The sequence below is a fragment of the Salvelinus alpinus genome, chromosome 10, assembly GCF_045679555.1.
Source record: "Salvelinus alpinus chromosome 10, SLU_Salpinus.1, whole genome shotgun sequence".
NCBI classification, from domain to species: domain Eukaryota; kingdom Metazoa; phylum Chordata; class Actinopteri; order Salmoniformes; family Salmonidae; genus Salvelinus; species Salvelinus alpinus.
This window is the reverse complement of record NC_092095.1, coordinates 80,862,131-80,934,219: the sequence shown is the minus strand read 5'-3', so window position 1 is coordinate 80,934,219 and position 72,089 is coordinate 80,862,131. Positions and strand designations below refer to the sequence as shown.

Sequence of the window (72,089 nt, the reverse complement as noted above, 5' to 3'; positions counted from 1 at the left end):
TCAGAAAGTGACTTTTTTGACTTGATAGCCAAAAGAGATAAAGTTGACTTACTTTCCCTACCCTTCCTCCCTTACCCTACCACGAGACTGGAAAAGATAAACGGTTGAGATATCCTGCCTTACCATGAGACAGGAAAAGACAAACAGTTGAGACATCCTTCCTTACCATGAGACAGGAACAGACAAAACGGTTGAGATATCCTGTCTTACCATGAGACTGGAAAATATGAATTGTTGAGATTGATATAATTTATTAAAAGCAACAGGGTTGTCAAACTATTTTAATAATTTCAACAACAACCAAACGATGTCAGGCACAACGCAAACCCGTCAGATGACGTAACGGAGGGTCTCCGCTACAACATCTGGGAATATGGAGAGTAAGAAAATACACGCTTTTACATCGTTGACGTTAAAGATAAAAGAAAATGTCATTATTTTAAAAAATAAATTATTAAATTGTTTGACAACCCTGACAAAATTCTGTGACAACATGGCAACAGATGTTGCTCATGTGGCATGTTAAGATCAGTGTGTGAATAGAGTCCGAGGGTAAGCTTTTAAATTATATCAAACTCAACAATTCATATTTTCCAGTGATGATACGTGTCTCACGGTCGAGTGGAGAACACCAGAATGGTTCAACTTTCAACACCTTTTATCTCCTGCTACTTTCTGACCACGACTTCCACGGACAAACACGTAGAGAGAAACGTTTGGTTTTAAATCGAAAAGGGACATTTAAGTCATTTAGCAGACGCTCTTATCCAGAGCGACTTACAACGCTCTCAAACGCTCTCAAAAAAATGGTATTGAATTCAAAATGGCTTTTCCCCCCCCACACAACACTGTTACTGTGAATTATATCCGAGTATAGACAGCAGCTTATCATAAGAGGTTATTTCAAACATTTTAAAGTATCCTTTCAAAAAAACAATACTCTTATTACCATGTTGAGTAGAAAACCTACAGAAATAGGTAGTCGATTTACAGCACTGTACAATACAATACACGCAAGTCACTTTGATTAATTCAATGTTGGGTATACAAACCTGATTTGTATTTAATGATATAAAATCTACATGAAAGGAAACAAACAGCAAAGTATTTATAGTAAAATGTAGTAGTTTAATGGCTTTAATTACATGCTTTTGGTTTTAAATGGTGACTTATGTCATAACGTCTACAGCGGTTACTAGGATATTACTAAAGGTCTGTCTATATACAGCCTTACTGGGTTATTACTAAAGGCCTGTCTATATACAGCCTTACTGGGTTATTACTAAAGGCCTGTCTATATACAGCCTTACTGGGTTATTACTAAAGGCCTGTCTATATACAGCCTTACTGGGTTATTACTAAAGGCCTGTCTATATACAGCCTTACTGGGTTATTACTAAAGGCCTGTCTATATACAGCCTTACTGGGTTATTCCGTGGGTTACAGTCCGAAATGTATGTAGTTATTTGTTGTCAACAGCATTGTACAGTGTTTTGTGTGACGTGTATCTGTATATAATATAATATAATAATACGTATATTTGTATATAATTATATGTGTATCTGTATATAATAATAATATGTATCTGTATATAATATGAAGAAATACATTTTAAACAGACGATAACGGTAGAAGTTGTATATGAGTTTGACAACAGAGAGCCCTGACTAAATCTTACTAAATCTTTATTTATTTTTGATGTCTTTAAAAAGAAACAATGCTGAAATTGAATAAATTATATTATTTAAACAATTTAATGTCTAATGTTTTTGTAGTTGCGCTGTCGTTATAGAAAGAGTCCTATATCAACATGTTCTCATTTGGAATCTGCATTTAGTTTATCAACATACAGTACAGTTTAGTTTATCTACATACAGTTTAGTTTATCTACATACAGTTTAGTTTATCTACATACAGTTTAGTTTATCTACATACAGTTTAGTTTAATTTATCTACAGTTTAGTTTAATTTATCTACATACAGTTTAGTTTATCTACATACAGTTTAGTTTATCTACATACAGTTTAGTTTATCTACATACAGTTTAGTTTATCTACATACAGTTTAGTTTATCTACATACCGTTTAGTTTATCTACATACAGTTTAGTTTATCTGCATACAGTTTAGTTTATCTACATACAGTTTAGTTTATCTATATACAGTTTAGTTTATCTACATACTGTTTAGTTTATCTACATACAGTTTAGTTTATCTACATACAGTTTAGTTTATCTACATACTGTTTAGTTTATCTACATACAGTTTAGTTTATCTACATACAGTTTAGTTTATCTACATACCGTTTAGTTTATCAACATACAGTTTAGTTTATCTACATACAGTACAGTTTAGTTTATCTACATACAGTTTAGTTTATCTACATACAGTTTAGTTTATCTACGTACAGTTTAGTTTATCTACGTACAGTTTAGTTTATCTACATACAGTTTAGTTTATCAACATACAGTTTAGTTTATCTACATACAGTTTAGTTTATCAACATACAGTTTAGTTTATCTACATACAGTTTAGTTTATCTACATACAGTTTAGTTTATCTACATACAGTTTAGTTTATCTACGTACAGTTTAGTTTATCTACGTACAGTTTAGTTTATCAACATACAGTTTAGTTTATCTACATACAGTTTAGTTTATCTACGTACAGTTTAGTTTATCTACATACAGTTTAGTTTATCTACATACAGTTTAGTTTATCTACATACAGTTTAGTTTATCTGCATACAGTTTAGTTTATCTATATACATTTTAGTTTATCTGCATACAGTTTAGTTTATCAACATACAGTTTAGTTGATCTATATACAGTTTAGTTTATCAACATAGAGTTTAGTTTATCTACATACAGTTTAGTTTATCTACATACAGTTTAGTTTATCTACATACAGTTTAGTTTATCTATATACAGTTTAGTTTATCTATATACAGTTTAGTTTATCTATATACAGTTTAGTTTATCTACATACAGTTTAGTTTAGTTTATCAACATACAGTTTAGTTTAGTTTATCTACATACCGTTTAGTTTAGTTTATCTATATACAGTTTAGTTTATCTACATACAGTTTAGTTTATCAACATACAGTTTAGTTTATCTACATACAGTTTAGTTTAGTTTATCTATATACAGTTTAGTTTATCTGTCACGTTCCTGACCTGTTTTCTCTTGTTTTGTATGTGTTTATTGGTCAGGGCGTGAGCGGGGTGGGCATTTCTATGTGTTGTGTTTCTATGTTGGGTTAAAGGGTTGCCTGGTATGGCTCTCAATTAGAGGCAGGTGTTTGGCATTTCCTCTGATTGAGAGTCATATTAAGGTAGGTTGTTCTCACTGTTTGTTTGTGGGTGATTGTCTCCTGTGTCAGTGTTTGTCGCACCATACGGGACTGTCTCGGTTGATCTACATACAGTTTAGTTTATCTATATACAGTACAGTTTAGTTTATCTACATACAGTATAGTTTATCATCAGGCCTTGGGGATTTTTAATGTTCCTGTTTTTGCTGTTTGTCATTTTCCCCGTCTGACATCACAATGAACCCTCCCAGCCTCCCAACCACAGCCCTTTGCTGCTCTTCTTTCTCAGTGAAATGTTTTAAAATGGTGGCCGAAAGGGAGAGAAGTCTCTCTCTAATAGTTACCCTCCTGTTAACTATAGTCTAGTCCTGTCACTGAGGAGAGAGAGAAGACTCTCTGTTACCCTCCTGTTAACTGTAGTCTAGTCCTGTCACTGAGGAGAGAGAGAAGACTCTCTGTTACCCTCCTGTTAACTATAGTCTAGTCCTGTCACTGAGGAGAGAGAGAAGACTCCCTGTTACCCTCCTGTTAACTATAGTCTAGTCCTGTCACTGAGGAGAGAGAGAAGACTCTCTGTTACCCTCCTGTTAACTATAGTCTAGTCCTGTCACTGAGGAGAGAGAGAAGACTCCCTGTTACCCTCCTGTTAACTATAGTCTAGTCCTGTCACTGAGGAGAGAGAGAAGACTCTCTGTTACCCTCCTGTTAACTAGTCTAGTCCTGTCACTGAGGAGAGAGAGGAGACTCCCTGTTACCCTCCTGTTAACTATAGTCTAGTCCTGTCACTGAGGAGAGAGAGAAGACTCTCTGTTACCCTCCTGTTAACTATAGTCTAGTTCTGTCACTGAGGAGAGAGAGAAGACTCTCTGTTACCCTCCTGTTAACTATAGTCTAGTCCTGTCACTGAGGAGAGAGAGGAGACTCCCTGTTACCCTCCTGTTAACTATAGTCTAGTCCTGTCACTGAGGAGAGAGAGAAGACTCTCTGTTACCCTCCTGTTAACTATAGTCTAGTCCTGTCACTGAGGAGAGAGAGAAGACTCTCTGTTACCCTCCTGTTAACTATAGTCTAGTCCTGTCACTGAGGAGAGAGAGGAGACTCTCTGTTACCCTCCTGTTAACTATAGTCTAGTCCTGTCACTGAGGAGAGAGAGAAGACTCTCTGTTAGCCAATGTCAATTGGTAGGCAACTCTGGAAGCCAGCGTCGATTGGTAGGCGACTCTGATAGCCAGCGTCGATTGGTACACGACTCTGGAAGCCAGCGTCGATTGGTAGGGGACTCTGGAAGCCAGCGTCGATTGGTAGGGGACTCTGAAAGCCAGCGTCGATTGGTAGGGGACTCTGATAGCCAGCGTCGATTGGTAGGCGACTCTGGAAGCCAGCGTCGATTGGTAGGGGACTCTGGAAGCCAGCGTCGATTGGTAGGGGACTCTGATAGCCAGCGTCGATTGGTAGGCGACTCTGGAAGCCAGCGTCGATTGGTAGGGGACTCTGGAAGCCAGCGTCGATTGGTAGGGGACTCTGATAGCCAGCGTCGATTGGTAGGCAACTCTGGAAGCCAGCGTCGATTGTTAGGGGACTCTGATAGCCAGCGTCGATTGGTAGGGGTCTCTGATAGCCAGCGTCGATTGGTAGGCGACTCTGGAAGCCAGCGTCGATTGGTAGGGGACTCTGATAGCCAGCGTCGATTGGTAGGGGACTCTGATAGCCAGCGTCGATTGGTAGGCGACTCTGGAAGCCAGCGTCGATTGGTAGGGGACTCTGGAAGCCAGCGTCGATTGGTAGGCAACTCTGATAGCCAGCTTCGATTGGTAGGGGACTCTGATAGCCAGCGTCGATTGGTAGGCGACTATGATAGCCAGCGTCGATTGGTAGGGGACTCTGGAAGCCAGCATCGATTGGTAGGCGACTCTAATAGCCAGCGTCGATTGGTAGGCGACTCTGATAGCCAGCGTCGATTGGTAGGGGACTCTGATAGCTAGCGTCGATTGGTAGGGGACTCTGATAGCCAGCGTCGATTGGTAGGGGACTCTGGAAGCCTGCATCGATTGGTAGGCGACTCTGATAGCCAGCGTCAATTGGTAGGGGACTCTGGAAGCCAGCGTCAATTGGTAGGCGACTCTGATAGCCAGCGTCGATTGGTAGGGGACTCTGGAAGCCTGCGTCGATTGGTAGGGGACTCTGGAAGCCAGCGTCGATTGGTAGGGGACTCTGGAAGCCAGCGTCGATTGGTAGGCAACTCTGGAAGAAGCGTCGATTGGTAGGGGACTCTGGATGCCAGCTTCGATTGGTAGGCGACTCTGGAAGCCAGCGTCGATTGGTAGGCGACTCTGGAAGCCAGCGTCGATTGGTAGGCGACTCTGGAAGCCAGCGTCGATTGGTAGGCGACTCTGGAAGCCAGCGTCGATTGGTAGGGGACTCTGATAGCCAGCGTCGATTGGTAGGGGATTCTGATAGCCAGCGTCGATTGGTAGGCGACTCTGGAAGCCAGCGTCGATTGGTAGGGGACTCTGGAAGCCAGCGTCGATTGGTAGGCAACTCTGATAGCCAGCTTCGATTGGTAGGGGACTCTGATAGCCAGCGTCGATTGGTAGGCGACTATGATAGCCAGCGTCGATTTGGTAGGGGACTCTGGAAGCCAGCATCGATTGGTAGGCGACTAATAGCCAGCGTCGATTGGTAGGCGACTATGATAGCCAGCGTCGATTGGTAGGGGACTCTGATAGCTAGCGTCGATTGGTAGGGGACTCTGATAGCCAGCGTCGATTGGTAGGGGACTCTGGAAGCCTGCATCGATTGGTAGGCGACTCTGATAGCCAGCGTCAATTGGTAGGGGACTCTGGAAGCCAGCGTCAATTGGTAGGCGACTCTGATAGCCAGCGTCGATTGGTAGGGGACTCTGGAAGCCTGCGTCGATTGGTAGGGGACTCTGGAAGCCAGTGTCGATTGGTAGGGGACTCTGGAAGCCAGCGTCGATTGGTAGGCAACTCTGGAAGAAGCGTCGATTGGTAGGGGACTCTGGATGCCAGCTTCGATTGGTAGGCGACTCTGGAAGCCAGCGTTGATTGGTAGGCGACTCTGGAAGCCAGCGTCGATTGGTAGGCGACTCTGGAAGCCAGCGTCGATTGGTAGGCGACTCTGGAAGCCAGCGTCGATTGGTAGGCGACTCTGGAAGCCAGCGTCGATTGGTAGGCGACTCTGGAAGCCAGCGTCGATTGGTAGGCGACTCTGGAAGCCAGCGTCGATTGGTAGGCGACTCTGGAAGCCAGCGTCGATTGGTAGGCGACTCTGATAGCCAGCGTCGATTGGTAGGGGACTCTGATAGCCAGCGTCGATTGGTATGCGACTCTGATAGCCAGCGTCGATTGGTATGCGACTCCGATAGCCAGCGTCGATTGGTAGGCGACTCTGGAAGCCAGCGTTGATTGTCGGGCGACTCTGGAAGCCTGCATCGATTGTCGGGCGACTCTGATAGCCAGCGTCAATTGGTAGGGGACTCTGGAAGCCTGCATCGATTGGTAGGCGACTCTGATAGCCAGCGTCGATTGGTAGGGGACTCTGGAAGCCTGCATCGATTGGTAGGCGACTCTGATAGCCAGCGTCGATTGGTAGGCAACTCTGATAGCCAGTGTCGATTGGTATGCGACTCTGATAGCCAGCGTCGATTGGTATGCGACTCTGATAGCCAGCGTCGATTGGTAGGCGACTCTGATAGCCAGCGTCGATTGGTAGGCGACTCTGATAGCCAGCGTCGATTGATAGGCGACTCTGGAAGCCAGCGTCGATTGGTAGGCGACTATGGTAGCCAGCGTCGATTGTCGGGCGACTCTGATAGCCAGCTTCTGGTGGGAGGAGAGAAAGAGAACACGACCCGAAAACGTGACAAAAATTACAACGCTCGGCTTGAGTCTTTATCCATCAGATGGCCTCAGTGAAAAGACCCGTGGTCTTAAAATAGATCCTGTTAGTTATATTACCTTAAGTGCTGCACTCGTCTGGTACGGAAGGGGAGGTAGAGGAGTTTGGGGGGAGGGGTAATGTAGCCTGTTAGAGCCATCGCTCCTGAGGGGATGACGCAAAGGCCCCACAAACACTCTCTTGTCCCAGCCACCCTCCCTTGTCCCTTCACTGTGTCCTCCGTTGTGTCCTTGGGCTCCGGGACCCAGTCCCATAAAGACACGCAGCCAGAGAGTCTCATTCACAAAGGAACAGCAGAGTGCACTCACCATAATTAACAATTATGACAGGGAAAAACTCAGCCAAAAGTCAATCCACTTATTCTCTGGTAGTGGAAATGGGAGGAAGGGGGAAGGAGGAAGGGGGAAGGGGGAGGGAGGGAGGAGGAGGAAGGTGGAAGGAGGAAGGGGGAAGGGGGAAGAAGGAAGGAGGAAGGAGGAAGGGGGAAGGAGGAAGGATGAAGGAGGAGGGAGGAATGAGAGAGGAGGAAGGGGGAAGGGGGAGGAGGGAGGAGGAAGGAGGAAGGATGAAGGAGGAAGGGGGAAGGGGGAGGAGGGAGGAGGAAGGTGGAAGGGGGAGGGAGGAAGGAGGAGGGAGGAAGGAGGAGGGGGGAATGAGAGAGGAGGAAGGGGGAAGGGGGAGGAGGGAGGAGGAAGGAGGGAGGATGAAGGAGGAAGGGGGAAGGGGGAGGAGGAAGGAGGAAGGAGGAAGGAGGAAGGGGGAAGGGGGAGGAGGAAGGAGGGAGGATGAAGGAGGAAGGGGGAAGGGGGAGGAGGAAGGAGGGAGGATGAAGGAGGAAGGGGGAAGGGGGAGGAGGAAGGAGGAAGGGGGATGTTGAAGGAAAAATAGTATTTGGACGCTACCAAATACAGATTCATTCATGGATATTTTAAACTTGGACGTATTTAAAAGGTCCTTGTGTCGTTGATATCTTACAGACGTTATGAGTTTTAATGAAGCATCGTAGTAGCCACCTCTTCCCTGTGCTTTTCCATATTCAACAGGATGTGGAATAGAATGACTAGTTAACAGGTTTGGTTACTACTACTACAGAGCTGTTCTCTAACTGTGATCTATAGGACTAGTTAACAGGTTTAGTTACTACTACTACTACGGAGCTGTTCTCTAACTGTGATCTATAGGACTAGTTAACAGGTTTAGTTTCTACTACTACTACGGAGCTGTTCTCTAACTGTGATCTATAGGACTAGTTAACAGGTTTAGTTACTACTACTATGGCAAAGACATGACACAGGAAAAAAAGGTCATTATAAAATAAATGTTGATTGGATGGGGGGTGGGGGGGGGGGGGGGGGGGGGAGTGACCAAACTTCCCTCCACGAGTTCCAGAACTCTCCATCAACTGATAAACAGACCAACATCCTTTAACCCCAACGTCCCACTGTCCTGGATCAATCAACCGGACGGACCTTGTTTAACCTCTGCTAGGACCCTAACTCACCCCCCCTCCTCTCCATCCTCCACCCCACCAACAGTCATAGATCACCTTATCCTGTGTGTCTCAGGGGATACATTGAAATACCATGTTAACGTGCCAAACCATGACCAGGTATGAACAAGTCTCTTTCATGTGTTGGAGAAGAATCTATTCTACTCTCAGGACTCTGGGGTCTGAGGTTGTTTCTAGGACTTACAGAGAGAGAGAGAGAGAGAGACAGACAGACAGACAGACAGACAGACAGACAGACAGACAGACAGACAGACAGACAGACAGACAGACAGACAGACAGACAGACAGACAGACAGACAGACAGACAGACAGACAGACAGACAGACAGACAGACAGACAGACAGACAGACAGACAGACAGACAGACAGACAGACAGACAGACAGACAGACAGACAGACAGACAGACAGACAGACAGACAGACAGACAGACAGACAGACAGACAGACAGACAGACAGACAGACAGACAGACAGACAGACAGACAGACAGACAGACAGACAGACAGACAGACAGACAGACAGACAGACAGACAGACAGACAGACAGACAGACAGACAGACAGACAGACAGACAGACAGACAGACAGACAGACAGACAGACAGACAGACAGACAGACAGACAGACAGACAGACAGACAGACAGAGAGAGAGAGAGAGAGAGAGAGAGAGAGAGAGTATTAAATGAAGGACCTGTAGATATGGACTTACGTATTCCTCCTTCCCTCCTGTAGCAGGAGATGGCTTGTAATCAGCTGTGATCTGATCAGTTTCCTGTTTTAACCCGAGGAGATAATGGGGCAGTCTGGGAGCCGGACTCCTGCGTCCCGTCAGAGCACTTTAAACGTAGTTCCTCTACATGACACAGACGGATATCTGGGACGAGGAGATGAGACTGACTCTGATGAAGATTGGCATCTTGTAATGTAGCAGAGACATCACCTGTCTCTGGATAGAAGACTCAGGGACATGTCTCCCTTTCCTAACCTCCTAATGTAGCAGAGACATCACCTGTCTCTGGATAGAAGACTCAGGGACATGTCTCCCTTTCCTCACCTCCTAATGTAACAGAGACATCTCCTGTCTCTGGATAGAAGACTCAGGGACATGTCTCCCTTTCCTAACCTCCTAATGTAGCAGAGACATCTCCTGTCTCTGGATAGAAGACTCAGGGACATGTCTCCCTTTCCTCACCTCCTAATGTAGCAGAGACATCACCTGTCTCTGGATAGAAGACTCAGGGACATGTCTCCCTTTCCTCACCTCCTAATGTAGCAGAGACATCACCTGTCTCTGGATAGAAGACTCAGGGACATGTCTCCCTTTCCTAACCTCCTAATGTAGCAGAGACATCTCCTGTCTCTGGATAGAAGACTCAGGGACATGTCTCCCTTTCCTAACCTCCTAATGTAGCAGAGACATCACCTGTCTCTGGATAGAAGACTCAGGGACATGTCTCCCTTTCCTCACCTCCTAATGTAGCAGAGACATCTCCTGTCTCTGGATAGAAGACTCAGGGACATGTCTCCCTTTCCTAACCTCCTAATGTAGCAGAGACATCACCTGTCTCTGGATAGAAGACTCAGGGACATGTCTCCCTTTCCTCACCTCCTAATGTAGCAGAGACATCTCCTGTCTCTGGATAGAAGACTCAGGGACATGTCTCCCTTTCCTAACCTCCTAATGTAGCAGAGACATCACCTGTCTCTGGATAGAAGACTCAGGGACATGTCTAAATAGTCTGACATGGCTTCCCTAACCTCCTTGGTTATTGTGTTGAGACAGAGATGTTTTGATTGGATGAAACAGTAGTGTAATGAACGGAGCAGGACTGTCACATCTGTTATCAGTCGTGTTTTCTTTTCTTCAAAACCCTTCTCCTGCGAGTCCCATTGCAGGACTCTTTCTGACAGGGGGGTGTTTGGGGAAGGGCAGGGTAGAGGAGGGGGGGGGGGGGGGGGGGGGGGTTGGCTGTTGAGTCTGAGACGGGGACATGACACTGCATGGATGCCCCCCCCCCCCATACCCCCTCTGTGACCCCTCTGGTTCCATCCCAGGACCCCGTCAAGACTGAAAACTGTCACAACAAGTCTGATCTACCCCAGAGCAGAGCCTTGGTATTCACAGGATCTATTCAATTCCAAGACTGTGAAATATACAAGATGATAAAGAGAACAAGATGATAAAATGAACAAGAGAGAGAGAGAGGCAGGGAGAGAGAGGGGCAGGGAGAGAGAGAGGCAGGGAGGGAGAGAGAGAGGTAGGGAGGGAGAGAGAGAGAGAGAGAGGCAGGAAGGGAGAGAGAGAGAGAGAGAGATGCAGGGAGGGAGAGAGAGAGGCAGGGAGGGAGAGAGAGAGGCAGGGAGGGAGAGAGAGGCGGGGAGGGAGAGAGAGAGAGAGAGGCAGGAAGGGAGAGAGAGAGAGAGATGCAGGGAGGGAGAGAGAGAGGCAGGGAGGGAGAGAGAGAGGCAGGGAGGGAGAGAGAGGCATGGAGGGAGAGAGAGAGGCAGGGAGGGAGAGAGAGAGGCAGGGAGGGAGAGAGAGAGGCAGGGAGGGAGAGAGAGAGGTAGGGAGGGAGAGAGAGGCAGGGAGGGAGAGAGAGAGGCAGGGAGGGAGAAAGAGAGGCAGGGAGGGAGAGAGAGGCAGGGAGGGAGAGAGAGAGAGAGGCAGGGAGGGAGAGAGAGAGGCAGGGAGGGAGAGAGAGGCAGGGAGGGAGAGAGAGAGAGGGAGAGAGAGAGAGGCAGGGAGGGAGAGAGAGGCAGGGAGGGAGAGGGAGGCAGGGAGGGAGAGAGAGGCAGGGAGGGAGAGAGAGGCAGGGAGGGAGAGGGAGGCAGGGAGGGAGAGAGAGAGGCAGGGAGGCAGCGCCCCTGAGACTATTTATAGGCTGCTATAAGTGATGTCCCTCATTATGTAATTGCAAGACATATAATTGAGAAATAGGGACAGGGAGGGACGGAGGGAAAGTAAAGGAGAGAATAGAGAGAGGGGGAGATGGAGGGAGAGTAAAGGAGAGAATAGAGAGGGGGAGGGAGATGGAGGGAGAGTAAAGGAGAGAATAGAGAGGGGGAGATGGAGGGAGAGTAAAGGAGAGAATAGAGAGGGGGAGGGAGATGGAGGTGTAGTCAGTGAAAAAAAGGAGAGAGAAAGAACAAAGAACAAGAACCCCCCCCCCCCCCCCACACAGGAACACACACACAGGAACACACACCCCGTCCATCCATTTGTATCAATAAAAAAACAAAGACTTTATAAATTAGATGAGCGGCCAAACTAGCCTTATCTAACCTGTCCTCTCAGAGCAGATTATAGAGCTCACACACACACACACACACACACACACACACACACACACACACACACACACACACACACACACACACACACACACACACACACACACACACACACACACACACACAGTCTCTCTCTCTCTGAGGGAGAGAGAGGGGGATTCTCTAGGGTCCTCAGTATAGAGGGATTCTCTACAGTCCTCAGTATAGAGGGATTCTCTAGGGTCCTCAGTATAGAGGGATTCTCTAGGGTCCTCAATATAGAGGGGGATTCTCTAGAGTCCTCAGTATAGAGGGGGATTCTCTAGAGTCCTCAGTATAGAGGGATACTCTAGGGTCCTCAGTATAGAGGGATTCTCTAGGGTCCTCAGTATAGAGGGATTCTCTAGGGTCCTCAGTATAGAGGGATTCTCTAGGGTCCTCAGTATAGAGGGATACTCTAGGGTCCTCAGTATAGAGGGATTCTCTAGGGTCCTCAGTATAGAGGGATTCTCTAGGGTCCTCAGTATAGAGGGATTCTCTAGAGTCCTCAGTATAGAGGGGGATTCTCTAGAGTCCTCAGTATAGAGGGGGATTCTCTAGAGTCCTCAGTATAGAGGGATTCTCTATGGTCCTCAGTATAGAGGCATTCTCTAGAGACCTCAGTATAGAGGGGGATTCTCTAGGGTCCTCAGTATAGAGGGATTCTCTAGGGTCCTCAGTATAGAGGGATTCTCTAGAGTCCTCAGTATAGAGGGGGATTCTCTAGTCCTCAGTATAGAGGGATTCTCTAAGGTCCTCAGTATAGAGGGGGATTCTCTAGGGTCCTCAGTATAGAGGGATTCTCTAGGGTCCTCAGTATAGAGGGATTCTCTAGGGTCCTCAGTATAGAGGGATTCTCTAGGGTTCTCAGTATAGAGGGATTCTCTAGGGTCCTCAGTATAGAGGGGGATTCTCTAGAGTCCTCAGTATAGAGGGGGATTCTCTAGGGTCCTCAGTATAGAGGGATTCTCTAGGGTCCTCAGTATAGAGTGGGATTCTCTAGGGTCCTCAGTATAGAGGGATTCTCTAGGGTCCTCAGTATAGAGGGGGATTCTCTAGAGTCCTCAGTATAGAGGGGGATTCTCTAGGGTCCTCAGTATAGAGGGATTCTCTAGAGTCCTCAGTATAGAGGGATTCTCTAGGGTCCTCAGTATAGAGGGATTATCTAGTCCTCAGTAAAGAGGGGGATTCTCTAGAGTCCTCAGTATAGAGGGATTCTCTAGGGTCCTCAGTATAGAGGGATTCTCTAGGGTCCTCAGTATAGAGGGATTCTCTAGGGTCCTCAGTATAGAGGGGGATTCTCTATGGTCCTCAGTATAGAGGGGGATTCACTAGGGTCCTCAGTATAGAGGGATTCTCTATGGTCCTCAGTATAGAGGGATGCTCTAGAGTCCTCTGTATATAGGGATTCTCTAGGGTCCTCAATATAGAGGGGGATTCTCTAGGGTCCTCAGTATAGAGGGGGATTCTCTATGGTCCTCAGTATAGAGGGGGATTCTCTAGGGTCCTCAGTATAGAGGGGGATTCTCTATGGTCCTCAGTATAGAGGGGGATTCACTAGGGTCCTCAGTATAGAGGGATTCTCTATGGACCTCAGTATAGAGGGGGATTCTCTAGGGTCCTCAGTATAGAGGTGGGTCTGGGTGGGTCTGGGTGTTGGGAAGAATCCCTAGGTCCTGGAGAACATCAGGTGGGTCCAGGTCTGGGTGTTGGGTAGAACCCCTAGGTCCTGGAGAACAGGTAATGGAGGACATCAGGTGGGTGTTGGGTAGAACCCCTAGGTCTTGGAGAACAGGTAATGGAGGACATCAGGTGGCTCTGGGTGTTGGGTAGAACCCCTAGGTCCTGGAGAACAGGTAATGGAGGACATCAGGTGGATCCAGGTCTGGGTGTTGGGTAGAACCCCTAGGTCCTGGAGAACAGGTAATGGAGGACATCAGGTGGATCCAGGTCTGGGTGTTGGGTAGAACCCCTAGGTCCTGGAGAACAGGTAACAGAGGACATCACGTGGGTCTGGGTGTTGGGTAGAACCCCTAGATCCTGGAGAACAGGTAACGGAGGACATCGGGTGGATCCAGGTCTGGTTCTTGGGTAGAACCCCTAGGTCCTGGAGAACAGGTAATAGAGGACATCAGGTGGGTCCAGGTCTGGATGTTGGGCAGAACCCCTAGGTCCTGGAGAACATCAGGTGGATCCAGGTGTGGGTGTTGGGTAGAACCACTTGGTCCCGGAGAACAGGTAACGGAGGACATCAGGTGGGTCTAGGTGTTGGGTAGAACGCCGAGGTCCTGGAGTACAGGTAATGGAGGACATTGGGTGGATCCAGGTCTGGTTCTTGGGTAGAACCCCTAGGTCCTGGAGAACATAACCACTAGGTCCTGGAGAACAGGTAACAGAGGACATCAGGTGGGTCCAGGTCTGGGTGTTGGGTAGAACCCCTAGGTCCTGGAGAACAGGTAACGGAGGACTTCAGGTGGGTCTGGATGTTGGTCAGATCCCCTAGGTCCTGGGGAACATTAGGTGGATCCAGGTCTGGTTCTTGGGTAGAACCCCTAGGTCCTGGAGAACAGGTAATGGAGAACATCAGGTGGATCCAGGTCTGGTTCTTGGGTAGAACCCCTAGGTCCTGGAGAACAGGTAATGGAGAACATCAGGTGGATCCAGGTCTGGTTCTTGGGTAGAACCCCTAGGTCCTGGAGAACAGGTAACGGAGGACATCAGGTGGGTGTTGGGTAGAACCCCTAGGTCCTAGATAACAGGTAATGGAGGACATCAGGTGGGTGTTGGGTAGAACCCCTAGGTCCTGGAGAACAGGTAATGGAGGACATCAGGTGGGTCCAGGTCTGGGTGTTGGGTAGAACCCCTAGGTCCTGGAGAACAGGTAATGGAGGACATCAGGTGAGTGTTGGGTAGAATCCCTAGGTCCTGGAGAACAGGTAATGGAGGACATCAGGTGGGTGTTGGGTAGAACCCCTAGGTCCTAGATAACAGGAGCAGAGTTAGAGGTTAGGAGATGGACGTCAACAAGCAAACACACAGGTTACACTTTACTGGGAGAACATTTTGATGGATTAGTGCAGTGTTATAAATGGGAGATATTTATTTTTCAACCCTTTTGGATGGTATGGCCTACCTCAAGCTGTTCCCCCTCTGACTCCGAGCACAGAGAATCAGACTGATCTGAACTCACTGGTTCTGGTGGACGGTATACTTCCTGGGAAGCTCGGACAGTTGATGGTCCTAAAAGTCATCTGGAGGTAAATTGAGGTACATTTTTATAAGCTCAGCATAACTACCATTTTCTTTCTCCAATGTCAACCAGAGTGTAACATACTTTATCTATTGTGCTTCACCAAAGTGTAGGGCGTCAGGGCTTTCAGTGGTTGACCGTCCAACTCAGTGGCAGTTTTAGCATCTAAATCTTGGTGGGGCAAAGGGGGGGAGACAGTTTCTAGATGCATGCCAGCAAAGCCACTGCACAACTAAACAATACATTAATTGCACTATAGCGGTGACAAGCGGGGCCCACAAACTGTTAGGGACTACATAAATCTGTCCCAACACCTTACCACTGCTACACCTGACTCTCAGCGGAGCCTTGTCTGGCAGCGAAACAGTCAATTCAGCCTGTTGGATTCGGGGTAAACATTGAACATTGAGATATTATTAAAGACATGATAGATCAGACGCATAGTGTATAAAAAGAGACTGGGTTTATGCCAGAAGGTAATGGGTCTCTAGAAAGACAGATGCCTTTGCAATGTGTTGGGTGGACGGGAGGAGATCACAGGATTGCTATTGGGGAAGTGGATGGACATCTGTTGATTAGGCGAAGGAGGGGTTCGCCTAATGTTGTATTAGTTGTATTAGTCACGTGCGCCGAATACAACAGGTGTAGACCTTACAGTGAAATGCTTACTTACGAGCCCCTAACCAACAATGCAGTTTAAAAAAAACATACAGATAAGAATAAGAGATAAAATTAACAAGTAGTTAAAGAGCAGCAGTAAAATAACAATAGTGAGACTATATACAGGGAGGTACCGATAGAGTCAATGATGTGGGGGCACCGGTTAGTTGAGGTAATATGTACATGTAGGTAGAGTTGTTAAAGTGACTGCATAGATGAGTGTAGCAGTGGTGTAAAGATGGGGGGCAATGCAAATAGTCTGGGTAGCCATTTGACTAGATGTTCAGGACTCTTATGGCTTGGGGGGTAGAAGCTGTTTAGAAGCCTCTTGGACCTAGACTTGGCGCTACGGTACCGCTTGTCGTGTGGTATCAGAGAGAACAGGCTATGACTGGGGTGGCTGGAGTCTTTGACAATTTTTAGGGCCTTCCACTGACACCGTCTGGTGTAGAGGTCCTGGATGGCAGTTAGCTTTGCCCCAGTGATGTACTGGGCCGTATGCACTACCCTCTGTAGTGCCTTGTGGTCGGAGGCCGAGCAATTGCCATACCAGGCGGTGATGCAACCGGTCAGGATGCTCTCGATGTTGCAGTTGTAGAACCTTTTGAGGATCTCAGGACCCATGCCACATATTTTTAGTTTCCTGAGGGGGAATAGGCTTTGTCGTGCCCTCTTCACGACTGTCTTGGTGTGTTTGGACCATTCTAGTTTGTTGTTGATGTGGACACCAAGGAATTTGAAGCTCTCAACCTGCTCCCCTACAGCCCCGTCGATGAGAATGGGGGCGTGCTCGGTCCTCCTTTTCCTGTAGTCTACAATCATCTCCGTAGTCTTGGTTACGTTGAGGGATAGGTTGTTGTCCTGGCACCACCCGGCCAGGTCTCTGACCTCCTCCCTATAGGCTGTCTCGTCGTTGTCGGTGATCAGGCCTACCACTGTTATGTCGTCTGCAAACTTAATGATGTTGTTGAAGTCGTGCCTGGCCACGCCTTGTTCAGGGACAGAATGATGGCGCTCTTGCTACGAGTGATTCCCTAATCCACCTCTACGCAGACGACACCATTCTGTATACATCTGGCCCTTCTTTGGACACTGTGTTAACAAACCTCCAAACGAGCTTCAATGCCATACAACTCTCCTTCCGTGGCCTCCAACTGCTCTTAAACGCTAGTAAAACCAAATGCGTGCTTTTCAACCGTTCGCTTCCCGCACCCGCCCGCTTCCTGACTAGCATCACTACTCTGGACGGTTCTGACTTAAATGATGTGGACAACTACAAATATCTAGTTGTCTGGCTAGACAGTAAACTCTCCTTTCGGTTACTAGTCCAACGCTCTAACCACTAGGCTACTCTCCTGCCGCCCCAATAAACGGAATAAACGTGGTGAGTGAAAAACTTGATGAAATAGTCCACTCCCTACCCGGTATCTTATTCTGACACTATACAACTTTGTATGTGTTGTTTGTTGGCAACCTTGTTATTTATGAAGTTTTTGGAACAGATTCCTGTTGGAACATTCCACAAATTATACCCACCCTGGTAGTGGTGGAGTAGGGGCCTGAGGGCACACAGTGTGTTGTTAAATCTGTGAATGTATTGTAATGTTTTAAAATTGTATAAACTGCCTTAATTTTGCTGGACCCCAAGAAGAGTAGCTGCTGCCAAAGCAGCAAATATTAAATGTACAAGCTACAATGTGGGGACAAGACCAACTATGTCTACCTGACATACTTGAAATCAATCCTGTCCGACGTACAAGTTGCAGTGAAGTCATTTGAGGCAGAGCAAACAGATCCGGTCAAGCTTTTGGACAATCTGGTACACCTCTTAACATCAATTTGCAGCAGAGTAGTCAACCCTATGGCAAAAAATGGATGTCCTGAAGGATGCCATTGATGGACATCTCAGTCCATCACCATACCCTGGGTACCTTTTAGAGAGCACGGTGTACCAACTCAGTCTTGCGCCAGAGGACAAAAAGGTCATTGGGATACGGTGCATCAACCTGCCCTCCAGGACACCTACACCACCCGATGTCACAGGAAGGCCATAAAGATCATCAAGGACAACAACCACCTGAGCCACTGCCTGTTCACCCCGCTATCATCCAGAAGGCGAGGTCAGTACAGGTGCATCAAAGCAGGGACCGAGAGACTGAAAAACAGCTTTTATCTGTTGCTGCCAACATACTGACTCAACTCCAGCCACTTTAATAATGGGAATTGATGGAAATTATGTAAAAATGTACCACTAGCCACTTTAAAACCTTTTCTCAATATAGGGGGTGCTGTTTCAACGTTAGCATTTATCGTCTCCAAATTAAACTGCCTCATACTCAATTCTTGCTCGTACAATATGCATATTATTGTTATTATTGGATAGAAAACACTCTCTAGTTTCTATAGCCGTTTGAATTATGTCTCTGAGTGAAACAGAACTCATTCTACAGCACTTTTCCTGATAGGGAGTGAGATTTCAGACATTTTGGCCTCTGGTCCCAGGTCAGTTTTAAAGTCCCTGTAAATCCTATGAGGATACAACCACTGCCCATGCCTTCCTCTAGATGTCAGTAAGAGGTGACAATTTGAATGGAGTCGATTGCGCAATCAGGGCCAGTATAAAACACGAAAGACCGGATGTACCGTTCTTTTCCTGCTGCGCCTGACGCAAGATGGACGTCGGACTCTCTCTCTTTCCAAGCGTTGGTTTAGCCACTTATATATCGGCGGTCATGTTTTTACTCGTTATAGGTGTTAAAAACATCATAAGGTAGTTAATTTAAACCGTTTTATAGCAATTTATATCCGTTTAGTGCGATTTTGAGGCATTGCTTTGTGATGCTCTTTGAAGCGCCGGGCACGTTTCGGGGTCCCGGTCGAACTTTAGTGGGCATTTCGACGGACAAGAGGACATCTTTCGACCAAAAGAAGATTAGACCCAAGAAAGGATACATTGCCCAAGATACTGATGGAAGAACAGCTCACAGTAAGAACTATTTATGATGATAAATCGCTGTTCTGTTGAAAAATTTTAAACGCATATATCGCCATTTTGTTATGTGTAGCTTCGCTTGGCGGACCCGGTATTGCACAGTAAGGATAATTTTAGAAATGTAAGTCAGCGATTGCATTAAGAACTAATTTGTCTTTCGATTCCTGTCAACCCTGTATTTTTTAGTCAAGTTTATGATTAGCTATCGATTAGACTAGATCACTCTCAAATATAGCGCCCGACATTTTCAGGACAGTTTTGCTACTATTCTCATTGTATAACCACGTTTTTTTGTGGCTAAATATGCACATTTTCGAACAAACTCTATATGTATGTTGTAATATGATGTTACAGGACTGTCATCGGAAGAATTCTGAGAAGGTTAGTGAAAAAAATTATATATTTTGGTGATCATAACGTTATCGCTCCCCTTGCCTTGGATTCATGCTGGGGTAACGTTTGCACATGTGGTATGCTAATATAACGATTTATTGTGTTTTCGCTGTAAAACGCTTAGAAAATCTGAAATATTGTCTGAATTCACAAGATCTGTGTCTTTCCATTGCTATGCTTTGTCTATTTTTATGAAATGTTTTATGATGAGTAAATTGGTAATACACGTTGCTCTCTGTATTTATTCTAGTCGAGTTGTGATGGTGGGTGCAATTGTAAACTATGATTTCTACCTGAAATATGCACATTTTTCTAACAAAAACTATCCTATACAATAAATATGTTATCAGACTGTCATCTGATGAGGTTTTTTCTTGGTTAGTGGCTATCAATATCTTTATTTGGCCGAATTGGTGATAGCTACTGGTGGAGAGAAAAAATGGTGGACAAAGAAAAATTGTGTCTTTTGCTAACGTGGTTAGCTAATAGATTTACATATTGTGTCTTCCCTGTAAAACATTTTAAAAATCAGAAATGATTGCTGGATTCACAAGAAGTGGATCTTTCATCTGGTATCTTGGACTTGTGATTGAATGATATTTAGATGCTACTATTTACTTGTGACGCTATGCTAGCTATGCTATTCAGCTTTTTTACTGGTGGGGGGTGGGGGGTGCTCCCGGATCCGGGTTTCTGACTCGGTAGAAGTTAAACAATGCCACTTAATATAATGTTTATATACCCTACATTACTCATCTCATATGTATATGTATATACTGTACTCTATATCATCTACTGCATCTTGCCATCTTTATGTAATACATGTATCACTAGCCACTTTAAACTATGCCACTTTATGTTTATATACCCTACATTACTCATCTCATATGTATATACTGTAAAATGTAATAACATTTGATTTGATTTGAACTACATTGTTGCTTTAAGCAAGGAGCTGCAAGCAAGGCTCCCAGACAACCTAGAAGCTTTGCGACACATGGCCTTGTTCAGGTGTTAAGGAAACGCTAAAGCACAATAAAGGCACCACTGAAATTATTAAAGTAGTTGAGCTACTGGGATACCAGCCCCAAACAATTGATCAAATTGTTTCCCAATGGAGAAACATCCATCTGTTTAGGTGGGACTCAACTGAAAATACAGTCGAGTTTTGGAGTGAAGTACAATGACTACACGGACTCTTCCCGGGTCAAATCCATTTGAAGAACTGTGCAAAGCTGCACTCGCTGCCCTCTCCTTGCCACATGCAAATGCGGAGGTTGAACGGCTGTTCAGCCAAATGACTGTGGTCAAAGTCAAAGTTAAGAAATAGAATGTCACTGCACACTCTCAGCTCCATACTCCTGGTGCGGTACGGACTGAAGCTGGCTGGTGATACCTGTTACCGGCATAAACTACCAGGTGAAGTTGTGCAGCAGTTTGGCACCACAGCAGCATACAGCTTTAAGGCCACTCCGTCCTCTACTGCTGGTTCCAGCTCCGTGACAATGCAGTTGGACAGTGAAGATGAAGAGGATTTCCTTGCCGATCTATGATTCATCATATTTACAGTACGTATGCAAGGAGTGGACTTTCTGGAACTGGCGGAGACACACAGTATAGTCAAGTAAGCTACAGCTGCAGAGTTCATCAGCTCCACCTTTAACTGTATTACAAATGTCAGTATCATTTCTGCTTCTTGTTTTCTTTTGTGTCTGCACCGATGGTGGCAGTGTGGCAGTGTGTGCGAAAACAGTGGCAATATCTGGAGGAAACCATTGAGCAGCTAGCCAGCCAAGCAGCACAACAACCTGGAGAGAGATGCCTAGCGCACACATCATTATTTGAGTTAAGTTGCTTGTTCAATAATAAAGCATATATACCTTGTTATTAGCTTGTACCTATAATTGTTGATCAGTTCGGTAGCATGTTAACTAGCAATACACTGCTTAAAATTATAATTGTTCAGAATGTGTAGGTTTACTAGTTAAAAAGAAAATAAATAAAATGTAATTGTTCAATGTGTAATTGTTTAATAATTCAATGTGTTGTGTTTAAAAATAAAAAATATCTGATCATATAAAATGTGTTGTATTTATATTACTTTTACAAAGAAAAATATATGATAATAAACAAACAAATCTAAACGAACATATGTCAAATCATATTTTTCGCCGAGATGGCCAGTCAATTTGAGATACAAAAAAGACAGGCTATTTTTAATTGTTCACGTTATTTTCGTCGACGATGTATTGAAGTCAAGTGGTTCAACATTGAAATGCAGCTTGCTGTACCACACAGGACAGCCAGGAAAAAGCGACGGTCGGTGGAACTCTGGCGCCACCAAGTGGACAATTGCTTCAGTTCAGTTGTGGCAGCAGCGCTACCGGATATATTTGATACAAGATCAAATGTTATGTCAATATTATTATCTCCAAATTGTTCCCCCCACCCGTAATATATTATTATTCCAATGTAGCTGTTGATCTGGTTTTAATTTAACAAAGCTTTCTCTCATTTCTGATTGGAGGGCGGATGACCACGTGACATTAGAACCTACAAATGTGTTACTTTGTAACAGTCAAACGTGGTTATTCCTGACGTTGATCAACTCCCAATCCATGCCACCTTTTATTTAAAGCCTTGTCTTTTTTTATGGGGAAAAATAAGCATACGGAGCTCATTTTGGTGTGTCCATTGTCGAATTTGACGTGTCGGAGAACGGCCACTTTCTCCCGAAACCATTGTGGGTATCGCTTCTCGGCCTTTTGGCTAAGATCAAGTGTAGTATCTGTTCTTATCAGTTTAATATCTGATACGTCCCCTATCTGGGGACCATATATTAAATTGATTTTTGGAATAGGGAGATGGAATAGGGGCTTGCTCCGTCCACTCCACGCATCGACCTGGTATTGCAGTACCTCCAGGAACGGTGCACCCCCTGCCGTTGTAAATAAAAATCAGACAGAATCAACGGAGTTGCTTCGTTGGTCTATATGGTATTTTCACTTTGAGCAACTTCAGTTCAATGTCAGTGATGGCTAGATAGCGCTGGTTAAATCGGTCACCGTTATATTGACTACGATAGCCGCTGGGAATGGGCTGCGTTCATCTTCTATTCAAACATTTGTCTTCACGGGATACAGGGTACAGTGAAACGCTTACTCGCAAACTTTCCTCAACAGTGCAATCAATAGCCATGATCAAAAATATACACAAATAGCTAAGTAATAAAGTAGTTAAAACATGTTTTTGTTATGATTGGAAATATATACAGTAGAAGACTATACAGAATAAACTATGAAATGTGCCTCAAGCCATGTACTGGTAACATGGACTGGTAACATGGACTGTCTCACAAGCAACTGTCTGTATGTATTCGTTTCTCTCAATCACCTACAAGCAGTTCTTTGTTTTGAAAATCGACAACATTGTTCCAGAGTCCACAAGACACACAACTTTTGAAAAACAGTAAATGCATTTTGAAAATGTAGTTGTCTTTTAAACACATAAAAACATGAATAAAAAAGGTATTATACCGTCAAAATAACACGACTGTGTGCAAAAAACATGAATACATCTATACTTATCTCTTGAGTGCAAGAGCAGACAAAACAGAAAGTTAGTCTCTTTTAAAAAATCCCAGTCGATCCATAAATGTTCTTTGCAGTCACTAAATCAGGATGCTCAACTATCAAAAGGTGCAGAATTATGGGCAATTACTCTCCATACAAATTCAAATTCAAGCTGCTTTATTGGCATGAAAAACATTGTGTCAATATTGCCAAAGCAACAATGTATACAATATACATTGTAATAAAATTATAAACAATGACAAATAATAATATAGAATGGCAGTAAATAATACAAAATTAAATATAAACATAGTAACAATAAAATGGTAACAGTCAATAGTCGAATGTAATGTATGGTGTAATGCACCACTACCACCACCACCATCATTGAACTGCTATCATTACCATTACCACCCATACCATTACTATTTGGAATGATAAACAACAATAATAATACTAATAACAATAACAGTAATAACAGTCATAATAAGTAAGTTACTGCTTACTATGCAGATGTTATTATTCAGTGTCCCTCAGGCTATGGCAGGCAAATACATATTTGGCTGCAAGAGGAGCCATTGCTCCTTCGCCCATGAGTATTTTTTGTTTTTCCTCTGGGTTAAATAAGTAAAAATTTGGAATAAATGTAGTCATTTCTGTGAATAATGAATCTCTTGGTGAGGAATATTTATCACAGTAGAGGAGAAAGTGCATCTCTGTTTCTACCTCCCCTGTCGTGCAGTGACCACATACACGCTCCTCTTTGGGTAGCCATGTCTTTTTATGTCTGCCGGTTTCTATTGCCAATCGGTGGTCACTCAGCCTGTACTTGGTAAGAATCTGTCTCTGCTTCATATCTCTGACAGAGTAGAGATATTCAGCCAATTCATATTCTCTGTTTAGGGTCAGATAGCAATTTAGTCGGCTTTGGGATTTTGTTTCGTTTTTCCAATGTTGTAAATATGAGTCCTTTGATTGGTTCATGATTTTGTTTATTGGAATTCTTTCTTTTGGAGCAGTGCTGGTGTCACCTTGGTTGGTTAGGTCCAACACCAGCTGACTGAGAGGGCTCGTTTCTGGGCTCAGCTCTTGGGTTTGAAGTGCTTTAAATTGCAGACTCGAATTTGGACTTGAATTTAGATGTAGCCAAAATTTTAATGATCTTTTCTGTATTTTCATTATTACTGGAAAGCGGCCCAATTCTGCCCTACATGCATTAGTTGGTGTATTTCTCTGGACTTGTAGGATTTTCCGACAGAATTCTGCATGTAGGGTTTCAATTGGATGTTTGTCCCACATTTTAAAGTCCAGTTTATTGAGTGGCCCCCAAACCTCACTTCCGTAAAGAGCTATTGGTAGGATTACACTGTCAAATATTTTGGTCCAAATTCGAATTGGGATGTTGATTTTGAATAATTTCATTTTTATTGCATACAATGCTCTGCGGGCTTTTTCTTTGAGTGCATTCACTGCCATATTAAAGTTTCCCGATGCAGATATGGTCAGACCAAGTGTTACGAATCCCTTTGGCCCGACAGTCTAGGGGGGGATGGTAATGGGACCCGTAACACAACTCATGCAAATTATAGTAGTGAAAACGTAACAGTGAGAACAAATAACACAGACAATTACCGTCAAACACTAAATGTTTATTTATAAACACACGGTAAATGGGGGGGAAGCAGGAAAAGGGGCTGAGCGGGACCCAAGGAATGAAAGAATAATAATTCAAAAACACCCCTAAGCTAGACTAGCCTACTTCACAAACAGCTAACTAACTAACCAAAAATACAGGGGGTGGTCCGCCCAGTTCTAACTAGTGTTTTTAACAATGTTTAACTACGGGTAGTGTAGCCCAAGGGCGACTTGTCTGGTTACCCCCTTTTCCCACCATCAAACAAACACTCAAACACCATAACCAAAACAATACTCACAGGTGGGGACAAAGTGACATGTAGATGCAAACCACACAAGCGATCTACAGACAGAAGGCATGTTACAAAGAGATTGAGCTGGGGAGAAAACAACTGACAGGGGTTTTAAACCAAGGGAAAGGGACTGTGATTGGGTAAGGGAAAAGGAGCAGGTGTCTTCCGATTAGCGACTGATTGATGACTGATTGGGGAATGATTATCACCCGTGAGTAGGGGAGAAGGAGAGAAAAGAAATACACACAGAACACTTGTATCCGTAACACTCCCACCCTTAAAAGAGCAACCCTAGGGATTGCGAACACATTTACAAAACATACAAACATCATTATTTTTACACACGTGACAAAGCATCTGCTAATACATTTTCTGAACCCTTTTTGTGGCGGATCTCCAAATTATAATTTTGCACAATCAGGGCCCAACGCATTAGGCGCTGGTTCTGACTGTACATACGGTGGAGAAACACTAAGGGGTTGTGGTCCGTATATACAATCACTGGTAGGGCACTGGAACCAATGTACACCTCAAAGTACTGCAGAGCCAACAACAAAGCAAGAGCTTCCTGTTCTATTGTGGCATAACTTGTCTGACATTTGTTAAACTTCAGAGAAAAATAACACACTGGATGATCCACTCCACTCTTGTCCTGCTGCAGTAGAACAGCACCAGCACCTCTGGCACTAGCATCTACCTCAAGTTGAAACGGTTTTTCAAAATCCGGAGCAGCAAGTACAGGGGTATTACACAAGAGGGCTTTCGCAGATTCAAAAGCTATTTTACAATCCGGACACCACACAAATTATTTAGCCGGACTGAGCAAATCGGTCAATGGATCAACTACCGCAGAGAAATTTTGACAGAAACTACGGTAGTAGCCAACCATCCCTAAAAAGCGGCGTAGCTCTCGTCTGGTGGTAGGTGCGGGAAATGCAGTTATAGCCAATACCTTGGCATCAACAGGGCGCACCTGTCCATGGCCGACCTCTTTGCCAAGATAAGTAACAGTAGCTTTTCCAAACTCGCACTTTGCCAAGTTCAGGGTTAGCGAAGCAGCTGCCAACCATTCACATACTACCCTGAGAGAGTCAACATGATCTGACCACTCAGACGAATAAATCACCAGATCATCAAGATAAGCACTACAGTTGGGTACTCCAGCTAATACGGAGTTAACCAGTCGTTGGAAAGGGGCTGGTGCATTTCGCATCCCAATCTTTCTCAGATTCCAAACAATATTTACGTAGCATAGACTTCAATGTCTGATGCCAACGTTCAAGCGCACCCTGAGACTCTGGGTGATAGGCGCTTGACACACGGTGCGTAATTGACAAGGATTTTAACACCTGCTTGAAAAGCTTGGACAGGAAATTGGTACCTTGATCACTTTGTACCACCTTAGGTAATCCGAATGTCGTGAAGAATTTAATTAAGGCTTTACTCACTACCGGGGCTGTAATCCTTCGCAGAGGAATGGCCTCGGGGTATCTTGTTGCCATACACATAATTGTCAACAGAAACTGGTTACCCGATTTTGTCTTCGGTAACGGTCCAACACAATCAACCACCACATGTTCGAATGGTTCACCTATGACAGGTATTGGACAAAGAGGAGCGGGAGGAATAACCTGATTTGGTTTTCCTGTTATCTGACATGTGTGGCATGTACGACAGTACTGAGCCACATCTTGTTTTAAACCTGGCCAAAAGAAATGGCGAAGAATCCGATCATAAGTTTTTGTGATTCCTAAATGACCAGACCACTGGTGATCATGAGCAAGGGATAACACATTTTGTCGAAAGGCTGTAGGAATCACTATTTGGTAAACAGCATTCCAATCTCCGCCCGCGTCATCATGGGATGTCCATTTACGCATGAGGAGATTACCATCAATGAAGTAAGCCACGTTTTTCTTCTTTACCTCTTCCAATGAGACAACACTAGAAAAACATTTAGCAAGCTTGGTGTCAACCTTTTGGTTAGCAACCAGCTGCTCACGAGTGACTGGTAACTGTATTGCATCAGAAATAAGTTCAACATTCTTCGCTTCTTTCCTGGGCTGTTTGTCAGAGGTGATCCGCCTCCCAGAGGTAGCGCACAACCCATCCTCTTGATCATCCTCTTTGAACAGAACAGTGTTCGACAAATCTATCACGTCACTCTCTTGTCGTGTCTGAGCACGAGTGACAGCACAAGCGGGGAACACATGTGGATAACTCTGTGCCAGCTCATTGGAGAGAGAGTGGTCACTTTTATCCAATACGGGTACTACCTTTCCTCCGGCAATATAGTTACCCATTATAAAGGTCACACCTTTTACTGGCAACATAGGACGTACCCCCACTCTGAATATTCCACTGATTAACTCAGTGTACTTTCACAAAGTGCAATGGCACTGGAACAAAACCCATTTCTATACCCTGAACTAACACACTGGAACCACAGTATGTATCGTCGGATAAGGGCAACACATCAGACAATATAAACGACTGCGCCGCACCAGTATCTCTAAGGATTTTAACCGGACGCTGAGACGCTTCGTCATTCGCGAGGGACACAAACCCCTCGAAAATGAACGGTTCATAACTACGGTCGGGAACTGGGTCTTTCAAAACACATTTACCCTTAGGCACCTGTTTCATTTCAGACCTCACAACCGTACGAATTAGACCAACACCTGTTGGTGGCTTGGCACGAAGAGGCATCCCTTGTTTACGTTTTAGCAGGAAGCAATCATTAATCATATGTCCCACCTTATGACAATAGAAACAGGGACGCTCATTTTTCTGGCGTGCTTGATATACTGCTGGCCGACTAGGGCTATAAGTAGGCAATTCTGTAACTCTACTCTCAGTATGAGCCGAAAACACACTCTTGTGCGTCAACACAAACTCGTCTGCCAACACAGACGCTTCTGACAGGGAGGATACTTTCTGTTCGTTTAGGTACACTACAATGCGTTCAGGTAAGCAATTTTTAAACTCTTCCAACAAAATTAACTCCCGGAGAGAGTTAAAATCAGTTACCTTGCTAGCAGCATGCCATTTATCAAACAGATTTCCCTTCTCTCTAGCAAATTCCACATAAGTCTTACTAGAAGACTTCTTATGAGACCTAAATCTCTGTCGGTATGCCTCAGGCACAAGCTCATAGGCGCGAAGAACAGTAGCTTTGACCACTTCATAATTTAAACTGTCTTCAAGAGGTAGCGCTGACAACCTCTTGGGCTTTACCAGTTAATTTACACTGAAGTAATAGGCACCATACCTCTTTAGGCCATTTCAAGGCTACGGCTATACGTTCAAATATACAAAAATAGGAGTCAACCTCTGACTCTCTGAACAAAGGTACCAAGGCAATCTGCCTACTAATGTCAAAAGTGTTGGGAGCTCTAGTTGGTGAGGACGGCTCACTAACAGTCACTGCAGGAACGAAGGCTAGCCTCGCTGTCTCCAGTTCCATCTGGCGCATTTTTAACTCCATCTGCCGCTGTTCTCGTTCTTTTTCTGCCTCAATTTTACACATCTCCAACTGGAGAGTCTCTCGCCTAATTTGGGCTCTCTCTTCCGCCTCCAGTTGGAACTGTATTGACCGGACATCCCTCCTGGTATCACCGGTTGACTGTGGGGAGAGTGGATCAAAACGGGGCAATGTGGCTGGAGCTTTAGCCTCGCCCTCAGACACCACCGGGCTTAGAGGAGCAGCAACATCCCCTACAGGGGTAGTAGGCTCAGGCAGTGGTAATACAAGCACCTGTTCTTCCAACAAAACATTCAACACTAGTTGTTTAACCTCCGCTTTAACTACATTCTGTGGAATCAATACTGAATAATGGTCAGCCAAGGTCATTAAATCAACTCTACGACACCTATCAAAAACCTCCCACGAAGGGTTATCCAAAAAGGACTTCAAATCAAATGTAGCCATTTTTAAATACTACACAGAGCCAACAAATATCAAACACTAATTCTACTTTAGCTATAACGTTCAACACTGAACTAGACCACTAAAACAATCTGCACAAGCGGTATGGGTGTCAGTAATGACAGATCCCGGATGAGCCCCCACTTATGTTACGAATCCCTTTGGCCCGACAGTCTAGGGGGGGATGGTAATGGGACCCGTAACACAACTCATGCAAATTATAGTAGTGAAAACGTAACAGTGAGAACAAATAACACAGACAACTTAATTACCGTCAAACACTAAATGTTTATTTATAAACACACGGTAAATGGGGGGAAGCAGGAAAAGGGGCTGAGCGGGACCCAAGGAATGAAAGAATAATAATTCAAAAACACCCCTAAGCTAGACTAGCCTACTTCACAAACAGCTAACTAACTAACCAAAAATACAGGGGGTGGTCCGCCCAGTTCTAACTAGTGTTTTTAACAATGTTTAACTACGGGTAGTGTAGCCCAAGGGCGACTTGTCTGGTTACCCCCTTTTCCCACCATCAAACAAACACTCAAACACCATAACCAAAACAATACTCACAGGTGGGGACAAAGTGACATGTAGATGCAAAATACACAAGCGATCTACAGACAGAAGGCATGTTACAAAGAGATTGAGCTGGGGAGAAAACAACTGACAGGGGTTTTAAACCAAGGGAAAGGGACTGTGATTGGGTAAGGGAAAAGGAGCAGGTGTCTTCCGATTAGCGACTGATTGATGACTGATTGGGGAATGATTATCACCTGTGAGTAGGGGAGAAGGAGAGAAAAGAAATACACACAGGATACACACAGAACACTTGTATCCGTAACACCAAGGTAGGTGTAATTTTTTGTGTGTTCAATTATGGTGTTGTTCAGGGTGAATTTATATTTGTGTTTCTGACATCTGTTTTGTTTTTGGAAAATCATGATTTTAGTTTTTGGGAAATTTACTGCCAGGGCCCAATTATGGCAATATTGCTCTAGAATATTAATGTTCTGTTGAAGACCTTCTTTGGTTGGTGATAGAAGTACCAAGTCATCAGCATATAGCAGGTATTTCACCTCTGTGTCAAATAGTGTGAATCCTGGGGCTGGAGAATTGTCCAACATGTCTGCTAATTCATTGATATAAATGTTGAAAAGATTTGGACTCAAACTACAGCCTTGTCTCACACCTCGACATTGTGAAAAGAATTCTGTTCTTTGGTTTTTGATTTTTATTGCACACTTGTTTTCTGTGTACATACATTTTATTAAGTCATACACCTTACCACCAAGCCCACTTTGTAGAATTTTGTAGAATAGCCCTTCGTGCCAAATAGAATCAAATGCTTTTTTAAAGTCAATAAAGCAAGCAAAGATTTTGCCCTCTTTTTTTTGGTGGACGTGTTTATTAATTAGTGTGTGTAAGGTGTATATATGGTCAGTAGTGCGATGGTTAGGGAGAAAGCCAATTTGACATTTAGTTATTACATTTTTTTCTTGAAGAAAGGTTTGGATTCTTGAATTCAAAATGCTACAGAAAACCTTTCCCAAGTTACTGTTTACACAAATTCCCCTGTAATTATTGGGGTCTGATTTGTCTCCACTTTTGTGGATAGGGGAGATGAGCCCCTGGTTCCAGACATCAGGGAAGCAGCCAGAAGTTAAAACCATGTTGAACAATTTAAGCACAGCATTTTGCAACTCAGGTGTGCTGTTTTTCAGCATTTCATTTCTGATGTTGTCTAGACCACAAGCCTTCTTTGATTTAATAGATTTGAGCTTTTCATTTAGTTCTTGTTGGGTTATTGGGTAATCTAATGGATTTTGGTTATTTTTAATGACTGATTCAAGGATGTTCAATTTTTCTTTAATTTCTAATTGGTTCTGTTTTAAGTCTTTTTGTGGGATGTTTTTGTATAGATTATCAAAATAAGTTTTCCAAATTCCTACATCTTGTATGGCTAATTCTTGTGGCTTTGTTGTGCTTAAATTGTTCCACATGTCCCAGAACTGATTTTGGTCAATTGCGTTTTCAATTTCATCAAGTGTCTTGTTGGTATAATTCAGTTTCTTGCGTTTCAGTGTATGTTTATACTGTTTCAGAGTTTCAAAGTATTCATATCGTAGCTCTGGGTTGTTTTGCTGCTTATGTTTTTTGTTTGACATTTGTCTTAGGTGTTTTCTAATTGTTTTACATTCATTATCAAACCATTTGTCAGAAACATTTTGTTTTTTGTTTCTGATGTTGCATTTCTTTGGTTTTCTCAAATTTGCTTTCGATGCTGCTTTTTGGAATATGCAGTTGATGTTTAGAGCAGCCGAATTGACACCATCTTTATTGTTTTGGTATTGTGAGTTATTGAAAAACTGTATAGAGTTCATCATTTCTTTTGAGTTCAATGTTTCAATGAATCTCTCTGCACTGTTTGGATCCCATCTGTATGATTGGTTTATGTTGAAGAGTTTATTGGGCAGTTTTTTTGAATGAATATTGCCGGTTAATTTCTTCAAAAACACGTTGATCTGACTGTGATCTGACAATGGTGTCTGTGGTCTGACAGTGAATGCACTAATGGAGGAGGGGTCAATGTCCGTGATGGCATAATCGACTACACTTGTCCCAAGAGCTGAGCAGTAAGTAAACTGACCTAAAGAGTCCCCTCTGATTCTACCATTAAGCATGTACAGGCCTAAGGCTCGACAGAGATGCACTAACTCCTTCCCATTTTTGTTCAGTATTTGGTCAGGACTGTTTCTATTATTTATAATAGGGCTGCTGTACAAGGAGGGGTGACCAAATATGTGGTGGTTACCTCCCGCATCAGTGTAGTCAGGCTCAGAACCTGTTCTTGCATTGAAATCTCCACAAAGAAGCACTTTACCCTCTGCCTGAAATGTAATGATTTCTGTATGGAGATTGTCAAAAAACTGATCATCATAATATGGTGAATCTGAAGGAGGAGCATAAGCTGCACATATGTACACATCATTGTCACAATAGATTGTACCTTTGTTAAGTTTTAGCCAAATGTGACTGGTACCTTTTTTCATTTCATTCAGTGCCAAGTCCTGCTTATGCCAAATGATGATTCCACCTGAGTCTCGGCCCGTTTAACATTTTTATGTTTGATTGATGGTAGTAAACTTTCCCTATAGCCTGAGGGACACTGAGTATCTATGTCTCCACGACACCATGTTTCCAGTAGGATTATGATGTCCTGTCCTTTGATGTTTTTAATAAATTCTGGATTTGTTGTTTTATAACCAAAATGTGAAGAGTAAAGTCCCTGGATATTCCAAGAGCTGATAGTTAATGATCTCATTTATAATAAGTGATATTCACTGGTTTGAGTAAAGTACATTGAAAACAATACAAAATAATATATATATATATATATATATACATATACATACATACATACATACATACATACATACATACATACATACATACATACATACATACATACATACATACATACATTCACCATTATATATAAATATTATTATTATACCGGTGCCAATAAAATTAAGAATAGTTGTAAACAAATTAATAAGAATGGAATAAGACTGCATAAAAAATAAGTACAATGCAATCTGCAACCCTGTGTGTGTGTGTGTGTGTGCGTGCCCGTGAATTAAAGGGTCTGTCTAGCTCAATAGTCTGCATATTAGTTATACACCATCCTTTTTTTTTGTTTTTTTTTGGTTATGTTATTGTGTTATATAACAGGATGGTGTATTATGGTCTCATGTTATTGTGTTATATAACAGGGTGGTGTATTATGGTCTCATGTTATTGTGTTATATAACAGGGTGGTGTATTATGGTCTCATGTTATTGTGTTATATAACAGGGTGGTGTATTATGGTCTCATGTTATTGTGTTATATAACAGGATGGATGGTGTATTATGGTCTCATGTTATTGTGTTATATAACAGGATGGATGGTGTATTATGGTCTCATATTATTGTGTTATATAACAGGATGGTGTATTATGGTCTCATGTTATTGTGTTATATAACAGGATGGTGTATTATGGTCTCATGTTATTGTGTTATATAACAGGATGGTGTATTATGGTCTCATGTTATTGTGTTATATAACAGGATGGTGTATTATGGTCTCATGTTATTGTGTTATATAACAGGATGGTGTATTATGGTCTCATGTTATTGTGTTATATAACAGGCTGGTGTATTATGGGTCTCATGTTATGAATTGTGTTATATAACAGGATGGTGTATTATGGTCTCATGTTATGGATTGTGTTATTTAACAGGATGGTATATTATGGTCTCATGTTATGGATTGTGTTATATAACAGGATGGTGTATTATGGTCTCATGTTATTGTGTTATATAACAGGATGGTGTATTATGGTCTCATGTTATTGTGTTATATAACAGGATGGTGTATTATGGTCTCATGTTATTGTGTTATATAACAGGATGGTGTATTATGGGTCTCATGTTATTGTGTTATATAACAGGATGGTTTATTATGGTCTCATGTTATTGTGTTATATAACAGGATGGTTTATTATGGTCTCATGTTATTGTGTTATATAACAGGATGGATGGTGTATTATGGTCTCATGTTATTGTGTTATATAACAGGATGGTGTATTATGGTCTCATGTTATTGTGTTATATAACAGGATGGTGTATTATGGTCTCATGTTATTGTGTTATATAACAGGATGGTGTATTATGGTCTCATGTTATTGTGTTATATAACAGGATGGTGTATTATGGTCTCATGTTATTGTGTTATATAACAGGATGGTGTATTATGGTCTCATGTTATTGTGTTATATAACAGGATGGTGTATTATGGTCTCATGTTATTGTGTTATATAACAGGATGGTGTATTATGGGTCTCATGTTATTGTGTTATATAACAGGATGGTTTATTATGGTCTCATGTTATTGTGTTATATAACAGGATGGATGGTGTATTATGGTCTCATGTTATTGTGTTATATAACAGGATGGTGTATTATGGTCTCATGTTATTGTGTTATATAACAGGATGGTGTATTATGGTCTCATGTTATTGTGTTATATAACAGGATGGTGTATTATGGTCTCATGTTATTGTGTTATATAACAGGATGGTGTATTATGGTCTCATGTTATTGTGTTATATAACAGGATGGTGTATTATGGTCTCATGTTATTGTGTTATATAACAGGATGGTGTATTATGGTCTCATGTTATTGTGTTATATAACAGGATGGTGTATTATGGTCTCATGTTATTGTGTTATATAACAGGATGGATGGTGTATTATGGTCTCATGTTATTGTGTTATATAACAGGCCCACAAGCCCGAAAGCCACTCCGGCTAGCAGACAACACAAAACTCAAAAACAGTAGGAAGAGCTAAAGGGGGGGGAGGGTAGGATACAAGGGGGTGGAGAGATGCAAAACAGGACAAAACAAGGGGGAAAATGAAATTTAATTAAATAAGAAAGAAAAAGACCAGAGGGCCTTTAAACTCACCCTACAGGTGCTGGTGCACCTGTAGCCCACCACCAAAACCACCACCTAACCCAGGACAAAAGAACAGACAAGGGTGAGACAAAACAACAAGAATAATAATTTTCACAAAATTAAATAACACAATTTCCCGGGCGCCCTCCGGCCTACGATCGCTTCTCCGATCAAGTGCAGCACTGACAAGGTAATACATTGTTGCTTTGGCAATATTGACACAATGTTTTTCATGCCAATAAAGCAGCTTGAATTTGAATTTGTATGGAGAGTAATTGCCCATAATTCTGCACCTTTTGATAGTTGATCATCCTGATTTAGTGACTGCAAAGAACATTTATGGATCTACTGGGATTTTTTAAAAGAGACTAACTTTCTGTTTTGTCTGCTCTTGCACTCAAGAGAGAAGTATAGATGTATTCATGTTTCTGCACACAGTCGTGTTATTTTGACGGTATAATACATTTTTTATTCATGTTTTTATGTGTTTAAAAGACAACTACATTTTCAAAATGCATTTACTGTTTTTCAAAAGTTGTGTGTCTTGTGGACTCTGGAACAATGTTGTCGATTTTCAAAACAAAGAACTGCTTGTAGGTGATTGAGAGAAACGAATACATACAGACAGTTGCTTGTGAGACAGTCCATGTTACCAGTCCATGGCTTGAGGCACATTTCATAGTTTATTCTGTATAGTCTTCTACTGTATATATTTCCAATCATAACAAAAACATGTTTTAACTACTTTATTACTTAGCTATTTGTGTATATTTTTGATCATGGCTATTGATTGCACTGTTGAGGAAAGTTTGCGAGTAAGCATTTCACTGTACCCTGTATCCCGTGAAGACAAATGTTTGAATAGAAGATGAACGCAGCCCGTTCCCAGCGGCTATCGTAGTCAATATAACGGTGACCGATTTAACCAGCGCTATCTAGCCATCACTGACATTGAACTGAAGTTGCTCAAAGTGAAAATACAATATAGACCAACGAAGCAACTCCGTTGACTCTGTCTGATTTTTATTTACAACGGCAGGGGGTGCACCGTTCCTGGAGGTACTGCAATACCAGGTCGATGCGTGGAGTGGACGGAGCAAGCCCCTATTCCATCTCCCTATTCCAAAAATCAATTTAATATATGGTCCCCAGATAGGGGACGTATCAGATATTAAACTGATAAGAACAGATTTTTTTTTTTTTTTTTTTTTTTTTGGAAAAAGATTTTTTATTTTCATTTCTCATTAAAATACAATTACAAAATCAGTGCATTACATTACATCGATTCATAAAAACAGTATCCAAAAGTAGTGTAACAATATAACAATAGCAAAACTACTCAATAAAGTGCTGTTCTGCAGAACCTGACCAGTATTATTACATTCAAGTTTAACATGTCTCTAACAATCTCCAAAAATCAATACAAAGAATTCTATAAATACAAACATATACATATACCAAAGTGAATTCTGAATAAACCTCAGTGTATACAAATATGTACAAAGGCTTAGCCTACATTTCAATTGGCTCTAAAAACATTTACAGTGAAGGGTAAATCCCTTTCCATTTCTGTTTCACAGATACAATGCCCCACTTATCTATTTCGAATTCTATTCTTTTCCAAATGTCCTGTTTTATAAATTCAACTAATCCCGTCGGTGACCACTTGAGGGTGTCATTGACCGCACCACATCTGGCCTCCCAAAGTTTGGTCTTGATAAGGGACACCAGAGTCACTAATGCTAATAATTGCACCCTTTCCACATTTTTTAGTTCAAGTTTGGCTACCCCTTCATAATCAATGTTTTTTAAAATCTCAAAAAATTGTTTAATTTTTCTCCAAACTAATTTGGCAAAGGAACATTCCCATAGAACATGGGGAATTGTTTCAATTGCAAAACAATTGTCCCTGGGACAAAATTTATTCAGGGTCAAATTATGATCATATAATGTTGATCGGACTGGAAGACGTCTGTGTAAAACAAGCCAATTAAAATCTTTCAGTCTGTTGTCTAAACCTTTTAATTGTGTCCGTAGCCAGGTGGAAGGCGATATTGGTAATCTGTCTCTAGGACTACAATTTTCTATTAATTTCGCGTATAGCAATCTGTGGTTGATTACGTTTTCTTTTACTTTGCAGACAGGGGTTTTCTTTGCCCATTCCACTATTTTCTTAAAATGTAATGGGACAATTTCAGCTTTTGGCTTACTATTATCCCATTCCACCATGAACCTTAACGGTACTGACAGCCAGAATTTGATTAAAATGTGACATTTGTGTACAGTCGACGACAAAAGACAACAAACATTTGAATAAAACAACGCATCTAGCTTGAGAGGAATATGAGGGAAATCCCTTCCACCAGCCTCTATAGGCTGGTACATCCGATCTCTACGGATGTACTCATATCCCCCCCAAAAGAAATTAAACAGTGCCCGTATGAAAGTTTTTCTGAGAGACACCGGCATGGGAAACACATAGGCAAGGTGAAGTAATGAAGGCAGAATGTCCGCCTTCAGCACTAACACCTTCCCACTAAAGGATAGTCGCCTCCCTTTCCACAGTCCCAATCTTTTATTAAGCGATAATAGTTTTTCTTTCCAATTAAACATGTCATCCTTAATTTCGTTTCCGAAAGATATGCCGAGCACTACCATTGGTCCTGTGCACACAGTCAAACCACATAACTGATCGGTTCTCCATTTCCACTGTCCCATATATTTTATTTCTGTTTTATTCTTGTTTATCTTTGACCCAGAGGCAACAGAGAAATCATCAATGACTTTGATAGACTCTTTCAAGCTCAGGTCGTCCTGTAAATATAAAACTGTGTCGTCCGCATATTGCGAAATTTTTAGAATATCCCCTCCGGGTAAACGGATGCCTTTGATGTTGTGATTTGTCCTAATTGCGCATGCGAAAGGTTCAATATATAAAACATACAATAGCGCAGATAGAGGGTCCCCCTGTCTGACACCTCGTAATTGCTTGATAACCGTTCCAATATTCCCATTAATATTTACCCTGCTACCCACATTACTATAAAGAATTTTTACCCATTTCATAAAATTATTTCCAAAACCGAATTTTCCCATAACTCTAAATAAAAACTCATGGCTTACCATGTCAAAGGCCTTTTCCTGGTCCAAATTAACAGTAATAGCTGGCAGGTGCCTTTCCTCTAAATATGCTTGAACGTCTCTGTGCAATTGCAAGTTCCAGGTTAATTTTCTCCCCACCACACCGCATGTTTGGTCTAAACCAACAACATATGCCATGGCAGAAGATAGTCGATTAGTTATGGCTTTGCTTAATAATTTATAGTCAACACACAACATTGTTAAAGGTCTCCAATTTGCTAATGTCTTGGGGTCTCCCTTTTTGTAAAGTAGAGAGATTACCCCCTCGCACATTGAACCTCCCATATGTTCCAAACCAAATATACTTCTAAACACTTCCAACAGATGACATCCAATTAAATCCCAAAAAACGATGTAAAACTCTTTAGAGAGCCCATCGACTCCTGGTACTTTGTTATCTTTCATGCTCTTCAGTGCCATATAAATTTCGTCTAATTTCAATTCCCCTTCTAATTGGTCTCTAATATCGAAAGGTATCTGCACATCCACGCATTTTAAAAATTTAGTCCCCTTCTCATAATCAATTGTTTGTTTTTTAAATAGCTGAGAAAAGTGATGTGTAGCGACACCAAGCATGCCATCTCCATCCTCAACCATCTCCCCATCTTGGTCCAATAAAGCCGAAATAGTCCTCCTCTTTCCCCGTGATTTAATTTGTTTGAAAAAATATGCAGAGCACTTCTCATCATTTTCCCATTTATCCTGCTGACTTTTAAAAATGAAGTCTCGAGCTTTCTTTTCAAAAAAAGCATGCTGCTTTTTCTGCAGGATACATAATTTGTCTTTATCTATTCCACCACCATTCAAATTACCTTGGATGTGTAGATCTTTTAGTTCATTCTGCAATTTATAAAAATCTTTTTGGGTATTACGTACTTTGTCTTTGCAAAAATTCTGAATGAAAATCTTGATTCTTAATTTTGTGCTCTCCCACCACTCTATGACAGTAGAATAAAACGGTTTCATGGTTACACAGCCCTGGAAAAAAGACCTAAATCTTGTCTCAAAAGTTGTGTCATGTAAAATGCCGTTATTAACTTTCCAATACCCTTTTCCAAATTCAATTGTTTTTAATTCTACTGTCACAGACAGGCAGCTGTGGTCCGAATAGAATACCGGAGTGACGCACGCAGAGGACACACCGAGTCCACGCGGAACAAACAGATAATCTATTCGGCTCCTCGCGCCCCTGCTGTTTTCCCAAGTGAAACCTGTATCATCCGCGTGCTCCACTCTATAAGTATCAACCAAATTATATTTACCTATTAAACTTTTTACAAGATGCCCTCCTAGATTACCTCGATCGTATGATACATTAAAATCTCCCCCCATAAACACCTGTCTGTTTGTCATAAAAATAGCGTCTAGGTCGTTAAGCATTTCCCTCCTTTCCTTGGGTGTCGATGGTGCATACACGTTAATAAATCTAAAACATTTACCCCTCCAATCGATATCTACTATTAAAACCCTCCCGTGTACAGCCGAAAAACTTCCTACTATTTTTAAATCCCTATTCCCACATAGCACACCAACCCCTGTTGAATGCACCCCGCCGACACTCCACCTCGACTCTCCCTGAACCCATTCCCGCGTAAACCTCTCCACGTCATTTTGATCTTTTAAATGTACTTCTTGTAAAAAACACACAGAGAAGCGAATGGAGGACAAATGGGAAAAAACAGTCGCCCTTTTAACTGAGTTCCTAAGCCCTCTAACATTTATGGTAGCTAGGTTTAAAAAAGACGACATGGGATAAGGAGGGAAACGGACAACTATCTAAAATATGACATTTTTCCATACTCACTTTAAGAACAGATACTACACTTGATCTTAGCCAAAAGGCCGAGAAGCGATACCCACAATGGTTTCGGGAGAAAGTGGCCGTTCTCCGACACGTCAAATTCGACAATGGACACACCAAAATGAGCTCCGTATGCTTTTTTTTCCCCATAAAAAAAGATAAGGCTTGAAATAAAAGGTGGCATGGATTGGGAGTTGATCAACGTCAGGAATAACCACGTTTGACTGTTACAAAGTAACACATTTGTAGGTTCTAATGTCACGTGGTCTTCCGTCCTCCAATCAGAAATGAGAGGAAGCTTTGTTAAATTAAAACCAGATCAACAGCTACATTGGAATAATAATATATTACGGGTGGGGGGAACAATTTGGAGATAATAATATTGACATAACATTTGATCTTGTATCAAATATATCCGGTAGCGTTGCTGCCACAACTGAACTGAAGCAATTGTCCACTTGGTGGCGCCAGAGTTCCACCGACCGTCGCTTTATCCTGGCTGTCCTTTGTGGTACAGCAAGCTGCATTTCAATGTGGAACCACTTGACTTCAATACATCGTCTACGAAAATAATGTGAACAATTAAAAATAGCCTGTCTTTTTTGTATCTCAAATTGACTGGCCATCTCGGCGGAAAAATATGATTTGACATTTGTTAGTTTAGATTTGTTTGTTTATTATCATATATTTTTCTTTGTAAAAGTAATATAAATACAACACATTTTATATGATCAGATATTTTTAAACACGACACATTGAATTATTAAACAATTACACATTGAACAATTACATTTTATTTATTTTCTTTTTAACTAGTAAACCTACATATTCTGAGCAATTGTAATTTTAAGCAGTGTATTGCTAGTTACTATACAACTTTGTATGTATACCTTGTTATTAGCTTGTACCTATAATTGTTGATCAGTTAGGTAGCATACCTAACTGATCAACAATTATAGGTACAAGCTAATAACAAGGTATACATACAAAGTTGTATAGTGGCAGAATAAGATACCGGGTAGGGAGTGGACTATTTCATCAAGTTTTTCACTCACCACGTTTATTCAGTTTATTGGGGCGGCAGGAGAGTAGCCTAGTGGTTAGAGCGTTGGACTAGGAACTAGGAACCGAAAGGAGAGTTTACTGTCTAGCCAGACAACTAGGTATTTGTAGTTGTCCACATCATTTAAGTCAGAACCGTCCAGAGTAGTGATGCTAGTCAGGAAGCGGGCGGGTGCGGGAAGCGAACGGTTGAAAAGCACGCATTTAGTTTTACTAGCGTTTAAGAGCAGTTGGAGGCCACGGAAGGAGTGTTGTATGTTGTATTGAAGCTCGTTTGGAGGTTTGTTAACACAGTGTCCAAAGAAGGGCCAGATGTATACAGAATGGTGTCGTCTGCGTAGAGGTGGATCAGGGAATCACCCGCAGCAAGAGCGCCATCATTCTGTCCCTGAACAAGGCGTGGCCAGGCACGACTTCAACACCATCGTTAAGTTAGCAGACGACATAACAGTGGTAGGCCTGATCACCGACAACGACGAGACAGCCTATAGGGAGGAGGTCAGAGACCTGGCCGGGTGGTGCCAGAATAACAACCTCTCCCTCAACGTAACCAAGACTACGGAGATGATTGTGGACTACAGGAAAAGGAGCACCGAGCACGCCCCCATTCTCATCGACGGGGCTGTAGTGGAGCAGAAGGAGAGCTTCAAGTTCCTTGGTGTCCACATCACCAACAAACTAGAATGGTCTAAACACACCAAGACAGTCGTGAAGAGGGCACAACAAAGCCAATTCCCCCTCAGGAAACTAAAAAGATTTGTCATGGGTCCTCAGATCCTCAAAAGGTTCTACACCATCGAGAGCATCCTGACCGGTTGCATCACCGCCTGGTACGGCAATTGCTCGGTCTCCGACCGCAAGGCACTACAGAGGGTAGTGTGTACGGCCCAGTACATCACCGGGGCAAAGCTGCCTGCCATCCAGGACCTCTATACCAGGCGGTGTCAGTGGAAGGCCCTAAAAATTGTCAAAGACTCCAGCCACCCCAGTCCTAGCCTGTTCTCTCTGATACCACACGACAAGCGGTACCGGAGCGCCAAGTCTAGGTCCAAGAGGCTTCTAAACAGCTCCTACCCCCAAGCCATAAGAGTCCTGAACATCTAGTCAAATGGCTACCCAGACTATTTGCATTGCCCCCCATCTTTACACCACTGCTACACTCATCTATGCAGTCACTTTAACAACTCTACCTACATGTACATATTACCTCAACTAACCGGTGCCCCCACATCATTGACTCTATCGGTACCTCCCTGCATATAGTCTCACTATTGTTATTTTACTACTGCTCTTTAACTACTTGTTACTTTTATCTCTTATTCTTATCTGTATGTTTTTTTAAACTGCATTGTTGGTTAGGGGCTCGTAAGTAAGCATTTCACTGTAAGGTCTACACCTGTTGTATTCGGCGCACGTGACTAATACAATTTGATTTGGATGTGATTTGACCATGTCCATCCTAGCTCGTTCATCAACGTCTTATCCACTCGTCGTCCCCTTATAGTGTGCACATCTCAATTGTCAGTAGAAACCACATCTTGTTAAAAGTCAGTCAGACTTGTTAGAGTTCTAATTATTCCGAGTAAATAACTCACGGACACTAGAGACAGCTTAACCAAGTTGAATTCTTCCCAAAAGGGTCGTTACAGCTGTAATTCAGACCAAAACATGTTCCCACCATCACGAGTATATATACACTCCACTTTAGACACCCCTCCTTCTCTCCAATCCTTACTTCCTATGGTTCCACAGGAAGAGGGAAACAGGATACTGAAACCCTTATTACTCCCTTCAGAGGATATGACCTGACCGCTTGACCTCAACCCCTCCTTCGCCTAATCCACAGATGTCCATCCACTTCCCCAATAGCAATCCTGTGATCTCCTCCCGTCCACCCAACACATTGCAAAGGCATCTGTCTTTCTAGAGACCCATTACCTTCTGGCATAAACCCAGTCTCTTTTTATACACTATGCGTCTGATCTATCATGTCTTTAATAATATCTCAATGTTCAATGTTTACCCCGAATCCAACAGGCTGAATTGACTGTTTCGCTGCCAGACAAGGCTCCGCTGATAGTCAGGTGTAGCAGTGGTAAGGTGTTGGGACAGATTTATGTAGTCCCTAACAGTTTGTGGGCCCCGCTTGTCACCGCTATAGTGAAATTAATGTATTGTTTAGTTGTGCAGTGGCTTTGGTGGCATGCATCTAGGAACTGTCTCCCCCCCTTTTGCCCCACCAAGATTTACATGCTAAAACTGCCACTGAGTTGGACGGTCAACCACTGAAAGCCCTGACAATAGATAAAGTATGTTACACTCTGGTTGACATTGGAGAAAGAAATGGTAGTTATGCTGAGCTTATAAAAATGTACCTCAATTTACCTCCAAATGACTTTAGGACCATCAACTGTCCGAGCTTCCCAGGAAGTATCCCATCCACCAGAACCAGTGAGTTCAGATCAGTCTGATTCTCTGTGCTCGGAGTCAGAGGGGGACCAGCTTGAGGTAGGCCATACCATCCAAAAGTGTTGACAAATAAATATCTCCCATTTATAACACTGCACTAATCCATCAAAATGTTCTCCCAGTAAAGTGTAACCTGTGTGTCTGCTTGTTGACGTCCATCTCCTAACCTCTAACTCTGCTCCTGTTATCTAGGACCTAGGGGTTCTACCCAACACCCACCTGATGTTCTCCATTACCTGTTCTCCATGACCTAGGGGTTCTACCCAAGAACCAGACCAGGAAGGCAGGCAGCTCGGTCCCAGAACCCCTAGGTCTTGGAGAACAGGTAACGGAGGACTTTAGGTGGATCCAGGTCTGGGTGTTGGGTAGAACCCCTAGGTCTTGGAGAACAGGTAACGGAGGACTTTAGGTAGATCCAGGTCTGGGTGTTGGGTAGAACCCCTAGGTCTTGGAGAACAGGTAATGGAGGACTGATCTGAGCCAGAGGATCCATTAGAACTGATTGAGGTACAGACATAACCCTGAGAGAAGAGAGAGGATGTAGAGGAGGAGTTACAGGCCCAGGGTCACCTAGGGATGGAGAACAGAGAGAGACAGAGAGACAGAGAGAGAGAGACAGAGCTGCATTTCCTATTACACTGTGACAAATACTCAGACCTAAGAGAATATTTCTTTCCCAAAATTATAATTCAATACAAGGAATTTGAAACTATAAAAATCTAATATTTATTGAGTGAAAAGCCAAATATTTGTCCTCCTGCCACAACCTGAGGGACAGACAGATATGTGTCCTCCTGCCACAACCTGGGGGACAGACAGATATGTGTCCTCCTGCCACAACCTGAGGGACAGACAGATATGTGTCCTCCTGCCACAACCTGAGGGACAGACAGATATGTGTCCTCCTGCCACAACCTGGGGGACAGACAGATATGTGTCCTCCTGCCACAACCTGAGGGACAGACAGATATGTGTCCTCCTGCCACAACCTGAGGGACAGACAGATATGTGTCCTCCTGCCACAACCTGGGGGACAGACAGATATGTGTCCTCCTGCCACAACCTGAGGGACAGACAGATATGTGTCCTCCTGCCACAACCTGAGGGACAGACAGATATGTGTCCTCCTGCCACAACCTGGGGGACAGCAAGTGAAAAGTGCAATGTAGTGTGGACAATATTTCCCATTTAGTTTTGTTTTGTCTTTCATACCATGTCATGTGTCTTCTCAGTCATGTTGACACTGGTCTACTACCAGGTCATGTGTCTTCTCAGTCATGTTGACACTGGTCTACTACCAGGTCATGTGTCTTCTCAGTCATGTTGACACTGGTCTACTACCAGGTCATGTGTCTTCTCAGTCATGTTGACACTGGTCTACTACCAGGTCATGTGTCTTCTCAGTCATGTTGACACTGGTCTACTACCAGGTCATGTGTCTTCTCAGTCATGTTGACACTGGTCTACTACCAGGTCATGTGTCTTCTCAGTCATGTTGACACTGGTCTACTACCAGGTCATGTGTCTTCTCAGTCATGTTGACACTGGTCTACTACCAGGTCATGTGTCTTCTCAGTCATGTTGACACTGGTCTACTACCAGGTCATGTGTCTTCTCAGTCATGTTGACACTGGTCTACTACCAGGTCATGTGTCTTCTCAGTCATGTTGACACTGGTCTACTACCAGGTCATGTGTCTTCTCAGTCATGTTGACACTGGTCTACTACCAGGTCATGTGTCTTCTCAGTCATGTTGACACTGGTCTACTACCAGGTCATGTGTCTTCTCAGTCATGTTGACACTGGTCTACTACCAGGTCATGTGTCTTCTCAGTCATGTTGACACTGGTCTACTACCAGGTCATGTGTCTTCTCAGTCATGTTGACACTGGTCTACTACCAGGTCATGTGTCTTCTCAGTCATGTTGTGACACTGGTCTACTACCAGGTCATGTGTCTTCTCAGTCATGTTGACACTGGTCTACTACCAGGTCATGTGTCTTCTCAGTCATGTTGACACTGGTCTACTACCAGGTCATGTGTCTTCTCAGTCATGTTGACACTGGTCTACTACTGTTGCTTTAATGTATTGTTGTTCTGATTAATATTGTTGTTGTAGTTGTTATTAATGGTAATCCCATGTCCACTACTACTATTATTATTACTGTTGGTCCACCATTTATTTATATATAAATATTTATTTATTTTTCGATATATATACTTTGACAATGTAAGTAATAATGAACTTGCCATGTCAATAAAGTCAATTGAATTGAGAGAGACAGAAAGAGAGAGAAAGAGACAGAGAGAGAGAGAGACAGAGAGAGAGAGCGAGAGACAGAGAGAGAGGGAGAGAGAGAGAGAGAGAGAGATACATAGAGCCCATTGCCCTTTATGGTTGTGAGGTCTGGGGTCCGCTCACCAACCAAGATTTCACAAAATGGGACAAACACCAAATTGAGACTCTGCATGCAGAATTCTGCAAAAATATCCTCCGTGTACAACGTAGAACACCAAATAATGAATGCAGAGCAGAATTAGGCCGATACCCACTAATTATCAAAATCCAGAAAAGAGCCGTTAAATTCTACAACCACCTAAAAGGAAGCGATTCCCAAACCTTCCATAACAAAGCCATCACCTACAGAGAGATGAACCTGGAGAAGAGTCCCCTAAGCAAGCTGGTCCTAGGGCTCTGTTCACAAACACAAACACACCCCACAGAGCCCCAGGACAACAGCACAATTAGACCCAACCAAATCATGAGAAAACAAAAAGATAATTACTTGACACATTGGAAAGAATTAACAAAAAAACAGAGCAAACTAGAATGCTATTTGGCCCTAAACAGAGAGTACACAGTGGCAGAATACCTGACCACTGTGACTGACCCAAACTTAAGGAAAGCTTTGACTATGTACAGACTCCGTGAGCATAGCCTTGCTATTGAGAAAGGCCGCCGTAGGCAGACATGGCTCTCAAGAGAAGACAGGCTATGTGCACACTGCCCACAAAATGAGGTGGAAACTGAGCTGCACTTCCTAACCTCCTGCCCAATGTCTGACCATATTAGAGACAGATATTTCTCTCAGATTACACAGACCCACAGAGAATTTGAAAACAAATCCAATTTTGGTAAACTCCCATATCTACTGGGTGAAATTCCACAGTGTGCCATCACAGCAGCAAGATTTGTGACCTGTTGCCACAAGAAAAGGGCAACCAGTGAAGAACAAACACCATTGTAAATACAACCCATATTTATGCTTATTTATTTTAACTTGTGTGCTTTAACCATTTGTACATTGTTACAACACTGTATATATATAATATAACATTTGTAATGTCTTTATTGTTTTGAAACTTCTGTATGTGTAATGTTTACTGTTAATTTTGTATTGTTTATTTCACTTTTGTATAATATCTACCTCACTTGCTTTGGCAATGTTAACACATGTTTCCCATGCCAATAAAGCCCCTTGAATTGAATTGAAATTGAGAGAGAGAGAGAGAGAGAGAGAGAGAGAGAGAGAGAGAGAGAGAGAGAGAGAGAGAGACTACATTTCTTTAATCCTTCTCCCATGTGTCACGGAAGGCAGATCAATAAAACACAACAACATGTGACATTCTTGTTTACAACATGTGGAGGACTAATACTCTAACAACATACCATCTGTCCTCACGAGATACAACACAGTGGAGGACTAATACTCTAACAACATACCATCTGTCCTCACGAGATACAACACAGTGGAGGACTAATACTCTAACAACATACCATCTGTCCTCACGAGATACAACACAGTGGAGGACTAATACTCTAACAACATACCATCTGTCCTCACGAGATACAACACAGTGGAGGACTAATACTCTAACAACATACCATCTGTCCTCACGAGATACAACACAGTGGAGGACTAATACTCTAACAACATACCATCTGTCCTCACGAGATACAACACAGTGGAGGACTAATACTCTAACAACATACCATCTGTCCTCACGAGTATACAACACAGTGAAATACACACTGCAGCAACTTCTGCTCATACCTTCAACAGTACAATGCAAATAAATGGAACCGTTGGAGACACTACGTGAAGACTCAGTTGGAGAAGAGAAACTCTACATCTACATTAGATAAATATAATAAGGACTAATTCATAGGTGTGATGTGATAAAACGTGTGGATCTTGAGTTTTAGTATTTTACAACGTCTGGGGCCCTTTTTCCTGAAGTGTCTGTCAACGTTTAAACGTACAACCATTGGAGTCATGAACTGTAGTATAAAAAATATATATAATTTTGATGAAGAATTACCCAAATCATATTATTCCTGTTGTCATGCTATGAGCCTGGCACGCTAGGCTACGGTAAAAACCCACTGTATATTTAAACCCATAAAACATTTACAGTATACAATCAGTGTTATACAATACATATTTTTCCCGCTGTTTGTTTACGGTTCATTACCAGGAGGACCCAACATGAAAATTACATATTAAACTAGTGCTTTGAGAGGACCAAGTAGGCATTACTGTAAAATTTAAGTTCAAAAGATTACTGTATTATATCAGTCCAAAACATTACTGTATTATATCAGTCCAAAACATTACTGTATTATATCAGTCCAAACGTTACTGTACAATATCAATCCAAAACATTACTGTACAATATCAGTCCAAAACATTACTGTATTATATCAGTCCAAAACATTACTGTATTATATCAGTCCAAAACATTACTGTAGAATATCAGTCAAAACATTACTGTAGAATATCAGTCCAAAACATTACTGTAGAATATCAGTCCAAAACATTACTGTAGAATATCAGTCAAAACATTACTGTAGAATATCAGTCAAAACATTACTGTAGAATATCAGTCCAAAACATTACTGTAGAATATCAGTCCAAAACATTACTGTAGAATATCAGTCCAAAACATTACTGTAGAATATCAGTCAAAACATTACTGTAGAATATCAGTCCAAAACATTACTGTAGAATATCAGTCCAAAACATTACTGTATTATATCAGTCAAAACATTACTGTATTATATCAGTCAAAACATTACTGTAGAATATCAGTCCAGAACATTACTGTATTATATCAGTCCAGAACATTACTGTATTATATCAGTCCAGAACATTACTGTATTATATCAGTCCAGAACATAACTGTATTATATCAGTCCAGAACATAACTGTATTATATCAGTCCAGAACATTACTGTATTATATCAGTCCAGAACATAACTCCGTGTTAAACTGGTTTATTGGGTCGTTTGAAATGAGGGTAAAAAGAGAAATTGTTGGTGAAGATGTGTGAATGATCTGAAAACATAATATCTGTTTCCAGGGGCCGTTGCTAAGGCTTTCATCCAGACTGGTTGATCTTTAAAGGTCAGAGGTCATAGCTGGCGCCAACTCTTCTGAGGCGCGCGTGTGGTGGTGGTGGGAGGCATGTTGAGAATTTACACCATCAGGGGTCAACGCCCGAGGGACTCCAGTGTTGCCATGACGCCACCCAGACGATGGCATTTCCCCCCCCTCCCCCCGTCGCGTCGTTCTCTCAACCTCTCACGTTCTCATCGTTCTGATTTGATCTGGATAAAAAAGAAAACGGAGGACAATCAGATCTCAAATTGTTCTCTAAGAAGGGGAGGGGTTATAAGAGGTCATAAGAGGAGCTATGAACAGTGGAAGGTTTATAGGGATCTAGAGACACGTCACAAAGGGAGAAAGGGAACGTCGACCAAGGCAGACGACTGGAATGGCGTGGGCTAAAGGACCATTATGGGGTTCTACTGCCAGTCTACTACACTAAACACTAATGACGTGGACTAAAGGACCATTATGGGGTTATACTGCCAGTCTGCTACACTAAACACTAACGACGTGGACTAAAGGTCCATTATGGGGTTATACTGCCAGTCTGCTACACTAAACACTAATGACGTGGACTAAAGGTCCATTATGGGGTTATACTGCCAGTCTGCTACACTAAACACTAATGACGTGGACTAAAGGACCATTATGGGGTTGTACTGCCAGTCTGCTACACTAAACACTAATGACGTGGACTAAAGGTCCATTATGGGGTTATACTGCCAGTCTGCTACACTAAACACTAATGACGTGGACTAAAGGTCCATTATGGGGTTATACTGCCAGTCTGCTACACTAAACACTAATGACGTGGACTAAAGGACCATTATGGGGTTATACTGCCAGTCTACTACACTAAACACTAATGACGTGGACTAAAGGACCATTATGGGGTTATACTGCCAGTCTGCTACACTAAACACTAATGGCGTGGGCTAAAGGACCATTATGGGGTTATACTGCCAGTCTGCTACACTAAACACTAACGACGTGGACTAAAGGTCCATTATGGGGTTATACTGCCAGTCTGCTACACTAAACACTAATGACGTGGACTAAAGGTCCATTATGGGGTTGTACTGCCAGTCTGCTACACTAAACACTAATGACGTGGACTAAAGGACCATTATGGGGTTGTACTGCCAGTCTGCTACACTAAACACTAATGACGTGGACTAAAGGTCCATTATGGGGTTATACTGCCAGTCTGCTACACTAAACACTAATGACGTGGACTAAAGGTCCATTATGGGGTTATACTGCCAGTCTACTACACTAAACACTAATGACGTGGGCTAAAGGACCATTATGGGGTTATACTGCCAGTCTACTACACTAAACACTAATGACGTGGACTAAAGGTCCATTATGGAGTTATACTGCCAGTCTACTACACTAAACACTAATGACGTGGACTAAAGGACCATTATGGGGTTATACTGCCAGTCTGCTACACTAAACACTAATGACGTGGACTAAAGGACCATTATGGGGTTATACTGCCAGTCTACTACACTAAACACTAATGACGTGGACTAAAGGACCATTATGGGGTTATACTGCCAGTCTACTACACTAAACACTAATGACGTGGACTAAAGGACCATTATGGGGTTATACTGCCAGTCTGCTACACTAAACACTAATGACGTGGGCTAAAGGACCATTATGGGGTAATACTGCCAGTCTGCTACACTAAACACTAATGGCGTGGACCATTATGGGGTTATACTGCCAGTCTGCTACACTAAACACTAATGGCGTGGACCATTATGGGGTTATACTGCCAGTCTGCTACACTAAACACTAATGACGTGGACTAAAGGTCCATTATGGGGTTATACTGCCAGTCTACTACACTAAACACTAATGACGTGGACTAAAGGACCATTATGGGGTTATACTGCCAGTCTACTACACTAAACACTAATGACGTGGACTAAAGGACCATTATGGGGTAATACTGCCAGTCTACTACACTAAACACTAATGACGTGGACTAAAGGACCATTATGGGGTTATACTGCCAGTCTACTACACTAAACACTAATGACGTGGACTAAAGGACCATTATGGGGTTATACTGCCAGTCTACTACACTAAACACTAATGACGTGGACTAAAGGTCGATTATGGGGTTATACTGCCAGTCTGCTACACTAAACACTAATGACGTGGACCATTATGGGATTATACTGCCAGTCTACTACACTAAACACTAATGACGTGGACTAAAGGACCATTATGGGGTTATACTGCCAGTCTGCTACACTAAACACTAATGACGTGGACTAAAGGTCCATTATGGGGTTATACTGCCAGTCTACTACACTAAACACTAATGACGTGGACTAAAGGACCATTATGGGGTTATACTGCCAGTCTACTACACTAAACACTAATGACGTGGACTAAAGGACCATTATGGGGTTATACTGCCAGTCTACTACACTAAACACTAATGACGTGGACTAAAGGACCATTATGGGGTTATACTGCCAGTCTACTACACTAAACACTAATGATGTGGACTAAAGGACCATTATGTGGTAATACTGCCAGTCTACTACACTAAACACTAATGACGTGGACTAAAGGACCATTATGGGGTTATACTGCCAGTCTACTACAATAAACACTAATGACGTGGACTAAAGGACCATTATGGGGTAATACTGCCAGTCTGCTACACTAAACACTAATGACGTGGACTAAAGGTCCATTATGGGGTTATACTGCCAGTCTGCTACACTAAACACTAATGACGTGGACCATTATGGGATTATACTGCCAGTCTACTACACTAAACACTAATGACGTGGACTAAAGGACCATTATGGGGTTGTACTGCCGGTCTACTACACTAAACACTAATGACGTGGACTAAAGGTCCATTATGGGGTTATACTGCCAGTCTACTACACTAAACACTAATGACGTGGACTAAAGGACCATTATGGGGTTATACTGCCAGTCTGCTACACTAAACACTAATGACGTGGACTAAAGGACCATTATGGGGTTATACTGCCAGTCTACTACACTAAACACTAATGACGTGGACTAAAGGTCCATTATGGGGTTATACTGCCAGTCTACTACACTAAACACTAATGACGTGGACTAAAGGACCATTATGGGGTTATACTGCCAGTCTGCTACACTAAACACTAATGACGTGGACTAAAGGACCATTATGGGGTTATACTGCCAGTCTACTACACTAAACACTAATGACGTGGACTAAAGGACCATTATGGGGTTATACTGCCAGTCTACTACACTAAACACTAATGACGTGGACTAAAGGACCATTATGGGGTTATACTGCCAGTCTACTACACTAAACACTAATGACGTGGACTAAAGGTCCATTATGGGGTTATACTGCCAGTCTACTACACTAAACACTAATGATGTGGACTAAAGGTCCATTATGGGGTTATACTGCCAGTCTGCTACACTAAACACTAATGACGTGGACTAAAGGACCATTATGGGGTTATACTGCCAGTCTACTACACTAAACACTAATGATGTGGACTAAAGGACCATTATGGGGTTATACTGCCAGTCTACTACACTAAACACTAATGACGTGGACTAAAGGTCCATTATGGGGTTATACTGCCAGTCTACTACACTAAACACTAATGATGTGGACTAAAGGTCCATTATGGGGTTATACTGCCAGTCTGCTACACTAAACACTAATGACGTGGACTAAAGGACCATTATGGGGTTATACTGCCAGTCTGCTACACTAAACACTAATGACGTGGACTAAAGGACCATTATGGGGTTATACTGCCAGTCTACTACACTAAACACTAATGACGTGGACTAAAGGTCCATTATGGGGTTATACTGCCAGTCTGCTACACTAAACACTAATGACGTGGACTAAAGGACCATTATGGGGTTATACTGCCAGTCTACTACACTAAACACTAATGACGTGGACTAAAGGACCATTATGGGGTTATACTGCCAGTCTACTACACTAAACACTAATGACGTGGACTAAAGGTCCATTATGGGGTTATACTGCCAGTCTACTACACTAAACACTAATGATGTGGACTAAAGGTCCATTATGGGGTTATACTGCCAGTCTGCTACACTAAACACTAATGACGTGGACTAAAGGTCCATTATGGGGTTATACTGCCAGTCTGCTACACTAAACACTAATGACGTGGACTAAAGGACCATTATGGGGTTATACTGCCAGTCTGCTACACTAAACACTAATGACGTGAACTAAAGGACCATTATGGGGTTATACTGCCAGTCTGCTACACTAAACACTAATGACGTGGGCTAAAGGACCATTATGGGGTTATACTGCCAGTCTGCTACACTAAACACTAATGACGTGGACTAAAGGTCCATTATGGGGTTATACTGCCAGTCTGCTACACTAAACACTAATGACGTGGACTAAAGGTCCATTATGGGGTTATACTGCCAGTCTGCTACACTAAACACTAATGACGTGGACCATTATGGGGTTATACTGCCAGTCTACTACACTAAACACTAATGACGTGGTCCATTATGGGGTTATACTGCCAGTCTGCTACACTAAACACTAATGACGTGGACTAAAGGACCATTATGGGGTTATACTGCCAGTCTGCTACACTAAACACTAATGACGTGGACTAAAGGTCCATTATGGGGTTATACTGCCAGTCTACTACACTAAACACTAATGACGTGGACTAAAGGACCATTATGGGGTTATACTGCCAGTCTGCTACACTAAACACTAATGACGTGGACTAAAGGTCCATTATGGGGTTATACTGCCAGTCTACTACACTAAACACTAATGACGTGGACTAAAGGACCATTATGGGGTTATACTGCCAGTCTGCTACACTAAACACTAATGACGTGGACTAAAGGTCCATTATGGGGTTATACTGCCAGTCTGCTACACTAAACACTAATGACGTGGACTAAAGGACCATTATGGGGTTATACTGCCAGTCTGCTACACTAAACACTAATGACGTGGACTAAAGGTCCATTATGGGGTTATACTGCCAGTCTACTACACTAAACACTAATGACGTGGACTAAAGGACCATTATGGGGTTATACTGCCAGTCTACTACACTAAACACTAATGACGTGGACTAAAGGTCCATTATGGGGTTATACTGCCGGTCTGCTACACTAAACACTAATGACGTGGACTAAAGGTCCATTATGGGGTTATACTGCCAGTCTGCTACACTAAACACTAATGACGTGGACTAAAGGACCATTATGGGGTTATACTGCCAGTCTACTACACTAAACACTAATGACGTGGACTAAAGGACCATTATGGGGTTATACTGCCAGTCTGCTACACTAAACACTAATGACGTGGACTAAAGGACCATTATGGGGTTATACTGCCAGTCTGCTACACTAAACACTAATGACGTGGACTAAAGGTCCATTATGGGGTTATACTGCCAGTCTGCTACACTAAACACTAATGACGTGGACTAAAGGACCATTATGGGGTTATACTGCCAGTCTACTACACTAAACACTAATGACGTGGACTAAAGGACCATTATGGGGTTATACTGCCAGTCTGCTACACTAAACACTAATGACGTGGACTAAAGGACCATTATGGGGTTATACTGCCAGTCTGCTACACTAAACACTAATGACGTGGACTAAAGGTCCATTATGGGGTTATACTGCCAGTCTGCTACACTAAACACTAATGACGTGGACTAAAGGTCCATTATGGGGTTATACTGCCAGTCTACTACACTAAACACTAATGATGTGGACTAAAGGTCCATTATGGGGTAATACTGCCAGTCTGCTACACTAAACACTAATGATGTGGACTAAAGGACCATTATGGGGTAATACTGCCAGTCTGCTACACTAAACACTAATGACGTGGACTAAAGGTCCATTATGGGGTTATACTGCCAGTCTGCTACACTAAACACTAATGACGTGGACTAAAGGTCCATTATGGGGTTGTACTGCCAGTCTGCTACACTAAACACTAATGACGTGGACCATTATGGGGTTATACTGCCAGTCTGCTACACTAAACACTAATGACGTGGACTAAAGGTCCATTATGGAGTTATACTGCCAGTCTACTACACTAAACACTAATGACGTGGACTAAAGGTCCATTATGGGGTTATACTGCCAGTCTGCTACACTAAACACTAATGATGTGGACTAAAGGACCATTATGGGGTTGTACTGCCAGTCTGCTACACTAAACACTAATGACGTGGACTAAAGGACCATTATGGAGTTATACTGCCAGTCTACTACACTAAACACTAATGACGTGGACTAAAGGACCATTATGGGGTTGTACTGCCAGTCTGCTACACTAAACACTAATGATGTGGACTAAAGGTCCATTATGGGGTTATACTGCCAGTCTGCTACACTAAACACTAATGACGTGGACTAAAGGACCATTATGGGGTTATACTGCCAGTCTGCTACACTAAACACTAATGACGTGGACTAAAGGACCATTATGGGGTTATACTGCCAGTCTACTACACTAAACACTAATGACGTGGACTAAAGGTCCATTATGGGATTATACTGCCAGTCTGCTACACTAAACACTAATGACGTGGACTAAAGGTCCATTATGGGGTTATACTGCCAGTCTGCTACACTAAACACTAATGACGTGGACTAAAGGACCATTATGGGGTTATACTGCCAGTCTGCTACACTAAATACTAATGACGTGGACTAAAGGACCATTATGGGGTTATACTGCCAGTCTGCTACACTAAACACTAATGACGTGGACTAAAGGTCCATTATGGGGTTATACTGCCAGTCTACTACACTAAACACTAATGACGTGGACTAAAGGACCATTATGGGGTTATACTGCCAGTCTGCTACACTAAACACTAATGACGTGGACTAAAGGACCATTATGGGGTTATACTGCCAGTCTGCTACACTAAACACTAATGACGTCAAATACTCACAGGGACATTTCATCTACAGACGGAAGTCAAATGGAAATAAACCACGATTTAAATGAAGCTATTAGCTTCTACATATCACATATCTATGGTAAATCAATGAAGCTATTAGCTTCTACATATCACATAACTATGGTAAATAAATGAAGCTATTAGCTTCTACATATCACATATCTATGGTAAATAAATGAAGCTATAGCTTCTACATATCACATAACTATGGTAAATAAATGAAGCTATAGCTTCTACATATCACATAACTATGGTAAATAAATGAAGCTATAGCTTCTACATATCACATAACTATGGTAAATAAATGAAGCTATAGCTTCTACATATCACATAACTATGGTAAATAAATGAAGCTATTAGCTTCTACATATCACATATCTATGGTAAATAAATGAAGCTATAGCTTCTACATATCACATAACTATGGTAAATAAATGAAGCTATAGCTTCTACATATCACATAACTATGGTAAATAAATGAAGCTATAGCTTCTACATATCACATATCTATGGTAAACTCAATGAAGCTATTAGCTTCTACATATCACATAACTATGGTAAAATCAATGAAGCTATAGCTTCTACATATCACATAACTATGGTAAAATAAATGAAGCTATAGCTTCTACATAGCACATATCTATGGTAAACTCAATGAAGCTATAGCTTCTACATATCACATAACTATGGTAAATAAATGAAGCTATAGCTTCTACATATCACATATCTATGGTAAATAAATGAAGCTATAGCTTCTACATATCACATATCTATGGTCAAATAAATGAAGCTATTAGCTTCTACATATCACATATCTATGGTAAATAAATGAAGCTATTAGCTTCTACATATCACATATCTATGGTAAATAAATGAAGATATAGCTTCTACATATCACATATCTATGGTAAAATCAATGAAGATATAGCTTCTACATATCACATAACTATGGTAAATCAATGAAGCTATTAGCTTCTACATATCACATATCTATGGTAAATAAATGAAGCTATAGCTTCTACATATCACATATCTATGGTCAAATAAATGAAGCTATTAGCTTCTACATATCACATATCTATGGTAAATAAATGAAGCTATTAGCTTCTACATATCACATATCTATGGTAAATAAATGAAGATATAGCTTCTACATATCACATATCTATGGTAAAATCCCTGAAACACATTTAGTGAGCTGAAACCATGAGAGAGAGAGAGAGAGTGAATCGTCTGCCGTACCTTGCAGCCAATCAACACCTTCTAGTAAACCCTCTCCTTTCACAGCATCGCTGGCACTGAAACAGACAGGAAGAGAGGAAGTCAGTGAAGACCAACGCTTCAACAACCATTAGAAAAGGCAGCGTTTTGTCATATATATATTTAAAATAAAAACCTGTTCTGGAGGTTGGACTAAAACAGACCGTATGAAATCTAATGTTTTGTAACGGACTGAATCGTGGACCTGGTTTAGAAACGGTGAAATGTGTGCCAACATGGATTCTGGGTGTTTTTATAAACTAGTCCGTGTACCAGATGTGCCAGGGCTTGTCCTTGATGTTCTCCAGGCAGAGTAGCTGGGAGACCTTGACCGAAGACAGGGCGTCTCTCACGTCCATCTTGTTGGCAAAGAACAGCAGGGGGATCCGCCGGTGCTTTATGTCTACAGAGACGAGGTTAGAATCAGGAAGTTGTGTTACAAGGCGGAATTTAAAATGGTATTCATTCAGATTGTTTTTGTTGGTCACTGACCTACACACCCCATAATGTTAAAGTGGAATTATGTTTTTAGAAATGTTTACAAATTAATTTAAAACGAAACGCTGAAATGTCTTGAGTCAATAAGTATTCAAGCCCTTTGTTACGGCCTAAAGGAGTCAACATGTGTTTAACAAGTCACAATATAAGTTGCATTTGTGTCATATTTTTATTTTACCTTTATTTAACTAGGCAAGTCAGTTAACAACAAATTCGTATTTACTATGACGGCCCTAGGAACAGTGGGTTAACTGGTCTAGGAACAGTGGGTTAACTGGTCTAGGAACAGTGGGTTAACTGGTCTAGGAACAGTGGGTTAACTGGTCTAGGAACAGTGGGTTAACTGGTCTAGGAACAGTGGGTTAACTGGTCTAGGAACAGTGGGTTAACTGGTCTAGGAACAGTGGGTTAACTGGTCTAGGAACAGTGGGTTAACTGGTCTAGGAACAGTGGGGTTAACTGGTCTAGGAACAGTGGGGTTAACTGGTCTAGTGGGTTAACTGGTCTAGGAACAGTGGGTTAACTGCCTTGTTCAGAGGGCAGAACGACAGATTTTTACCTTGTCAGCTCGGGGATTTGAACTTGCAACCTTTTGGTTACTAGTCCAACGCTCTAACCACTAGGCGACCTGCCACCTCTACACTCTAACCACTAGGCGACCTGCAGCCTCTACACTCTAACCACTAGGCGACCTGCAGCCTCTACACTCTAACCACTAGGCTACCTGCCACCTCTAACCACTAGGCTACCTGCCGCCTCTACACTCTAACCACTAGGCTACCTGCCACCTCTACACTCTAACCACTAGGCTACCTGCCACCTCTACATTCTAACCACTAGGCTACCTGCCACCTCTACACTCTAACCACTAGGCTACCTGCCACCTCTACACTCTAACCACTAGGCTACCTGCCACCTCTACACTCTAACCACTAGGCTACCTGCCGCCTCTACACTCTAACCACTAGGTTACCTGCTGCCTCTACACTCTAACCACTAGGCTACCTGCCGCCTCTACACTCTAACCACTAGGCTACCTGCCGCCACTCTAACCACTAGGATACCTACCGCCTCTACACTCTAACCACTAGGCTACCTGCCGCCTCTACACTCTAACCACTATGCTACCTGCCACCTCTACACTCTAACCACTAGGCTACCTGCCGCCTCTACATTCTAACCACTAGGCTACCTGCCTCCTCTACACTCTAACCACGAGGCTACCTGCCACCTCTACATTCTAACCACTAGGCTACCTGCCGCCTCTACATTCTAACCACTAGGCTACCTGCCACCTCTACACTCTAACCACTAGGCTACCTGCCGCCTCTACACTCTAACCACTAGGCTACCTACCGCCTCTCCATTCTAACCACTAGGCTACCTGCCACCTCTACACTCTAACCACTAGGCTTCCTGCCACCTCTACACTCTAACCACTAGGCTACCTGCCGCCTCTACACTCTAACCACTAGGCTACCTGCCGCCTCTACACTCTAACCACTAGGCTACCTGCCGCCTCTACACTCTAACCACTAGGCTACCTGCCGCCTCTACACTCTAACCACTAGGCTACCTGCCGCCTCTACACTCTAACCACTAGGCTACCTGCCGCCTCTACACTCTAACCACTAGATGATTCACCTGGGTGGTTGAGGAGTGTATAATGAGGATGATTCACCTGGGTGGTTGAGGAGTGTATAATGAGGATGATTCACCTGGGTGGTTGAGGAGTGTATAATAAGGATGATTCACCTGGGTGGTTGAGGAGCGTATAATGAGGATGATTCACCTGGGTGGTTGAGGAGCGTATAATGAGGAGGAGGATTCACCTGGGTGGTTGAGGAGCATATAATGAGGATGATTCATCTGGGTGGTTGAGGAGCGTATAATGAGGATGATTCACCTGGGTGGTTGAGGAGCGTGTAATGAGGAGGATGATTCACCTGGGTGGTTGAGGAGCGTGTAATGAGGAGGATGATTCACCTGGGTGGTTGAGGAGCGTATAATGAGGATGAGTCACCTGGGTGGTTGAGGAGTGTATAATGAGAATGATTCACCTGGGTGGTTGAGGAGCGTATAATGAGGAGGATGATTCACCTGGGTGGTTGAGGAGCGTGTAATGAGGATGATTCACCTGGGTGGTTGAGGAGCGTGTAATGAGGATGATTCACCTGGGTGGTTGAGGAGCGTATAATGAGGATGATTCACCTGGGTGGTTGAGGAGCGTATAATGAGGAGGATGATTCACCTGGGTGGTTGAGGAGCGTATAATGAGGAGGATGATTCACCTGGGTGGTTGAGGAGCGTGTAATGAGGATGATTCACCTGGGTGGTTGAGGAGCGTATAATGAGGAGGATGATTCACCTGGGTGGTTGAGGAGCGTGTAATGAGGATGCTTCACCTGGGTGGTTGAGGAGCGTATAATGAGGATGAGTCACCTGGGTGGTTGAGGAGCGTATAATGAGGATGATTCACCTGGGTGGTTGAGGAGCGTATAATGAGGAGGAGGATTCACCTGGGTGGTTGAGGAGTGTATAATGAGGATGATTCACCTGGGTGGTTGAGGAGCGTATAATGAGGAGGATGATTCACCTGGGTGGTTGAGGAGCGTTTAATGAGGATGATTCACCTGGGTGGTTGAGGAGCGTGTAATGAGGATGATTCACCTGGGTGGTTGAGGAGCGTATAATGAGGATGATTCACCTGGGTGGTTGAGGAGCGTATAATGAGGATGATTCACCTGGGTGGTTGAGGAGCGTATAATGAGGATGACTCACCTGGGTGGTTGAGGAGTGTATAATGAGGATGATTCACCTGGGTGGTTGAGGAGCGTATAATGAGGATGACTCACCTGGGTGGTTGAGGAGCGTATAATGAGGATGACTCACCTGGGTGGTTGAGGAGCGTGTCCAGTTCGTCCTTAGCGACCACCATCCTCAACTTGTCTCCACTGTCCACCACAAAGATGATTGCTTGACCCTCCCTGGGGGGGGAGAGGGGGGAGAGAGGGAGGGGGAAGAGGGGGGGGAGGGGTGAGGGTCAATATGATTCACTGGCAGCACTACCTACCGTGTGTGTGTGTGTTTCAGTGTGTGTGCATCACAGTGTGTGAGTGTGTGTTTCAGTGTGTGTGTGTGTGTTTCAGTGTGTGTGTTTCAGTGTGTGTGTTTCAGTGTGTGTGCATCACAGTGTGTGAGTGTGTGCGCGTTTGTCACTGTGTGTGCATGTGTGTGGGTGTGTGTGTGTGTGTGTGTGTTTATCACTGTCTGTGTGTGTGTGTGTGTGTGTGTGTGTGTGTGTGTGTGTGTGTGTGTGTGTGTGTCTGAACAGACTCACTTGTAGTAATGTTCCCAGAGGTTTCTGTATCTCCCTTGGCCAGACATGTCGAACACTGTGAAGGAGAGACTGGAGAGAAGAGGAGGATTTAGACTGGAGAGAAGAGGAGAATATAGACTGGAGAGAAGAGGAGGATTTAGACTGGAGAGAAGAGGAGAATATAGACTGGAGAGAAGAGGAGAATATAGACTGGAGAGAAGAGGAGAATATAGACTGGAGAGAAGAGGAGAATATAGACTGGAGAGAAGAGGGGAATATAGACTGGAGAGAAGATGAGAATATAGACTGGAGAGAAGAGGAGAATATAGACTGGAGAGAAGAGGAGGATTTAGAAGACTGGAGAGAAAATGAGAATATAGACTGGAGAGAAGATGAGAATATAGACTGGAGAGAAGAGGGGAATATAGACTGGAGAGAAGAGGAGAATATAGACTGGAGAGAAAAGGAGAATTTAGACTGGAGAGAAGAGGAGGATATAGACTGGAGAGAAGAGGAGAATATAGAAGACTGGAGAGAAGAGGAGAATATAGACTGGAGAGAAGAGGAGAATATAGACTGGAGAGAAGAGGAGAATATAGACTGGAGAGAAGAGGAGAATATAGACTGGAGAGAAGAGGAGAATATAGACTGGAGAGGAGAGGAGAATATAGACTGGAGAGAAGAGGAGAATATAGAAGACTGGAGAGAAGAGGAGAATATAGACTGGAGAGGAGAGGAGAATATAGACTGGAGAGAAGAGGAGAATATAGACTGGAGAGAAGAGGAGAATATAGAAGACTGGAGAGAAGAGGAGAATATAGAAGACTGGAGAGAAGAGGAGAATATAGACTGGAGAGAAGAGGAGAATATAGACTGGAGAGAAGAGGAGAATATAGACTGGAGAGAAGAGGAGAATATAGACTGGAGAGAAGAGGGGAATATAGACTGGAGAGAAGAGGAGAATATAGACTGGAGAGAAGAGGAGAATATAGACTGGAGAGAAGAGGAGAATATAGAAGACTGGAGAGAAGAGGAGAATATAGACTGGAGAGAAGAGGAGAATATAGACTGGAGAGAAGAGGAGAATATAGACTGGAGAGAAGAGGGGAATATAGACTGGAGAGGAGAGGATAATATAGACTGGAGAGAAGAGGAGAATATAGACTGGAGAGAATATAGACTGGAGAGAAGAGGAGAATTATAGACTGGAGAGAAGAGGAGAATATAGACTGGAGAGAAGATGAGAATATAGACTGGAGAGAAGAGGAGAATATAGAAGACTGGAGAGAAGAGGAGAATATAGACTGGAGAGAAGAGGAGAATATAGAAGACTGGAGAGAAGAGGAGAATATAGACTGGAGAGAAGAGGAGAATATAGACTGGAGAGAAGATGAGAATATAGACTGGAGAGAAGAGGGGAATATATACTGGAGAGAAGAGGAGAATATAGACTGGAGAGAAGAGGAGAATATAGACTGGAGAGAAGAGGAGAATATAGACTGGAGAGAAGAGGAGAATATAGACTGGAGAGAAGAGGAGAATATAGACTGGAGAGAAGAGGAGAATATAGACTGGAGAGAAGAGGAGAATATAGACTGGAGAGAAGAGGAGAATATAGACTGGAGAGAAGAGGAGAATATAGAAGACTGGAGAGAAGAGGAGAATATAGAAGACTGGAGAGAAGAGGAGAATATAGACTGGAGAGAAGAGGAGAATATAGACTGGAGAGAAGAGGAGAATATAGACTGGAGAGAAGAGGAGAATATAGAAGACTGGAGAGAAGAGGAGAATATAGAAGACTGGAGAGAAGAGGAGAATATAGACTGGAGAGAAGAGGAGAATATAGAAGACTGGAGAGAAGAGGAGAATATAGACTGGAGAGAAGAGGAGAATATAGACTGGAGAGAAGAGGAGAATATAGAAGACTGGAGAGAAGAGGAGAATATATACTGGAGAGAAGAGGAGAATATATACTGGAGAGAAGAGGAGAATATAGACTGGAGAGAAAAGTAGTGCACTATATTGGAATGGGATGCCATTTGGGACCCATAAAAGGCTATCGTAGTGATAACGTTCAGACAACGTTCCTCCAACAACCTTCAAGGTATAGTTCAGAACATCTGACCATCGTACAGTCATCCATTATTGTCTCATTGATCACCTTGATGTCTTGAACTTCTCGATGCTGAAGCCAATGGTCGGGACGATGTCTTGTGTCTGGGCCTGCATGACACAGGAATACATTGGTAGTGGTTAATTACACAGGAATACATTAGTAATGGTCAATTACACAGGAATACATTAGTAATGGTCAATTACACAGGAATACATTAGTAATGGTTAATTACACAGGAATACATTAGTAATGGTTAATTACACAGGAATACATTAGTATTGGTTAATTACACAGGAATACATTAGTAATGGTCAATTACACAGGAATACATTAGTATTGGTTAATTACACAGGAATACATTAGTAATGGTCAATTACACAGGAATACATGAGTAATGGTTAATTACACAGGAATACATTAGTATTGGTTAATTACACAGGAATACATTAGTATTGGTTAATTACACAGGAATACATTAGTATTGGTTCTCCATCTCCTCCTCCTCTCTCTCCATCTCCTCCTCTCTCTCTCTCTCTCTCTCTCTCTCCTCCTCTCTCTCTCTCTCTCTCTCTCCATCTCCTCCTCTCTCTCTCTCTCTCCATCTCCTCCTCTCTCTCTCTCTCCATCTCCTCCTCTCTCTCTCTCTCCATCTCCTCCTCTCTCTCTCTCTCCATCTCCTCCTCTCTCTCTCTCTCCATCTCCTCCTCTCTCTCTCTCTCTCTCTCCTCCTCTCTCTCTCTCCATCTCCTCTCCTCCTCTCTCTCTCTCTCCATCTCCTCCTCTCTCTCTCTCTCTCCATCTCCTCCTCTCTCTCTCTCTCTCTCTCCATCTCCTCCTCTCTCTCTCTCTCTCCCTCTCTCTCTCCATCATCTCCTCCTCCTCTCTCTCTCTCTCTCTCTCTCTCCATCTCCTCCTCTCTCTCTCTCTCCATCTCCTCCTCTCTCTCTCTCTCTCTCTCCATCTCCTCCTCTCTCTCTCTCTCCATCTCCTCCTCTCTCTCTCTCTCTCTCTCCATCTCCTCCTCTCTCTCTCTCTCCATCTCCTCCTCTCTCTCTCTCTCTCTCTCTCTCTCCATCTCCTCCTCTCTCTCTCTCTCCATCTCCTCCTCTCTCTCCATCTCCTCCTCCTCTCTCTCTCTCTCTCTCCATCTCCTCCTCTCTCTCTCCCTCTCCATCTCCTCCTCCGTATCCTCTGAAAACCAGTAACTATACTGACTTACTCTAATCCTAAAAGTGTCTTCATTTGTTTACACCTGTATGTATATATGTGACTTTTACCAGCCGTATCTTTAAGTGGCCGTACTATATCACAGCAAACCACTAACTCATTCTCATCTAGGCCATTAAGTAAGTAGACCTAATTGATCCAGGCTACTAGTGTAGACTTACATTGGATGGTTTGAGTTGGTTGATGATCGTGGTCTTGCCGCTGTTGTCCAATCCCAGACACAGAACGTTGACTTGCTTCTTCTTCAGGCCCAGCCAGCCAGCTAGTTTATCAAACAGACCCATCGCTGTTCCGTCTTATTCCCGGGGTCTCTGTTGAATAAAAATATACTGTATTATAGTAGCTAAGACCATCACACAGCAATAAACGTGTGACAACTGAATGTGCACTGCAAACCCGGGGTGTCGGGACTAATCGTTAGTCCAAACAACCCGGGGTGTAGGGTCTAATCATTAGTCCAAATGACCCGGGGTATTGAGCCTAATCATTAGTCTACAACCCGGGGTGTAGGGCCTAATCATTAGTCTACAACCCGGGGTGTCGGGACTAATCGTTAGTCCAAACAACCCGGGGTGTAGGGCCTAATCATTAGTCCAAACAACCCGGGGTGTAGGGCCTAATCATTAGTCCAAACAACCCGGGGTGTAGGGCCTAATCTTTAGTCCAAACAACCCGGGGTGTCGGGCCTAATCATTAGTCCAAACAACCCGGGGTGTAGGGCCTAATCATTAGTCCAAACAACCTGGGGTGTCGGGCCTAATCTTTAGTCCAAACAACCCTGGGTGTCGGGCCTGATCATTAGTCTACAACCCGGGGTGTCGGGCCTAATCATTAGTCCAAACAACCTGGGGTGTAGGGCCTAATCTTTAGTCCAAACAACCCAGGGTGTCGGGCCTAATCTTTAGTCCAAACAACCCGGGGTGTCGGGCCTAATCATTAGTCCAAACAACCCGGGGTGTCGGGCCTAATCATTAGTCCAAACAACCCGGGGTGTAGGGCCTAATCATTAGTCCAAACAACCTGGGGTGTCGGGCCTAATCTTTAGTCCAAACAACCCTGGGTGTCGGGCCTGATCATTAGTCTACAACCCGGGGTGTCGGGCCTAATCATTAGTCCAAACAACCCGGGGTGTCGGGCCTAATCCTAGGGGTAAAGGATCAGTGGGGTGTCAGGCCTAATCCTAGGGGTAAAGGATCAGTGGGGTGTCAGGCCTAATCCTAGGGGTAAAGGACCAGTGGGGTGTCAGGCCTAATCCTAGGGGTAAAGGACCAGTGGGGTGTCAGGCCTAATCCTAGGGGTAAAGGACCAGTGGGGTGTCGGGCCTAATCCTAGGGGTAAAGGACCAGTGGGGTGTCAGGCCTAATCCTAGGGGTAAAGGACCAGTGGGGTGGCGTAGGGGCGGATCAAATGATACATCATATTCCTTGTGTTGTTGACGCCCGCCGTTTGGTGAGACGTAGACCCGGTGGCAATGGCAAGACTGAGAATACCCTGTCTGTCTTGTTGAGCTTTGACACAGAGTTTCTACCTGATAAGGTCAGGTTAGGTTATATTTGTTAATCTATGAGGGCCTTTATTCCGAACCCGCTACGGTGCTTTAGGTGCCAAGGATTCTGCCATATTGCAGCATTGTGTAGAAGGGAGATCCCCACGATGTGAGAAATATGCAGGAGGGCATCGTCAGAGGGAGTGTAAAGTAGAGACAGAGAAAAGCACTGTGTGTTAACTGTGGGAGAGCCCATGCAGCTGGGGCTGCGAAGTGCCCTGTCAGAGAGAGAGGGGTTGAGATTGCCAGAGTTCGAGAAGGACAGAAAAGTCTGAGTGATTCGACTGGGAGCCCCCCCCCCCTCGACTGGGAGCCCCCCCCCCCCCCCCCCCCCCCCCCAGTGAGGAGGTCTGAAGAGCGAGAGAGGGGTTGAGATTGCCAGAGTTCGAGTAGGACAGAAAAGTCTGAGTGATTCGACTGGGAGGCCCCCCCCAGTGAGGAGGTCTGAAGAGAGAGAGTAGCACAGAAAAGTCTGAGTGATTCGACTGGGAGCCCCCCCAGTGAGGAGGTCTGAAGAGAGAGAGTAGGACAGAAAAGTCTGAGTGATTCGACTGAGAGCCCCCCCCCCCCCCCAGTGAGGAGGTCTGAAGAGAGAGATCATAACAGGTTGGATTTCTTGCGTTTTATAGCCATGATGATCAACTGCACTGATGGAGCGGAAATCACAGATGAAAGATGAGATTAGTGCTGAAGATCTACAGGAAGTTAAGAGAAGGAAGTCCATCCTCCACCCGGGTGTAGGATCATTTAGGGACAACGTAGTGGGATGAGGTGGGGCAGTGTTGGTGTCGGGCAGTGGAGGCTGCTGAGGGGAGGATGGTTCATTATAATGGCTGGAATGGAGTAAATGGAATGGTATCAGAAACATGGTTTTCATGGGTTACATACCGTTCCATTCAATCCATTCCATCTATTACACTCTATTCCAGCCATTATAATGAGCAGCTCTCCCCGCAGCAGCCTCCACTGGTGCAGGGTTAGATGGTGATGCAATTTATGATTTTCGCATCCCCCCCTTTTTTTAAAACCAAAATGTTCAATCCGCACTCTGACCTGCGAAAGGCAGCAATACGCAACACAGCGTCCAGTCTGCCGGAAATTCACACGAAGAAGAAGAGGGTTTAGCCGCTAGCTAGCTGACTGGCTAACTTAGCATTTCAATAGCTACAGCAAGCGCCACACGTAGCACTATGTTTCTTTCTTCACATTTAGGGTAGTTGAGGGTCTCGTTTTGATTCATAGCTAATGCGTCAGCAACAACGAAAGAGAATGGAGTTGATACCCTGTCTGATGTAGCTAGCTAGCTAATTAGCGTAACATGTTAGGCTAGCTAGCTGTTAATAAATTAGCAAACTAACGTTAGCTAGCCACCTGGTTAGATAGTCAGCAGCGTGACTAGCTAGCTATTTTCGTAAACCTTCATCCTTGGACCTAGTTTACCAAAACGTAGCTTGACCAGCTTTGAGTTGACTAAACTGGGTTTAATGAGATATACTCAAGGTGCCTATAATCTCATTGATAGAAACGATAGCTAGCTAGCAAACGTTAGCTATCTTCTTACGGCAGCATATGTGTAATGTATCTTCTCTTTACCTGTAAGAGATCTTTATGTACGATTCTTCTAACTTTTTGTTTTCTTCAAATATCAAACGTTTCGTTTTCGAAACTCAGTCATAACCAGTCAGCCCGATGACATGTTGATGTTTTCAGTCATTTCTCTTGTCACAACATGCCAGTGTGTTTTGGTCCTCAGAAAGCACTGGGAGTTTACACGGCGTTGTCTGGACGACGGACACGACGTAGAGAGACTTTTTGTATCTGGCTCAAGTGCACCATCCGCTGGACATCATGGGCATTACAACCAATGATGATTATACCACTTCTTACCGTAAAATCACTAAATCACACCAATAGGAAGAATATTTTAATAGTTGAGTCAAAATGATGGCAATACTATATTACATCATCCCCAGCAGAGCCTACATTTTGTTTTACAAACACCCAGCCAACAAGGCTTTTATTGATCACCAGTTAGGGCGTAATGTCCCTTAATAAATTATACAAAAATACATTTGAAAATTGTAAGGAGGGGGGGAAAAAAGCATTCATAATGTGTATACTACTACAGATCCCAGAGTGCATTGCTGGGGCAGGAGGGAGGAAGTGGTGTCGCCCCCCAAAAACGTCCTGAGCACCTGTTGCACAGATCCACCCCATGAGAGCTCTCAATGTCAGGACAATATGTGGGGATCTCTCCAGTGACATGGATGAATGAGGACGATGATTGGTGTGTGTGTGTGTGTGTGTGTGTGTGTGTGTGTGTGTGTGTGTGTGTGTGCGCTTGTGTGGGAGGGCGAGATCATGATGATTGGTGTGTGTGTGTGTGTGCGCTTGTGTGGGAGGGCGAGATCACCCTACTCATGTGTTGTATCTGTCTATTTAACCTGTCAGTGTGTATATTGATGTGTTGTATCTGTCTATTTAACCTGTCAGTGTGTATATTGATGTGTTGTATCTGTCTATTTAACCTGTCAGTGTGTATATTGATCTGTTGTATCTGTCTATTTAACCTGTCAGTGTGTATATTGATGTGTTGTATCTGTCTATTTAACCTGTCAGTGTGTATATTGATGTGTTACATTTCCTACCATGGTTCCATCATGCTTTCCAAAGGCCCTTGGTCCGCAATACATTAACCTACATTAGTACCCCATCCCAGAACAACAGGACAGAAAATATAGAATATTCAGGGTTCTCCAACCCTGTTCCTGGAGAGCTACCGTCCAGAAGGTTTTCGTTTCAACCCTGTTCCTGGAGAGATACCCTCCTGGAGGTTTACACTCCAACCCTGTTCCTGGAGAGATACCCTCCTGTTGGTTGTTGCTCTCCAGGAACAGGGTTGGAGTTAAAACCTCCAGGAGGGTGTCTCTCCAGGAACAGGGTTGGAGTGTAAACCTACAGGATGGTATCTCTCCAGGAACAGGGTTGGAGTGTAAACCTACAGGATGGTATCTCTCCAGGAACAGGGTTGGAGTTAAAACCTACAGGAGGGTATCTCTCCAGGAACAGGGTTGGAGTGTAAACCTCCAAGAGGGTATCTCTCCAGGAACAGGGTTGGAGTGTAAACCTACAGGAGGGTCTCTCTCCAGGAACAGGGTTGGAGTGTAAACCTACAGGAGGGTCTCTCTCCAGGAACAGGGTTAGAGTTAAAACCTACAGGAGGGTATCTCTCCAGGAACAGGGTTAGAGTTAAAACCTACAGGAGGGTGTCTCTCCAGGAACAGGGTCGGAGTTAAAACCTACAGGAGGGTTTCTCTCCAGGAACAGGGTTAGAGTTAAAACCTACAGGAGGGTGTCTCTCCAGGAACAGGGTCGGAGTTAAAACCTACAGGAGGGTTTCTCTCCAGGAACAGGGTTGGAGTTAAAACCTACAGGAGGGTACCTCTCCAGGAACAGGGTCGGAGTTAAAACCTACAGGAGGGTGTCTCTCCAGGAACAGGGTCGGAGTGTAAACCTACAGGAGGGTACCTCTCCAGGAACAGGGTTGGAGTTAAAACCTACAGGAGGGTTTCTCTCCAGGAACAGGGTTGGAGTTAAAACCTACAGGAGGGTATCTCTCCAGGAACAGGGTCGGAGTTAAAACCTACAGGAGGGTATCTCTCCAGGAACAGGGTCGGAGTTAAAACCTACAGGAGGGTATCTCTCCAGGAACAGGGTCGGAGTTAAAACCTACAGGAGGGTATCTCTCCAGGAACAGGGTCGGAGTTAAAACCTACAGGATGGTATCTCTCCAGGAACAGGGTTGGAGTTAAAACCTACAGGAGGGTATCTCTCCAGGAACAGGGTCGGAGTTAAAACCTACAGGATGGTATCTCTCCAGGAACAGGGTTGGAGTTAAAACCTACAGGAGGGTATCTCTCCAGGAACAGGGTTGGAGTTAAAACCTACAGGAGGGTATCTCTCCAGGAACAGGGTCGGAGAGCCCTGCTCTAGATGATCAAGCACTATGGATTGTACTGTCAAGTATTTCTTATGGTACATGTCTGAGGTTGTTTTCGGTTTGTGATTGGTTGTTGTGGAGTTGCTCTCTTCTCCTTGTTCTATAAGTGAGGAGACTGTAGCCTGGTCCCAGATCTGTTCTTATGGTTCAGTCTGTCAGTCAGTCAGTCAGCTAAGGAGACTGTAGCCTGGTCCCAGATCTGTTCTTATGGTTCAGTCTGTCAGTCAGTCAGTCAGCTAAGGAGACTGTAGCCTGGTCCCAGATCTGTTCTAAGGAGACTGCATATTGCTGAGTAAAGATATAGATTGTGGATGAAAACTAAACAAGGATGTCTAATCAAACTGAACAAGGATGTCTAATCAAACTGAACAAGGATGTCTAATCAAACTGAACAAGGATGTCTAATCAAACTGAACAAGGATGTCTAATCAAACTGAACAAGGATGTCTAATCAAACTGAACAAGGATGTCTAATCAAACTGAACAAGGATGTCTAATCAAACTGAACAAGGATGTCTAATCAAACTGAACAAGGATGTCTAATCAAACTGAACAAGGATGTCTAATCAAACTGAACAAGGATGTCTAATCAAACTGAACAAGGATGTCTAATCAAACTGAACAAGGATGTCTAATCAAACTAAACAAGGATGTCTAATCAAACTGAACAAGGATGTCTAATCAAACTGAACAAGGATGTCTAATCAAACTGAACAAGGATGTCTAATCAAACTGAACAAGGATGTCTAATCAAACTGAACAAGGATGTCTAATCAAACTGAACAAGGATGTCTAATCAAACTAAACAAGGATGTCTAATCAAACTGAACAAGGATGTCTAATCAAACTGAACAAGGATGTCTAATCAAACTGAACAAGGATGTCTAATCAAACTGAACAAGGATGTCTAATCAAACTGAACAAGGATGTCTAATCAAACTGAACAAGGATGTCTAATCAAACTGAACAAGGATGTCTAATCAAACTAAACAAGGATGTCTAATCAAACTGAACAAGGATGTCTAATCAAACTGAACAAGGATGTCTAATCAAACCGAACAAGGATGTCTAATCAAACCGAACAAGGATGTCTAATCAAACTGAACAAGGATGTCTAATCAAACTGAACAAGGATGTCTAATCAAACTAAACAAGGATGTCTAATCAAACTGAACAAGGATGTCTAATCAAACTGAACAAGGATGTCTAATCAAACTGAACAAGGATGTCTAATCAAACTGAACAAGGATGTCTAATCAAACTAAACAAGGATGTCTAATCAAACTGAACAAGGATGTCTAATCAAACTGAACAAGGATGTCTAATCAAACTGAACAAGGATGTCTAATCAAACTGAACAAGGATGTCTAATCAAACTGAACAAGGATGTCTAATCAAACTGAACAAGGATGTCTAATCAAACTGAACAAGGATGTCTAATCAAACTGAACAAGGATGTCTAATCAAACTGAACAAGGATGTCTAATCAAACCGAACAAGGATGTCTAATCAAACCGAACAAGGATGTCTAATCAAACCGAACAAGGATGTCTAATCAAACTGAACAAGGATGTCTAATCAAACTAAACAAGGATGTCTAATCAAACTAAACAAGGATGTCTAATCAAACTGAACAAGGATGTCTAATCAAACTGAACAAGGATGTCTAATCAAACTGAACAAGGATGTCTAATCAAACTAAACAAGGATGTCTAATCAAACTGAACAAGGATGTCTAATCAAACTGAACAAGGATGTCTAATCAAACTGAACAAGGATGTCTAATCAAACTGAACAAGGATGTCTAATCAAACTGAACAAGGATGTATAATCAAACTGAACAAGGATGTCTAATCAAACTAAACAAGGATGTCTAATCAAACTAAACAAGGATGTCTAATCAAACTGAACAAGGATGTCTAATCAAACTAAACAAGGATGTCTAATCAAACTGAACAAGGATGTCTAATCAAACTGAACAAGGATGTCTAATCAAACTGAACAAGGATGTCTAATCAAACTGAACAAGGATGTCTAATCAAACTGAACAAGGATGTCTAATCAAACTGAACAAGGATGTCTAATCAAACTGAACAAGGATGTCTAATCAAACTGAACAAGGATGTATAATCAAACTGAACAAGGATGTCTAATCAAACTGAACAAGGATGTCTAATCAAACTGAACAAGGATGTCTAATCAAACTGAGCAAGGATGTCTAATCAAACTGAGCAAGGATGTCTAATCAAACTGAACAAGGATGTCTAATCAAACTGAACAAGGATGTCTAATCAAACTGAACAAGGATGTCTAATCAAACTGAACAAGGATGTCTAATCAAACTGAACAAGGATGTCTAATCAAACTGAACAAGGATGTCTAATCAAACTAAACAAGGATGTCTAATCAAACTGAACAAGGATGTCTAATCAAACTGAACAAGGATGTACAAGGATGTCTAATCAAACTGAACAAGGATGTCTAATCAAACTGAACAAGGATGTACAAGGATGTCTAATCAAACTGAACAAGGATGTCTAATCAAACTAAACAAGGATGTCTAATCAAACTGAACAAGGATGTCTAATCAAACTGAACAAGGATGTCTAATCAAACTGAACAAGGATGTCTAATCAAACTGAACAAGGATGTATAATCAAACTGAACAAGGATGTCTAATCAAACTGAACAAGGATGTCTAATCAAACTAAACAAGGATGTCTAATCAAACTGAACAAGGATGTCTAATCAAACTGAACAAGGATGTATAATCAAACTGAACAAGGATGTCTAATCAAACTGAACAAGGATGTCTAATCAAACTGAACAAGGATGTCTAATCAAACTGAACAAGGATGTATAATCAAACTGAACAAGGATGTCTAATCAAACTGAACAAGGATGTCTAATCAAACTGAACAAGGATGTCTAATCAAACTGAACAAGGATGTCTAATCAAACTGAACAAGGA

At 42.9% G+C, this 72,089-nt stretch overlaps 2 protein-coding genes, 1 long non-coding RNA gene, 2 other non-coding genes and 1 pseudogene across 5 annotated transcripts in view; 3 read left to right on the top strand and 3 right to left on the bottom strand.

Annotated features, from left to right (window-relative positions):
* The window catches only part of slc5a7a (solute carrier family 5 member 7a), a 21,480-nt gene extending 19,728 nt beyond the window's left edge, over positions 1-1,752 (top strand). Inside the window, exon 8 of the mRNA XM_071330957.1 lies at positions 1-1,752. This exon is cut by the window's left edge and continues 5,857 nt beyond it. The gene's annotated coding sequence lies outside the window, so the exon portion shown is untranslated.
* Positions 1,753-22,088: 20,336 nt separating this feature from the next.
* Positions 22,089-22,279, top strand: LOC139533101 (U2 spliceosomal RNA). The gene has a single exon (XR_011666699.1). It is a non-coding gene; the product is annotated as a U2 spliceosomal RNA (small nuclear RNA).
* A 7,284-nt stretch (positions 22,280-29,563) lies between these two features.
* Positions 29,564-32,039, top strand: LOC139532847 (uncharacterized). The gene is made up of 3 exons (XR_011666660.1): positions 29,564-29,618; positions 31,331-31,403; positions 31,830-32,039. It is a non-coding gene; the product is annotated as an uncharacterized lncRNA (long non-coding RNA).
* A 3,268-nt stretch (positions 32,040-35,307) lies between these two features.
* LOC139533107 (U2 spliceosomal RNA) lies at positions 35,308-35,497 on the bottom strand. The gene has a single exon (XR_011666703.1). It is a non-coding gene; the product is annotated as a U2 spliceosomal RNA (small nuclear RNA).
* A 3,661-nt stretch (positions 35,498-39,158) lies between these two features.
* Positions 39,159-39,265, bottom strand: LOC139533116 (U2 spliceosomal RNA; annotated as a pseudogene).
* Positions 39,266-46,290: 7,025 nt separating this feature from the next.
* arl6 (ARF like GTPase 6) lies at positions 46,291-66,906 on the bottom strand. Its single transcript, XM_071331025.1, has 8 exons — positions 66,712-66,906; positions 63,734-63,883; positions 62,391-62,452; positions 60,251-60,319; positions 59,803-59,897; positions 56,686-56,815; positions 56,395-56,450; positions 46,291-48,354 (listed from the first exon to the last, which is right to left on the bottom strand). The coding sequence occupies exons 2-8, from the start codon at positions 63,854-63,856 to the stop codon at positions 48,329-48,331; spliced, it is 561 nt and encodes a 186-aa protein (XP_071187126.1). The 5' UTR covers positions 63,857-63,883; positions 66,712-66,906; the 3' UTR covers positions 46,291-48,328.
* Between the last annotated feature and the right edge of the window lie 5,183 nt (positions 66,907-72,089).

What these genes read in the sequence shown, in the direction of transcription:
- arl6 (XM_071331025.1), bottom strand. Translation starts at nt 63,856, where the DNA reads ATGGGTCTGTTTGATAAACTAGCTGGCTGGCTGGGCCTGAAGAAGAAG. An exon ending in ACCAACTCAAACCATCCAAT is followed by an intron (nt 62,453 to 63,733) that starts GTAAGTCTACAC and finishes TGTGTCATGCAG; the next exon opens with GCCCAGACACAAGACATCGT. An exon ending in AGGTGTTGATTGGCTGCAAG is followed by an intron (nt 48,355 to 56,394) that starts GTACGGCAGACG and finishes TTTTTTATCCAG; the next exon opens with ATCAAATCAGAACGATGAGA.